This window comes from Triticum aestivum, chromosome 7D (genome assembly GCF_018294505.1).
Source record: "Triticum aestivum cultivar Chinese Spring chromosome 7D, IWGSC CS RefSeq v2.1, whole genome shotgun sequence".
NCBI lineage: Eukaryota > Viridiplantae > Streptophyta > Magnoliopsida > Poales > Poaceae > Triticum > Triticum aestivum.
The window spans coordinates 129,251,329-129,323,417 of NC_057814.1; the positions used below are offsets into that span (position 1 = coordinate 129,251,329).

The 72,089-nt window shown below is 46.5% G+C and overlaps 2 protein-coding genes across 2 annotated transcripts; one reads left to right on the top strand and one right to left on the bottom strand.

Annotated features, from left to right (window-relative positions):
* The first annotated feature begins 15,088 nt into the window (after positions 1-15,088).
* On the top strand, positions 15,089-16,211 carry LOC123168491 (elongation factor 1-alpha-like). The gene is made up of 2 exons (XM_044586377.1): positions 15,089-15,154; positions 16,005-16,211. Exons 1-2 carry the CDS (start codon positions 15,089-15,091, stop codon positions 16,209-16,211), a joined length of 273 nt encoding a protein of 90 aa, XP_044442312.1.
* Positions 16,212-40,020: 23,809 nt separating this feature from the next.
* LOC123166518 (uncharacterized) lies at positions 40,021-42,821 on the bottom strand. The gene has a single exon (XM_044584327.1). The coding sequence runs from the start codon at positions 42,586-42,588 to the stop codon at positions 40,129-40,131; it is 2,460 nt and encodes an 819-aa protein (XP_044440262.1). The 5' UTR covers positions 42,589-42,821; the 3' UTR covers positions 40,021-40,128.
* Between the last annotated feature and the right edge of the window lie 29,268 nt (positions 42,822-72,089).

Genomic DNA, 72,089 nt, shown 5'->3' on the forward strand with positions numbered 1-72,089 from the left:
AACTTTGTGATGTTTGACTTTTCAATAAATCTATATGCTATGGACCGAAGAGAGTGCCTAAGTCGAGAGAGATCAAGTGCGTGTGAAGGAGAATGAGTGAGTGTGCAAAGAGAGTATGTGTGTGAAAGAGAAAGGGACAACAAACGATAAATTAGAGAGAGTGTGTGTTTTTTCGTTTCTTATGCAAACATATCACGCATGCATCTCCGAGATAGAAAGCGAGGTGAGGAGATACACGAAGATAGCTATACTGCGTGATTGTTTGCAACAGAGAGAGACACCCCTATAGCACATGTCCAATAGAGGTCTGGCCAACAAGGAACAAAGGTCGAGAGGGACACATGGAGAACATGGACGCATGGGGAGGGAGAGAGGGTGTGTTTGTGATAGAGATCCCCTCGAGATCGTGAGGGGACTTATATGGGTGGGAGATCGAGGGAGGTGCGTGCGAGATAGAAAGATGCCCCGAGAGAAATCGAGATAGACCATGCACGTGTTTGTGATGGAGACTAAGATTAGCTAGTCATATACATATAGGGGGGACTGCGTGTACCTACATTTGAGTGAGAGACCATCATACTTGGCTAGGCATGAGATTGTGTGTGTGTGCATGTGAGATGGAGAGAGAACGAGGGAGAGAGATAAATTTTTAGATGGGTCTATCGAGTGCGAGTGAGATATGCATGTGTATGTGTGACCCAGGTACATGGAGAGTTTGAGAGAGAGAGGGAAGAGCTCCGAGACGACAGAGTGGTCTGTGAGAGAGTTACGGGCAACGAGCCAAGGAATTTGTGTGCGTACGAAGAGTGCACCCAAGATATTTAGCTTGGACTAGAGAATCATACATAGTGTGCGAGAGAGACCTATAGATGGAGTATATATGCATGCGAACTAGAAAGACCCCCCCCCCCACACACACACACAGAGAGAGAGACGGAGAGAGAGGGAGAGGGACCAACAAGGTTTGTGTGTTGGATGTGTGCGACAGAATTGAAGATTGTTGGCGAGAGAGAGAGAGAGAGCAGGAGGCCGAGAAAGGGGGAGGTCGCGTCTTATGCATCAAAGACTGATATAAACTTGCATTCAAATATTTAAATTGAAGAAGATGTTGTCTGCAATCCACACATGAACGAAGATATGCGTATATCAAACAAGTTCATTAATTTGACTCTCAACATGTTCATGGAGTACTATAATAGTGTACAACATGCTACTCGATTGAGGTGTTTAATTTTGGATTTAGTTCACTATTTTGATCTGGTGAAAGAGCTATTTCATTGAATCGAGATATTTCATTTTGGGTTTGATCCCCGTTTTTGAGTGGGTCAACTATTTTTCATATAGTAAATCGCTAGCAACGAGCATGTAAAAACACATTACTCCCGAGCATCATCTCTCCATCAAATATTTCAAAATTCGATTCAAATCGACTTGGTAAGGTAACAAACCGTTAAACACCCTCTGCTCGGTGGAATTCGCCCGAGCAAATAAATGGGAGACGCGAAATTACCGGCCTTTGTGGGACACGCATCAATTGGCCCATTGTACATCGAGGGTAGGTTCGTAACTTCATCCAAGCGTGCCTTCTCCTCGGCCGAAATGACATGTGCAGAATAATTCATAAACCATGGTCGGCAAAACACCCTCTCCTCGCCCGAAATAGCTCACGCCCACTATTTCAAAACATGCTCTCCTCACCCGAAATCGCTCGCGCCCACTATATTTCAAATCACGCCCTCCTCGCCCGAAATCGCTCGCGCCCACTATATTTAAAAACACGCCCTCCTCGCCCGAAATCGCTCGCGCCCACTATATTTCAAAACACGCCCTCCTCGCCCGAAATTGCTCGCGCCCAGTATATTTCAAAACACGCCCAAAATCGCTCGCGCCCACTATTTGGGAGAAGCAAAGTTACTCTACTATCCCCGACCCTCAGTACACAGACCCAAGCCGAGAATTCTAAAGGCAGGGGTAGAACTGTAACTCCCCCCACATTTCAGACAAATGCGTCCGTAAGACGTGGTTCCCCCTCCCAATTCCCCATTCATACCTCGTGGGTTCCAAATCACCTTCTCCCCGGAACCTCCCTTCTCCCGAGCTGTGAAACCTCAGCCCCTCCTCCATGGCACCCCCACCGCACCAAATTCACAGCCGCCCTCCTCTCTAATCCCGAAGATGCTGTCCATTTGCCGTCGTGCACTGGGCCATGTGTCTCTTACTCCGTGCTGCCGGAGCTGCCTCGACGACAGCCGCGTGAACCGTACCGGAGCCGATTCACCCCCGCCGTTGTTCACGGTGCCGGAGCGGCTCCAACTTTGGACCCGCCAGAGCCCCGGCGCTGCTTCCCCGTAGCCGTCGACCATCGCGACATCTCTACTTCCTTGCCGCCAGTAGCCACCGCAACCGCGCCGGCCTCACCGACTAGGCAGCTGGAGCTACCTACTTCACCGGGCCGCCAGATAGGTCGCACCCTCATCTCAAATCACTTTATTTAGGCGTCAGTTGTCTAAATTTTTTTTCTGGGCCAATCGATTCCAATGGGAAGCAGCACCCCTCGAGCCGGCGGAGCTCCTAGGCTGCCGGTTGGCTGGTGTCTAACGTAAGGGTGCGGGGGCGTAAGTTCGCCGCGGAAGCGGCGCTTAGATGGCTATCTTAGAGTTGCGTGGGTTGAAGGTACTGCCGCCGCCGGATCTAGATGACGGCGAGTCTTTGTGGATTGGCCCGGGGGGCGGCGCAACCACGGCAGTGCGGTGGGGCGGGGAGCGGGGTTTTGGTCGGGGCCACGGACAGCGGCAGGCTGCTCTACCGGTGGTCGCTGGCTCTTCGGGGAAGATTCCGAACAGTGTCAACCGGGAGGCACAAGACGACCATCAAGCCGTCCGGAGTAGATCGGACAGTACCAAAATAAAATAAAATTATGTGACCCCAATTTAGTCTTCAGTCAACAGACGTGTGACCACTCTCGTACCTTGTTGTTGATCTCTTAGGGTATTTCTTCAGATCAGAGAGATGTGTCGTTCTTAACATTATGTGTTTTTTGCATCTTCAGCCACACCGTCTTCCGACTCACCGCAGCTGCTCCAACAAGGGAAGCATGCACCAGAAGGGAGCTATAGTCCCCACTCAACAGTTCCCTACATCGAATGCGTGTGCCCGATATTGACAGCCACAACAACTGCAGGGCCATCGACAAGTCAGCACATGATGCTCACTCCTATGGATGGCGGCCAGATAGGTTGTACCCTCATCTTACTTGTGTACAACATTTATGGCTTCGTTATTCATCTAAGCATTGAAAATAGATTATCACATTTCACTGTATATCATGCTGATCTCTTACGGGTCTTGTTCAAGAGTTAACGTTGTTCCATAGTTCAGCTAAGAGACTTGTTGTTTAGGTAACGTTGTTCCATAGTTATCATCCATCAGCCAATGCTATCCCACAGGATGGTGATTATAGTATTATACCACTTCTAGTATAACCTATGTTGTTCCTTAATACTTTTGTGTGCCATCTAGTTAATCTCGAGTACAAACCATACATATTCTGTAGCTTTCATCTGTGTTCTCCCTTTAGTTTTTGAGACCTGTTGCTGCTAGTTAACCCCAGTCCTACTATTTATGTCATCTTCTACAGGCACTCATTACATAAATCTAACTACTAGTTGTCTTCCATGCATGTCATATATAATTGCACACTTATTTATCCACAAGAACTTCACGGAGCAATGTAACGGCCAACAAACTTGACGTCAATGATACCCAATATGATGGAACATGTAAAGGCAGTTCTTCACAAGACTTGCAGAAAGATGATGAATATAATGTCCTGGAGTGCATCTACTCTGTTGCAATGCCTTGTGCTTCGTCTGCTGATCATGCATGTAAATATGGCATGCCTTCCTGTTTTTCAGTACCTATTCCATTAATGATAACATGTTTTCAAATTCAAGTACTGCCATTCTACTCTATCGCAATGCCATCTGCTTAGTTTAGACATCATGCTTCTCAATATCTTATGCATTGTTATTCATCAGTATGTACTTCATCTATCTACCATACCATGTTCTTTTTTTTACATTGAAGTGATGTTCTAGTGGTCTCTTGCAATGCCATCTTAGTTTCCCAGTCATACACGCTTATGTTGCCTTAGTGTTTTTCTGTAATGTATTCCGCTAGCATACAGTTTTACATTCAAGTAGTGTTTTTTACACTGTTGTCCTATCATATCCCTAGCTCTTACATCATACTCCCTCCGAACGGATTACATGTCGTAGAAATGGATAAAACTGGATGTATCTAGAACTGAAATACGCCTAGACACATCCATTTATTTCTGGATGGAAGGAATACATGTCAATATGTCATGCCTTTCTATTCTTCAGTACCTATTCCATCTTTGCTGTAGCATGTTTTATAATTGAAGCACCATTCTTCTATATAAGGCATGCAAGGGGAAGACGGCTATGTTAGAATCTGAAGGGTTACAAACCAGGTCTTTGCAAAAGATCCAAACGCCAGGAGATAATAAACCAACTCTAGTTTTCATAGATACTGCTTCAGCACAGAGAAACCCAACTCCCACTGATAATAAGCAGATTCCAGTAGCCAAAGAACTAGTCCGCTCCAGTCCAACAAAAATATGTCAACTTCATTCTAAGAAGCGTGTGCGTATCCTCGCATCATGAAATTTTATAGCATTCTGATCATATTTTCTACATGTTTCTTACCCCATCTCTCTTTTAGAAAATAAGGTTAAACGATAGAAGATTCCCTCCATTGGGATCGTATTCGAGGAAAGTATCTTGCGGGAATTCTCTGTGCTCCAATGCTGATGTAAGTACCTGCTGTATATCACTATATTTTTACATCAGCATGTATTTTGTTAATCGGTGTGAATCCAACCTTTATCTGATCTAAATTCAGTTGTAGCAAAATGTTAAAGGCGACAATGTTGATTTTTGTAAGGAAAACTGTCTAGTAGTTTTGCATACTGAGCTGCATGAGTGTACTATATCATATCATGCACATTACTGAATTGTAGTGCTGCTCTGGTTGCCCATTCATTCATTGTGTCAATGTTGCTTTCGTATTACCTTACCTGGCTGATGATAGATGTGCCATATTGTGTTAATTTGGTGTAGGTTGGTGTGGTCTGGTTGCCCAAATGTTTGTTGTGTCAATGTTGCTTTCCTATTATCTAACCTGGCCAATGATAGCAATGCTAGTGTGTTAATTTGGTGCAGGCTGCTGAAGATAAGAAGACAAACTCTGAAAACAGCAAGGCAACCCTATTGTTTCTTTCCAATAAATCTAGGCCAGGTAATATGGCAATAACTCATGATTAATTTGTTCGGTTCCCCCCTAATTTATGTTACTAGTAAACTTGCACGTGCAATGCACGTCTTGACCAATACAAAAAATATATAATGAGTAAATGAAATGATGAGACAATCAATATTATTTTCTGAGAAGCATCTACTCCCTATCATGCACACATAAGTAAACTATGAAAAACATGCATTCAAGATCACTAATATGTAATACTAGTTGAAGATTAACACTGTCCCATCTCCGTTGAGATGCCTTCACCACGATTATGTTCTCTGCTTCGTCATCTTTATCCAGAGTCATTACTTAAAAGTTATTAAGTTGTTCAATGATCAACACACAATATCAAAGATAAATAGTACGTACTTTCATGGGGAAATAGTTAAAAGCAAAGATACTTTTCTAGCAGTCTCAGAGTACCTTATACATAGTCATACTGCTAGGGTAAGAAAATAACAACATAAAAAATTTAATATTACATGAGTACATAGATACCTCATCGGCACACATGAATGCATCCAGAAATGACCCTGGATTGCCATCACAAGCCATTAAAACAGCATCCCAGTGTTGCAAAAAGGGTTGCTTGACAACCATTCTATTATTGGAGATACAAACCATTTCGAAACACTGAGCAAATCATGTCCTTCTAGAGATAAAAATAGAAATATAAGAGCCTCGATATGTCTGTTACCTGATTATCTTACAGCAAAGAAAGCAATATATCTGACTGCGAGGGTAAGTGAAATCTGTATGATTGCATCATCAAAAATATAGCCCATCCATAGTAGAGATGCAATTCCAAATGCAAGGCCCAGAGCAACGCTGGTCAAAGAAGATAGAGATTAGCATTGGTAGCATGGTTTTGTATCATCTAGTTTGGACCTACAAAATATTCACATACGCTCCAAGTGAAACTTCTGACAAAAACTTTATTATGGGCCCTGCATCAAAAGTTTTTTTGAGCACCATTCAATAAAATGACTCAATAGCAGCCCAGTAGAATGCAAGGTTATTTTAGTAAGAATACAGTCCAAAATAATCTTATAATTGTACATGGCGCAATTTGGTAACTATGCAATAACCCAGTGGTGGGTGCGTTGGCTATGTTTCAAAGTTCAGTCGTGGGCAGAATTATCATTGTCGGTTACTTTTTCCCGGATGAAATTAAAATGAGTTGCCCATTGCTTCTTCTTAAGAATATGCAAAGTAGGTTCATCCACACACATCCCACCCTGCCCCATCCCCAAACCCCTCTGGCCTTTTTTTCCTACATGGTGTGATTTTTTTTAAAATGAAGTGAATACACTTGTGTTAAATTTCACATACAACTGTACCAATATAATGTATACTTTTACATTTTAGTATGAAGCATACATTCTAAAGCCCAAATAGACTTGTCATCTGTATACTGAGTCAATCATTCCATTTTGATTCTCATGAATGGAACTGCTCCCAATAAAACACAGGAATGGGCATGCATACAGGGGGAAAACACGCATTCTAAAAAATCAAAAGATGAAAAATTTGGGAGTCAAAGTAGCATACCCGTCGTTCATTAAGGATTCTCCTTTGATTATTGTACTGAAATTGTTGCTTGTGCCTAGGTCTTTCAGAAGAGCAATGATAGTAACATGACCGATTGCACTAAGCGTCCATTGAACAAGAATGATGTTTTCCAGTTCCAGGCATATGGAAAAGTAAGCTATGGCAAATTAAGCATCAGAACATTAAATTGAATGGCCTACGTCCGTTATCAATCCAGGCACATACATACCTTATAGCAGCGCCAAGCAAAAATGTTGAGATCACCACACCTAGAACAACAAGTAACACCATCTGCGCCATGCATTTCTTCTGCAAAGTAAACACTTTAGTATACACTGAATAATAATATATGCATCTGCGGTGCTACATATAACAGTTCAACACTAGAAGCTGACCATGTAAGTAAATCTGATGGCAACAAGCCAACAATTAATCACAACACCATCCCAACTTAGAGAACCATTTCTTTCCTACGGGCTGCTGAGTGCCATGCTGCGCCCAACCCACCGAATAATTAGTGTCATATGCCCCCGAATTGCAAAGCTTAGCAACCTGCTCGATAACCTAGCTTGGTGAGAGCCAGAGCAACTTACTTAGTGCTATCTCTCATTCTCTTTTCAACTTTCAAAAAAGTAATCTTGCAACAATGACATTGGTTTGCAGACCTTATTGCACCTCGCTTACTTCTTCATTCTTCTACCGTTTATTTGCTTGAGTTGCACCTCGCTTTTCTTTTTCCTATTCAATTACCCAGCAGTGAATCAAATCACTATTTAGGTGAGCCAGACATACAAAAATTAACTCTAAAACCAAGTATTCCTTTGACGCTGCGGGGTACGTGTGGTCATAAGCTACCATGTCAAACGGAGATCTGACCGATTAGCACCAAAAAATGGAAACGTGAGGATCCCTCCAACGTTACTGCTTCCCATGAAGCTGATTGAACACACCAAAAAAATCACCAGATTGATTTGATTTAAAGGTTCACCTTATTGATTTGTGATAGACGATCGGTGTCCGTACGGAGAACTGCGGGAGATCTTCGATGGCCCAGCCAGATGACGACATGGACGGCGACGACGGCACCTCCTACGCCGCGGCCGAGACCGGCGCCGCCTTCAGGACGACGCGCTGTCTGGGGAGGTGGTCCGGATGCGCAGTGCGGCTAGGCAAGGCGGAAACGAATGGCGGCAGGGCAGACCTGGGCGTCGCCGTCGTCGATCTGGTCTAGAGGAAGGCCAACAGTCGCGAGGGAAGGTCTAGCGGAGCTTGGTCCATGGCCATGGTTTCCTGCAGCACGGGAACGGAGAGAGGAAGAGAGATTTGTGAGGAGAGGGAGAGAGAAGGGAGGAGGAGGGCTCTGGCACGGCTAACCGGCGGAGGAGGGCTCTGGCACGGCTAACCGGAGGAGGAACATCTGTGGATCCAAGCCAGCTATCCCGACCCGGCATCGAAGGAGCGAGGCGGTGGTTCCTCTCACCCAGATCGGGCGTCCAGTGGCATTCCAACAACGCCTATCGCGGATGGCGTGGTGGTCTCCGGGACGCTCTCCTGTTCGCCCTCCTTGGCGCCGGCAAGAACCGCCGCCCTGCTTCGTCTACCCCCTCGAGCGGATCCACAACAGGTCGCGTGATGGTGCTGGTTTCCTGAGGCGGGCCAGGCGGCGGCCATGAAGAGCATGTGGGAGGTGCGGGCAGGGCAAAAGCACGCAAGCGGAAGAGAATGGTGGTGGCGGGGAAGGGGCTGGTGGGGGTGGGGGACGAAACGACCTGGTGGTTTGCGAGAGGAACGGGGGATCGTGGGCGGGCGTATGGTGGGAAGGGTATCGGGTGGTCTGCCTAGGCACGACCTTTTTTTTCTGAGGGTAGGCACGACCTTTTTAGGTATAAGCTAATCGTGGTTATAACCAATGGCAGTGGTGGGTAATTAGAGTGTCAAGTGCGTTTGATGCTATGAGATGATTTGGACCATCGGATCAACATGTTTCGATGGTTGAGATGATTTGGTTCTCCGCCCTTTCATGCTTTTATAGTGGTAGTAGATGAATCCCAGCATTAACACAAACTTGAACCTTCACCATGGCATTGGTAGAATCAGAATTCTTCTGAGTATTCAACTTCCATCCAGGGCTTGAAGATAATCCTAAGTTATCTCTATTCTGACTGGTTAGCCCTTCGTTTCAAGGAATCATCTTTTCATTTGGTAATAATGTCAGTAAAAGAACACAATGAAAGTCAACTTGGTTCTAGCCCAATGAAAATGCAAACCACTTAAAGTAATTGTTGGTCCTTTTTTGTGAGAATAATTGTTGGTCCCTTTAGTTGCCTATAGTTTTCTTTGGCATCCAGGATCTTGGGAAGAATTAATCCTCCAAGGTTTGGTGGAAGCGTCTAACTCTGAGAAGAATAACCAAGAGCTGAAACACCAGTAAGAACAAAGAAACTATTGAGGTCGAGCTTACCCTGCTAAGTTCATGTTGTCTCATGTTTGCAGCTGCTTCAATTGTCATATCCATGATGTGACGCTGCTTATGCAAGGTTATTAGAGTTTTCGTAGCATCTGCCTCAATGGTTTCAGCAAGCCAAATGCAGTTGTTCACCCTTCACACTGAGAAACATGACCGAATGAAATCTACGGAACAACAAAAATACAGGAAATTTAAATATATCAAAATATTTACATTTTTTAGGAAATTCGAAAGATTATTTCTAATCAGAGGGAAAAAAAATACTGGTTGTGGGTTGATGTGCTATATACCCAAAAGGTACCAACGCTATAACAACAAGATGATGTAACTACAAGAATAAATCATGTAAAAAAATGCAGAACTATTTTTGTCACTACCAACTACGACAACTTAAAAGTGCTTGCTTCCTGAGTTATCTGACGGTGACCATAAATAGTACCACTTATATTTGTTATGAGTGCTATGACCTAATCCGAACAAGATGGTGTTTCCTGAACTTCGTTTAGGTCACCCAGAACATAAGAAAAGTAGATTTGTCATGACCTGTTCGCTATCCATTAGTCTCCTATTGTTCAGATGGAAAGGGATGAAACTAAAAAGAAAATAAGAAAAGGTTTTTTAGTCACGGTAGTTCACATCTCGAGAAGACAAATAGTATATCTACTTTAAAAAAAATATAACCATCATCTAAGTTAGTATCTTTACACCCCATGTATTTCACAGTTAAACCTCATTCCTTTTGGACCCTACACTCATAACTTCAAGCAATTTATATGCTAATTCACAAGCATTAAGATGTTTGGAAGTAAATAGATTTTACCCTAACAAATGAACCGAAGTAGTGACAAGGACACCATATGATGGGCCATTCTGGTGTCACAGTTACCAAAAAGAGCAGATCTGATGACCACAGCATGCACTACCGGCAGATGTTCTGGAAGAATTCTTGAGCAAAGTGATAGAAGCACTACATCTTTCACTATGTGACTAACTAAATTTGGTACTTTGTGACCTGTAACAAATCTTATATGGAGCTAATAACTGCATGGTATTGTGAATATGATTTCTTACTATTTGACATGTTACCGTGTAGGATGTGCTTGCTCCTTTCTGTTGTGATCGAATTCTGATAAATGGTTTCATCTTCTATCAACTATTTTGTGCTTGCTCCTTTCTTAAATAGATTCCTAGAGAAAAGTTGTATGGTTTCCAATTCCAATGAATTTATATGTTCTATAATGTAATCATTAAACCATGCCAAGCTAGCAAAGCAAACGGAAAAATGCAAGATTGTCGTAACTCGGTTATACCAAAATCAATGTGGTGAACAAAAATTGAATACGAAGTGGTGAACAGAAATTGAGCTTGTATAATTGTCACAAACTAACCACAGCGGTGTTTATTGGGAAGTGTCCAGAACTCCAGACGCACTTAATGGAGAGGAAGGATGACCTGATAGGATGCAGCTCGCCAGTCCATCCTCGTCCAGTGAAGTCGCAGGGGCGGGGCTGCCTCAGCCCAGGAACGATTAAGGCCGAATAGGGGAGTCGTCGACATCATGGATGACTGCGAGGTTGAGGCGCTCGCAACCGACTGAGAGGAGTTGGGCTATCACAGCTTCCTCGAGCCGCAACAATGGAGTGTCGAAGTGGCGCAGGTTCGTTGGGGCATGGCAGTGGGCGTCAGGGCAGCGTACTGGGAGAAGAACGGGCCATCAGGGCGCAGTGCGGGGGTCGGGGCGGAGCACCGGCCAATCAATGACAGGGCAAAGCAGCGACGTCGAGACCTCGTTGGCAAACTACCAGTGGTAGTGGGAGTCGAGAAAGGGCGGAGGAAGGAAGCCGCAGGTGCATGTGCAGGTCGTACTCGTGCGGTGGGAGACGCGATTCGGTTCGATTAATTAACGGGGGGAAGCGGAGGAGAAGAAGGGGGGTTGGAAGGAGGAGGTTGGAGCGCGGCCGTACCTGAGGATGAGGACGAGCAGCGGCAGCAGCTGAAGGAAGCGCGGCGGCAACGGCGGAGGGAAATGCGTCCGACGGCGAAGGGGGACGATGATGAGGCTGCTGCGGCCAGGGGCGAGATAGGGAGGCAGAGGCGAAGGGCCGGGGCGGTGGTGGTGGTACTACTAAAAGCAAGGGTATGCGGCAGCATCGCGTCACCTGTGGGCTCACGGAAGGAGATGCGCGAGATGCCGCCCGTGGCGGCGTGGCGTGGGGAGTGCACTGGGGAGGTGGGGGTTGGTGGAACGGCTGGATCAGGGCGGGCGAGGGAGGGCAGGCGGTGGCAAAGGGTGTAATTTAGTAAACAAATTGTGTTTAGCGTTAAACATTGCAGCGTTCTGGAGCGTAAGATAATAGCATTGGACGGATCGGATGAATTGGTTCTCCGCCCTCTCGTGCTTTTATAGGGGTAGTAGATGATGCAGTGGTCGAGACACTCTCCACTATCAATAATACAAGCCTGCCAAAATCGTCATCTGAATCTGTTCAGTTTCCTCTATCTCGAATGCAACGGAAAAAATGTATGTTTGTGAACCAATTAATGGCTGAAGCAATGATGGAACTGGTGGAGGAATTAGAGCTGCACATTCGTGTGCAACAACAACTGATCAATGTTTTCAGAGACAATGTAGCAAAGCAGCAAGAACTTGCCCACATGCTTATGGGCGTCATCCGTGCTGAGGTTGCAGATTGTGACGTTGTAGATCGTTAGGTTCTGTTCATTTATTTGCACTGGCATCAATCTTTGATTGCCCAGTGGATGTAATTTCCTGTAATATATGCTAGATGTGCAACGTTTTTCCCTGTATGCCGTACCTTTGCTTGATCGGTTTTGGTCCTGTGCATAATTGCTTGTCGTAATGGACTCAAATTATCTAATTGGGCCTAAAGACATGTACGAACTTTAGTGGGCCCATTAAGTGAATGGGCCGTTACCAGGCCGAAAGTTAATGGTCGGCCCTCTTACCTTCCGGGTCGTTAACAGGCCGACATCGAAGCAGGAACAGGTGGGCCCATTTGATTTCACGGGCCGTTAACAGGCCGTTACTAAGGTCGGGCTACATATGGCCCAACTATATTGTGGGCCTTTAGCAGGCCGAAAGAGACAGCGGGCTCGTAGTGGGCCATGAAGAGCATGGGCCGCTAACATGCCGAAAGTCAGGTCGTATTGTAAATGGCCCAACTGTGTGGTGGGCCTTTAGCAGGCCGAAAGAGAAACCGGGCTGGTATTGGACCATGAAGAGCATGGGCCGTTAAAAGGCCAAAACTCAGGTCCGACTACAAATGGCCCAACTCATTTATGGGTCGTCAACAGGCTGAAAGACACACCAGGCCGGGAATTGGCCCAACACTTAAATGGGTCGCTAAAAGGCCAAAACTAAGGTCCGACTACAAATGGCCCAACTCATTTATGGGTCGTCAACAGGCTGAAAGACACACCGGGCTAGAAATTGGCCCAACACTTAAATGGGTCGCTAAAAGGCCGAAAGATGTACATCCTGAAATTGGCCCATCCCTTGAATGGGTCGTTAACAGGCCAAAATCACATCGGGCCGATATTGAGCCCAAATATATAGCGGGCTATTAACGGGCTCGAACTGACGATGGGCTGCAATGGTGTCAAATCTTTAACGGGCCATTGACGGGCCGAATTGGCACATCTCATATGGGCCATGGGCTTAAATGGACCTGACACAAGTAGGCCTTATATGGGCCGGCCTGCTAATTTTTACTGGGCCGGCCTTTTTCACCGAATGGGCCACTGTTGGACCGTGCCACGTGTCGACCTATCATAGGCGCCTCCTGTCTAATGAGTGGATGACATCTGTCCCAACGGTGAGCCAACACGTGTTTGTTGGAAATATGCCCTAGAGGCAATAATAAATGGTTATTATTATATTTCTTTGTTCATGATAATTGTCTATTGTTCATGCTATAATTGTATTATCCGGAAATCATAATGCATGTGTGAATACATAGACCATAACGTGTCCCTAGTAAGCCTCTAGTTGACTAGCTCGTTGATCAACAGATAGTCATGGTTTCTTGACTATGGACATTGGATGTCATTGATAACGGGATCACATCATTAGGAGAATGATGTGATGGACAAGACCCAATAATAAGCATAGCACAAAAGATCGTGTAGTTCGTTTGCTAGAGCTTTTTCAATGTCAAGTATCATTTCCTTAGACCATGAGATCGTGTAACTCCCGGATGCCGTAGGAGTGCTTTGGGTGTACCAAACGTCACAACGTAACTGGGTGACTATAAAGGTACACTACAGGTATCTCTGAAAGTGTCTGTTGGGTTGACACGGATCGAGACTGGGATTTGTCACTCCGTGTGACGGAGAGGTATCTCTGGGCCCACTCGGTAATGCATCATCATAATGAGCTCAATGTGACTAAGGAGTTAGCCACGGGATCATGCATTACGGTACGAGTAAAGAGACTTGCCGGTAACGAGATTGAACAAGGTATTGGGATACCGACGATCGAATCTCGGGCAAGTAACGTACCGATTGACAAAGGGAATTGTATAGGGGATTGATTGAATCCTCGACATCGTGGTTCATCCGATGAGATCATCGTGGAACATGTGGGAGCCAACATGGGTATCCAGATCCCGCTGTTGGTTATTGACCGGAGAGGCGTCTCGGTCATGTCTGCATGTCTCCCGAACCCGTAGGGTCTACACACTTAAGGTTCGGTGACGCTAGGGCTGTAGAGATATTAGTATGCGGAAACCCGAAAGTTGTTCGGAGTCCCGGATGAGATCCCGGACGTCACGAGGAGTTCCGGAATGGTCCGGAGGTGAAGAATTATATATAGGAAGTCCAGTTTCGGCCATCGGGAAAGTTTCGGGGGTTATCGGTATTGTACCGGGACCACCGAAAGGGTCCCGGGGGTCCACCGGGTGGGGCCACCTATCCCGGAGGGCCCCATGGGCTGAAGTGGGAGGGGAACCAGCCCCTAGTGGGCTGGTGCGCCCCCCATGGGCCTCCCCCTGCACCTAGGGTTGGAAACCCTGGGGGTGGGGGGCGCCCCACCTGACTTGGGGGGAAATTCCCCCCCCCCTTGGCCGCCCCCCCCCCCCATAGATGGGATCCCAGGGCCGGCCCCCCCCCCCAAGGGGCCTATATAAAGGGGGGGAGGGAGGGCTGCTGTACCTTAGCCCCTGGCGCCTCCCTCTCCCTCCCGTGACACCTCTCTCTCCCGCTTGCGCTTGGCGAAGCCCTGCCGGGATCCCCGCTACTTCCACCACCACGCCGTCGTGCTGCTGGATCTCCATCAACCTCTCCTTTCCCCTTGCTGGATCAAGAAGGAGGAGACGTCGCTGCTCCGTACGTGTGTTGAACGCGGAGGTGCCGTCCGTTCGGCACTCGGTCATCGGTGATTTGGATCACGACGAGTACGACTCCATCAACCCCGTTCACTTGAACGCTTCCGCTCGCGATCTACAAGGGTATGTAGATGCACTCCTTCCCTCTCGTTGCTAGTAGACTCCATAGATGGATCTTGGTGATGCGTAGAAAATTTTAAAATTCTGCTACGATCCCCGATAGTGTTTCCTCCGGCTAATGAGAATTTTACACGTGGAAAATCCTCATTGGTCCGGGCTGTTAACGGGTTATCGGATCCAAAACAGGACTCGATAGCTTAACGACGACCCATTACGGTGGATGCCATGTGTCGGTCACCCTTGACGAAAGCACTTTCATGACGCGTCATTTATCGTCATGGAAGTGGACACTTCCGGGATGATAATTTTGGTAATGTCATGGAACACTTCTACGACAGCACAGGTATGACTATCTTGATTCTGTCATAAAATCGTCATGGATGTACATGCATGACAGAAAACGTGACCTACTGTGACAAACACGTATCATCACGGAAGTGTGTTTTTTTGTAGTGTTAGTTTCCCTGCCTTGAGTACCAGTGACTTTGGTTTTTGCTCACATTTGTAGCATTGTTTTCTTCCGGGACCACACAGCTGTCTGGCACAAGTTTGGCCAGCAAAGCTCTACATGCTCGGGTGCTCACTCTAACGCCTAACGCCCTGCCATTCTGGTATCCGGTTCCTTGTTGGTTACGACATAGGTAAGCTGCTGGTTCCTCTCCTTTGCGAAGCTTTCTATTAAGAAAACCATTTTAGTAGTTTCTTTACTACATCGAGTTCCTGTCTTGAACTTCGGTTGCTGAGATACACAATAAATGGTTAGCCATGTTGGCAAGCTTTTTTAAGGTCATGCGGTGGTATTCATTTATATGTTGATAATATGGAAATCTGGTCACTTTGGAATCCTTTTTACAACTAAATTAATCTATCTGGATTTGTTAGTTACTTGATGTTAATTAATAGCCATAGATTTGCCGGGCGCTTGCCATTTTGGTGTTTTCCACATGATATTTCTTATGCATTGCTCCTATATGCATTTGCTGGCTGTCGTGGCTAGCAAATCAGTTGCCGCACATAATGTTTGTAAACTAGGATTTTGGTTCACGGTTCATTGGATATAACTAAGTGTGCCCTCTCTGATTAAACACATGGAGTTCCTATCCATAGGGTCATTTGATATATTAATCTTGACAAAGAGTTCATTATGTTATGTCGATCCTGTGTTCTAACACATTTTTAATCTGATCTTGCAGTTTGCTTCAGCCATTGGCAAGAAGACTCACATCAAGATTGTGGTCATTTGGCATCTCAACTCTGGCAAGTCGACCACCACTGGCCATCTGATGTACAAGCTTGGAGGTATTGACAAGAGGTTGGAGAAGGAAGCTGCTGAGATGAATAAGAAATCAATCAAATACGCGTGGGTGGTTGGCAAGATGAAGGCTGAGCTGGAAAGATGAAGCCCCACCGGATTTTAATGCTCCCGAAACTAAATGTGTATTGTGTGAAGTGGATTAGGATAAAGATTTTGGTTGGTAATTGTTTAAAGATCATTTGTTGCTCGTGTCCGATACTCTAGACTGTGTAGTGTTTAAAGAACACGTGACATTTGTACACATCTCTTCTCAGTTACATAACATAATTCTCGCTCGTTGAACAAGAAAATGGCTGGGACTTGCTTATGTTCAATTTGCAGTGCCTCATTGAGTTTACCGTGTATATCAGCTTATTTATTATCAACATTTTTTTGGAGGACATGTGTCAACTTGATATAGATTGAAATGGAATTGATGAAGAGTTATGTACCGGCTCGCCCAAGTTGGTTAGTCCCCTTGTATATACAATTGAGAAATGTATACTACTATGCTCTACAATGATGTGTGCTCTACAATGATGCATGGTGTGACGGAGGGTGGATCTGAGGGAGGGGTTTGCTCCTCTTGCAGGACGAAACCAATCTTTTCATCTAGTTTGCACAAAATGCTGATGGTTGGTAATATATATATTCAACCAGTGCAAATGTAGTAACTAGAGGGCGCCAAGCTGATGCTGTTGAGTAGCACAAAATATAGTGAGAAGTTGTTGGCAGAATCTATTGTAAAATCTGTCTAGCCAGATATGTATGTATCAAAGTTTGTTTGTTTTGACGTATGAAAGAACGAAGCTTGAGAAAATGTAATCCAATGAAACATATTCATCTAGCCATCCATCCATCGGGTTTCTCCCTCTTCTCGAGCATACAACGCAAGTGAAACCTGGTAGTGTGCGTCCATCATATGTAACGATGAGCTTATGAATATTGTCGTGGAATTGTCATGGCAGATGTCCTTAGTGTCAGGACTTAGTCGCGAGGCCAACGCATCTATGTGGTAGCTTGAGAGGGGTTGAGCGGAATCGAGAGACGCAACATAAGACAGGGATTTAGACAGCTTCGGGCCCCGGGAAACATCATCCGGTAATAGCCCTACATGTTGTTTGTGGCTAGGTCTCATTATGCTCATGAGAGAGTCGCCGGGAACCGGCTCTCGGTGTCTAGCCCTAGAGATTGTTTCTTGTTCCTTGTCCCTCTTTGGGGTGCCCTGCCCCTCCTTATATAAGTTAGAGGGGCGGGTTACATGCGGAGTCCTAGTAGGATTAGGACTAGTCTATCTTTCTTTATAAGTTGAATACAAGTCCGGGTCTTGCTTCCTTGTAAAAGAAATAATCCTCACACCTTTCATCTTAAGACGGCCCACCGGAGTATAAGCCAGCCTGCTGGGCCTTGGGCCGTGGCGTCCGTCTGATCCGCCCGCCGGGTCTCCAGTGAGTCGTCTGGTCCATGAGCTGTTTGACCAATGAGCCGCCAGACCAATGAGTCCGGCCGGGTCATCGGTGAAATGCCAAGTCCGGCCGGGTCATACTTCCGGCCGGGTCATACCGCGGGGTATATCCCCGACATTAGCCCCTAGTTTAATTTGGATTTATCCATATTAAACTGATCCTGTAAACAAACACAAGAACAACTTTGACAAGTTGTACTCCAGGTTAAAAATTCTTGTAAACCGGCACCTGATCATCCTTAAATCCTTGTCATTTCCTCCTTCTAGGAAATCCGGGTCAATAGACCAGCTTCATAATCAATTTGCTTGTAGAAGAAATGTTGTAAATAAAGAATCCAATTGACTCGGCTTTCAATGCTCTGACTTGACAAAAATACTGGTCTTTGAAATATTCAACTGATATCCAGCCGACTTGTAGAACTGCCGGTTTATCATTGCCAAAATATCTAATTTGTAAATATTGATAACACCGGGTCATAATTGTTGCCGACGCCGGGTCATAATTATTGGTGACGCCGAGTCATGATTGTTGGTGACGCCGGGTCATGATTGTTGGTGACACCGGTTCATGATTGTTGATGACACCGGGTTGCAGACACAGGATCATAATGATTGGTGACGCCGGGTCAATCTGGTTTGCTCAAAACAGAGAATTTGAAAATATTTCTTCGATAATAATATAATACCTGTAGCCCCCAAGTCTTGAGCAGAACAAAGTGATGGCTTAAGACTTGCTTCAATATAAATACTGCCACTTTTGAAGAAATCCATGTTGTTCATCCCAGTCACTAGTAAAAACTGAATACTCCATATTATGTAGCCCCCAAGTGTCGGGTTGTCATGCTTGCAGCAACCTGGGACTTGTAATTGCCTGATGCTCAAAAAATTTCAACCAGTGTAGCCCCCAAGGGCCGGGTCATTATGCAATAATGAGCAGGGACTTTATATATATGATCATGCTTCATTGAAAATAACATCATATGATGTAACTCCACTATGGGCTTTGGACCCACGTCCACAAGGTTAAGAGCTTTGTGCTTTACCAACTGAGTAGTGGACCTTTCAATATAATGGTTTTAAGACTTGTGTACCTTGAATTGTTGACAGGAGCAATTGATAGCCTCCAAGGGCCGGCTCATTATAATGTGATGAGTCGGGTCTTCAATAAGATGAGCAAAAAATGACTTTGCATTAGCCCCCAAGTGCCATGGTGCCTGCTGGCAGTGACATGGGACTTGCATATTTGATGTGATCTCAATTTAAATAATGTAGCCCCCAAGTGCCGGGTCGTAAGCCTGCAGCGACTCGGGACTATTCTTTCCATTGTAGAATAAATCATATCCATTGATAAAATAATAGTCATTGCGCCAAAGCGACTTTGAATACCTCATCTGTTGATAAGTCAATCCGGAGTTTAAATACCCGGCGGCTCTTGGCCGATGGAGATTTAATACGCCTCCATTGTAAGCCGGAATTTGTACAACCCGGCGGCTTATAGCCTTTGAGAAAATCAAGAATTGATAACCCATTTGAGACACCAATTTCAATCTTTGATGATGGGCTTGAATTTAATCATTTATGTAAGTCATAGCTCTGTAAATTCTGCACAGAATTTAAACAACATATGCCCTGGCGACTTAACGTCAAAAAGCCAGGGCGGGTAACCATCCAAATGTAGTCTTATCCTGCACACAAGTAGATCACAAGATCCCTTGGCGGTTTACCGCAGGGCGGGTCATAATATCTCACATATAACCATTGATGTGTAACAAGGAGTCACAGATAAGCCTGTTATGAATCATAACTTTGAAACATAACTATAATAATAATATTATACCTGTGATATTGAATTTTCACTGCCGGTTTATGTGACCTGTGCAGTAAGGGTGATAACCCAATCCTTAGAAGCCAATGCTTCCACATAGATGATGATTGTCATAAGCTGGCGATTTATCATCAAAAATCAAGCCGGGTTAAATAGCAACCACTCATATACACTTTAGGTATGAAAAAGAGTTTCAAATAAAATCCAAAAATTGTTTGCAAAAAGAGACTTCAAAAAATTTGAGGCTTCTGATTCGAATACGATCAGAAAACCGTCCCAAAGGGGTTAAGCTAAGATTCGAATACGATCATATAGCCCCCAGTGGCTTTGGCGTTGCCGATCAAGAGGGTACCGACAGCTATGTTCTCTTTGGTTCGAATACGACCTATGTTTGAACAGGAAGCCCCCAAATGACCTTGAGAGTTGTTTAACGACGCTGATTCGAATACGATCCACATCGGTTCCCAAAAGGGGTTGAGCTATGATTCGAATATGATCAAGAAGCCCCCTAGTGAGCTCGGCAGTGTGCCAATCAAAAGGGTACCGACAGCTATGTTCTCTTTGGTTCGAATACGACCTATGTTAGAACAGGAAGCCCCCTAGTGATCATGAGAATATTTAACGACTCTGATTCGAATACGATCAGGGTCACACCAAAAGGGTTAAACTAAATTCGAATACGATCAGCTCCCAATGGCCATTAAAGCAGGGTACCTATGTTTGAGTTGTGCTTTGTAACCGACTCTCTTTGGTCCCTTTAATTTTTCCTGAGAATTCGAACTTTGCGAGAGATAAATTCTTTTTGAACCGGAAATTCTTAAACCGGATATTGAGAGTTTCAAAGTTTTGTGATAAACAAATTTACCTTGAACCGGATTTTGAACCGGATTTGAGAGCTTCAAAACTTTGTGGCAGATAAATTTCCCTTGAACCGGATTTTAAACCTGATATTTAAGAGCTTCAGTGCTTTGTGGGAGATGTCAAGTCTCTTGAGCCAGATCTAAACTGGAATCCTTCTTTTTAAGCCGGAAATTTTCTGACGGCCTTTAAACTTTTTACCAATATGGCGGTAGCCTCCGGGACCGGGTTATTTTCCCCTCCAATGACCCGGAGTTCTTGAATGCATTGAAACCGACCAATGCTGCCGAGTCATATCATTGTAGCCCCCGAGTCTCAAGACGACTCGAGGAGTTGGCTTTGAGATTCTCCATATTGAACATAGCATAAGGTGTATATCATTGGTGTTGATAGCGCGATGTGAATCCATAGAAGGTTGAAGTGACTGCGACGGGTTATAAATGATCCCGTATGAGCCGTGTCAGCAACTCGACCAACGGTTCCTTCCAACTGGATGTTTTGAAGTTAACCAAACTGTAGTGGCGGCGACTTGTGCGCCTGCCCATTGAACCATCCAGTGCAGACGGCGGCTGATAATACATGATAATTCGCCTCCAATTTGTTGGAAGAAAACCGGGCTTCCCAAGCAGTGACTCGCTCACATTCAATAAACAGCTCATGCATGCAGGTGCGGCCCAGTGTGTTTATATAGACCAACCCGCGAGAGACAGATGGTAAAGACGACCGTTGCATCAGAGGCGGCACAGACAGATGAGCCGGCCATGGTGTTGTAAGCCGGTCCGGACGGGCGAATCGATCATCGGCGCGGTAAGCCGCGCGGATGGGCGAGTCAACCACGTTGTGTTGATGTAGTGAACAATTGTCCTGTTTCAAAAACCTCGCAAGCCAGAGTAATTGCTCTTTTTAAAGAAAACAATATATAATATATAAAAAAATACTGGATTGATTTCACCTGATATGTCAGGCTAGAAATTATCCACCGCGGAGTTGATGATCATCACGGTGAAGCTGAAACCAATCACGGCCGAGTCGGCCCCGGGAGCAGACAGATGAGTCGGCCGCGGCGTTGTAAGCCGGCACGGACGGGCGATTCAATCGCAGACGTAGACAGATGAGTCGGCCACGTATTGATGTAAACCCAGCAACGCGGGCGGCGACTTGCACGCGTATCCGTCAGGCGGTTTATGAGAGCGGGTGCGGCACTAGCGTGTTGATGTAGACCGGACCACGGGAGCGGTGGCGTGCGCACGTCCATTGGCGAGGGAGTCGACCGCGGTGTTGGAGACCAGTGCGCGCGGGCGCGGACTGACGAGTCAGCCACAGCAGTGGTAGCTAGTGCAGGCGCGAGAGTTGGCCACACCGTTTAAACCGGTGCAAGCCTCATGTCTATGGCATAACGATTCCTCTTGCAGTGCCCAATTGTCCTGCATATAGAAATATACAGACCAAAGTGATTGTCCTTTGACAAAAACAATATGTGCTATTAAAATAGACTAGATGGATATCACCTGGTGTATTTGGTCGACAGATGATTCGCAGGAAACGTCCGCTGAGATGTCTGACTGATGAGAGACGCCCTTGCAAACTTGTTCGAAGGAAAATTTGCATGCTTGACGTAATCAGCATGAGCAGAACCGCATGGAGTTCCTCACTGCTTCAACTATTCATCTTTTTTTTGAGTCGACCATGATAGTTTCCATGGCTTCTTCCTTGCTTTGCGGGATAACCAATCGTAGTATTGCTGCAGAGGAAAGGAATCACGGCCTGCTCCCCACGTCCCCTTTCTTCAGATAGCAACTAGCAGGAGAGCATGTAACAGCGCAGCGGCTCAGAGGTAAAAACCAAGCAGGGCGATGGGAGCAGCAGCTCTGATGCGAGATGGAGCAGAGCCGGCCGGCGACTCGAGGTGTGGCGGCTTAATAGAGTCCGACGGAGGCGACCGGTAGTTCGCCAGCGAGGCGGAGGCGCGATGGCGAGTCTGAGCAGTGCAAGGGCGAGGCCGCGAAGGCAGGGAGCGTCAGCGGCTTTAGAAACGACGGCTCACGAACAGCCACAGCAAGGGCGGCGGGTCATGGCAGGTTGAGGCAGGCCCATGGCGGCCCGGCGCGCCGGTGATACAGAGGTGGCCCAGAGCAGAAACAACACGAAGTTAGCTTGAGACTGCGGCGGAGACTCAAATTGAGGGCGCGGGCGACTCGGGATGAGTCGAGGCGGGATGGCCCCGATTGCGGCTCGGCGGAGGTCATGAAGTCGACTCGGAGCAGAAGACGGCGACGGCGGCTTAGAGGCAAGGGCTGCACCAGGCGGCTGTTCGGCAGCGCTGGACCGGCGGATGATGCGAGGGCGGCACGGAGGCACTGGCAAGCTATGGCCGAGCCTTCCTCCAAGTCGTGGGGGTTTAACCAATACATCTCCAGGTCGTAGTTGGTTTTGATGAGATGTAGCAATTGCAGCTCAATCTTGAAGTAACTTGTCCTTGGCTCGATTGGAAACAGGAAAAAAGATGCTTAATGGAACGCTTCGGGGCTCGATCCATCATGAGCAATAATCATCTGATGTTTAACGGCAGCGGAAACACTTCTGTTGATCTCGGCGGCTTATGGTGACGCACAGGCGTAACCCTAATTTTCCCTAAACCTTAAATCTCATAGATCTTTAACCTGGACCAATGAACTTGATGCTGATGCAGATCCTCTCAGACCGGTTCTTGTTCATCCGGATAATTACGAACTCCTCGATCCCTGAGAGAGATCCCTCCAAGAACTCAACACCACCGTGCGTCTAGCCCCACGGTGGGCGCCAACTGTCGTGGAATTGTCACGGCAGATGTCCTTAGTGGCAGGACTTAGTCGCGAGGCCAACGCATCTACGTGGTAGCTTGAGAGGGGTTGAGCGGAATCGAGAGACGCAACATAAGACAGGTATTTAGACAACTTCGGGCCCCGGGAAACATCATCCGGTAATAGCCCTACATGCTGTTTGTGGCTAGGTCTCATTATGCTCATGAGAGAGTCGCCGGGAACCGGCTCTCGGTGTCTAGCCCTAGAGATTGTTTCTTGTTCCTTGTCCCTCTTTGGGGTGCCCTGCCCCTCCTTATATAAGTTAGAGGGGCGGGTTACATGCGGAGTCCTAGTAGGATTAGGACTAGTCTATCTTTCTTTATAAGTTGAATACAAGTCCGGGTCTTACTTCCTTGTAAAAGAAATAATCCTCACACCTTTCATCTTAAGCCGGCCCACCGGAGTATAAGCCAGCCTGCTGGGCCTTGGACCGTGGCGTCCGTCTGATCCGCCCGCCGGGTCTCCAGTGAGTCGTCTGGTCCATGAGCTGTTTGACCAATGAGCCGCCAGACCCATAAGTCCGGCCGGGTCATCGGTGAAATGCCAAGTCCGGCCGGGTCATACTTCCGGCCGGGTCATACCGCGGGATATATCCCCGACAAATATGAAACTTTGAAACAAAGAAAGTCTACTCCACTGTACTGAAACAAAGAAAGAAAGAAAGTTTGTATACTCCTGTGACATCTCGTACCCAACCACCCAACTGTCACAATATTCCACCAAACTGGATGGATGGACGTTGGGTCTAGCTGACATATCTCCAACAGACTGATCTAGTCTCCTTCCAGCCTGAAGATACGCCTGTCCAATTGTCCAACAAACAAACTCTAGCCAAATCCTCCTTCCAAACAGATACAGGTACGCACGCTTCCTCCTCCTTAATTCTCTCGCCTGCTCGTCGAACCTCTCATCTGTTCCTCGAAAGCATGCACTCCAAAAACGAGTAAATTTCTCAAAGCCATCACATTTGTGGCGAGGATACTCCAAAACTACCTTTTTTTGCCGAAAATCACAAAAAACCATCAACTCTGCGGCAAGTGAGTAACAGATTGCACTGATTCGAAATTGAGCTGCGTCTAACAGCAAAGCCGACGGGTGGGACCGGTCTGGCTTGGCTGACGTGGCGAAGACTAAACCTAGTCATTGTTTGACCTGCTGAGGTGGACAGGGGCCCACCTGTCAGCCACAGCACCGAGGTCCAAGATGAGCGCACGAGCGCGTTGACTGGAGGCGGTCTTCGGGGGAAAGGGAGGAGCCGCCGTGCCGCGCGCAGATCCACCTTCCCTTGTTGCAGGAAAAATGGCTGCCGCTAGAGCTCCTATGCCAATGCTTGACCTCCTGTGCCGCTTCTCAAGGGTCAAGCCCGCCCCGCGCCCCAGCTTGCTGCGCTTCCCGCGCCTGCTGGCATGCCAGTGCTTGCCACGCCGCCGTCCAACGCTCGCGCCTACTGGCATGCCAGCGCTTGCCGCGCCGCCGTCCAGTGCTCACGCTGCGCGCCACCGCCCGCGTCCGCGCCTGCAGCGCCACTGCCTCCCGTCCGTGCCTGCGCGTCGCCGCCTGCGTCTGCAGCGCCGCCGTCGCGCCCGCGCCTGCTGGCATGCCAGCGCTTGCCGCGCCGCCGTCCAGTGCTCACGCCTGCGCGCCACCGCCCGCGTCCGCGCCTGCAGCGCCACTGCCTCCCGTCCGTGCCTGCGCGTCGCCGCCCCGCCTGCGTCTGCAGCGCCACCGTCGCGCCCGCGCCTACGCGTCGCCACCCCGCTTGCGGGTGCAACGCCGCCGCCCCGGCGCCCTACCTGCATCTGCCGCGCCGCCGGCGCGGCGCCACCGCCCCGCGTCCGCGCCTGCAGCGGCGCCGCCTCTCGTCCGCGCCTGCGCGACGCTGCCCTCGCGCTCATGCCTGCAACGCCGCCGTGAGCGGGAGAATAGGCGGAGGGGGCGCGGTGTAGTCGGGGTCGTCGCCGCCGGAGCAGGGCCGGAGTCAACGGGGGAGAGTGAGGGGAAAAGATTTGTAAGCAGGAAGAAAGAGGTGTGGGACTGACATGTGGGACCCTTGGCCACGTCAGCGTATTGTTCATGTAGATTTGCCACGTAGACCCGACAGGTGGGCCAGCGCTGCCAGTTTTCCGATTAGTCGCGACTCACAGCTCGTTTAGTGCAATCTGCTACTCACTTGCCACAGAGTTGGTGGTTTTTTGTGATTTTCGGCAAAAACGGTAGTTTTAGAGTACTCGTCACAAATGGGGTGGCTTTGAGCAATTTACTCTCAAAAAACCAACGCACTCCTTAATTCTCGCCCCATCAAATCTCCTCCCGCTTCATCTCATCTACCAGCGATCCAACCCGCTTCGATCGATTGGCTGCCCTCTCCTCTCACACGCCTCACGCTGATCCCTCTGCCTTCCAACGCCACCCCGCACTCCCCGCTCGTTCCCTGCCGCCTCTCTCTCTATTTATGTATGGCCGCGCCCCACGCATTGCTCTTGCTCCTCCTTTCTCCTCCTCAAGCCGCCAACACCTCGCATCATCTACAACAGCAAGCACACCTAGCAGCCATCAACCAAAGGCGGTTCTGATGATGGAGTGCCCGGCTAGCACGGCCCCTCGAGATGGTCCGCCGCCGGTCAGATCGGTCGGCCCGGTGCGCACCAGCACCGATTGGCCGTGTCCTGTCCATGCCCTTAACAAAATCGATCGACTATAGGTGAGTTCTTCAGTAATATGTATAATTTTTGTCTTACAACTTAAGCAGAACCAAAGGTGAAAGTGAAGTACAGTTTCAAGCAAAATATTGCTCGAGTTCTAAAGCAATTAGGTCATCAATTAAGTGGGTTAGTTTTGAATTAAGATATGTATCCTCTATCATACCATGATTTTTTTGACTACTTCCAGTTGCCTTCTAACACAAAGCTTGTTAATCTCTGTTTTCTCATTTGTCATCTATTTTCTTTCGGCGGTCAGATACGCACAAAAATAATAATAGGATACTATGTTAGCCAATCTTGACTGTACCAAACTGCACTATAGACCACCCGTGTTATTAGGTATTTGTTTAAACCAACTAAGGTGGAATGGATTCCCACATAAACCAACTAGCAGCAGAAAAAGAAATAATTAAGCAAGCAGGAAGCCCATAAAAATGTTTAATCCACTACATACAAGCTTAGAAAAAAGATAGGTTCTGGAAGCGCCTACATTTGGTGATACTTGGCTTGGTCGGTGTCCTTGGACTGTGCGGGTGTATAGAATTTAATTTAACAGCGACTAGACAAAACAGGAAGAACACCGGTATCTAATAATTACATTCGGAGTTCAAATTTTAGGTATATCCTTTGGAGAGAGGGGTCTATATGAATGTGTTTGAATTGTTGGGTGAACAACAGAGCACAGTAGTGCTAGTTGGCCTTGACAATGACTTGAGGATAGGTGGGAAAAGATAGGATTTATCACTCCACATAATCGGTTCAGCGAGTAGTCAATGTAGCGTGATCTATTTGACTACTTCCAGTTGCTTTCCACACAAACTGGTTAATCTTTCTTGTTTCATTTGTTTCTTTGTGCGGTCGGATACACACCAAAATATAGGATACTACCTTGGCCTATCTTGACGGTAACAAACTGCACTCTAGACAACCAACGTCATTGTGTATTTGTTTGGTGGGATTGTTACAACATTTTGTGTCACCCCTTTAACAAACACCAGTACATTCTCCTATCTTTTCTATTTTTAATCTTCTGTATTGCTTAATAAGCTTTCTTCTGTTGCTTTGACAGTGTGGTATAATGCCAAGATAGCTAGCTGCTTAATAAAAATGTTTGGCATGCCCTTTGACTCGTCTTAAATGCTCAATAAGTTACTATATTATTGTTTCACACATCTGACTTTTGAATTTTCTCACAATGATGATGTTCTTAACACAAGAAAAAGAAAGTCTGACCTGAAACGACAAGGGGATGAGGCATTTGATGAGCAGAACTACACAAATGTGTTATTCTGTTGGTCTACATTTTATAAAGTTAATTAGTTAAATGACCGGTATCATCATCATCATCTCCTTGGATGTAATTTAATGTGTGAAGTGTAAACTACAAAACCAACTACTAGTAGCATGCTCTATACATACATGTGTAAGTAGTACAAGTTGCCATGACAAAAATTTCCATCAAGTTTCTGCAATTGCATAGGCCTTTGTATAAGTGTAGGCATGGAAAACGTCCCTCTATAGAGTAAGATTGTCATGATTTCTTTTGATGATTTATTAGGATGTCGTGGGTTTGTGTTAATCTGGAATGTCATGTCCTCCATTTATTTGCCAGTTGTCTGAAATTGTCCCTCTGTAGAGTACAATCATCATGTCCCTATGTAGTGTTCTTTTTCTCTTGAAAGAATTTGGAAATATAACTTCAATCTCGATATGGTTCCCGATAATGATGTGGTTTTTTACCCCCACTGAGATGTTGTGTGGAATAACAAAAGAACAATATCTATAATTTGACTTTGTATCATTAACAATCCATAGTTATTTTGGCTACTTATGTGTAAATGAACCTCGAGAGGGAGAGCCTGCTATTCTAGTTTGGTTGTAAGGCAAGACAAGAGGGTGCTGCGCTATGTCAGCGTGGGGAGAGAAAGGTCTTCGGTTGCATCATAAGGAGGAGCAATAAAGTTGTCTGTCTAGGGCAACGGACATTGGATGCTGATGAGGCTTTCGAAGCTTGCTAAAGGCGTTATTGGATGTCAATCCAAAATTCATAACACGAGCGGATGCGATACTGCAATTTTTATCATGTCGCTATCACGGTGTAAAGGAGTGACAGTGGTGGGATAATTAAATGTAGGAGTGGTTGTCATGGCATGCGGTGTTTCCCTCGTGTGTGAATAAAAACCTCCCCACCTGTTATGCTGCTGAAATTTCCCGCGAAAATTACCCCAACTTGTCAAAAATTTGGCCTTATTTGTAAGAAAACAAAAGCTTTGGGGTGTTCGGTGCAAAATAATTGGCCTTGTTTGTAAGAAAACAAAAGCTTTAGGGTGTTTGATGCAAAATTCTTTTTCCATTTCCACAGCTCTATTCTTTTATGCACAAAGACCATTTCCATAAAAGGGGTTAAATTCTTTTTCCATAGGCTACAGAGATACTGTAAGAAAACTACTACTAAACTTGATGACCATTTTATTATCTTGTAAAATTTACTGGAATTACATGGGTCTAACGTAATATTACACAACAGTATCCCAATCGAAACGCACGCTGCCAGCTCAGTTTGTTACAAATCTAATTTTAGTTATGTCAGACATAATTAGTGTTGGGTCACTAGAATATGTAGCATACACCATTGCAACACGCATGCAAGTAAACTAGGAGACCGGAACCAACCACAGACGCCAGCCAACAAATCTTCACTATATCAGGGGAGGTTGAAAACACCGAGGATTTATAACAGATCAACTTACCTCGTGCGGCGGCTTACAAAGGATATATATAACACACATGATCTAGGTCAATACTGACCCGTACAACGGGGAGGGGGGGGGGGCGTGCCCCCCTCCCCTCGCCCGCACCCCCAGGCATCTGTGATGAGGGCGGCCCACATGGGCTAACTTCAGACTTCGCTACACTCCACTTCGGGCCAAGCCTATCAGCGACGGGACGATCTTTATATCGAAATCGATCGCTTCGACGAGACGAAAACAATCCATGTATAAGCTTTTCTCATATGAGGCCGTCTTGGAGGCTTAATTGGCCAAACAATACTCTGAACACAAAATTTTAGTACTTTGAGCATAGTTTCGGCCCTTGAGATGAGATCGGATGGCGATGGCCCAAACTTTAAAGATGTTCATATCGACAATATGGAACTATTTCATGTAGATCACTTCTCCACTTGAGTCCATCTTAAATATCTTCTTGACCGTGCGGGAGCGTAACATTCCACAACATCATAACGTGCTGATGAGCATAGTACATTGCAGCGTAAAAATCAGACACGAATGAAGTAAATGATCACAGAAACGTATATTCCATGCATAGGACTCAAACAACACGAATCAACACTTTGTAGAAGTTTGCAAATACATCAACTTGACGAGTGCATCAATGAGCTGATGATGTGTTCTAAGTTTGTAAGCCCTCCTGCAGTGGCGGAGCTACAAAAGAAAAGTTGGGCGGGCCAGAGAATGCAAATGTTTTCAAATTCTGAACCATGTATATATTAAAGCTACCAAAGTATACCAAACAGCGCTACCAAATTGGCAGTAAACTATAATTGAGTGCACTGTTAGACAGTAAACAACAACACTACTTTTGTTGTGAACTTGTAAACTGTAAAAGTGACATCTGTTGTGAACTTGTGAAGTGTAAAGAACTGATCTTCAGTGGATTAATTATGCTTATTGGGGTCGAATTTAGGGGATTTAGGGGATGATTTAACAAACAATGGCCTCTGTTGAATTTAGGGGAATAAAATTGAGAATCATTCAAATCGATTTACCTTGCAGGGATTCCATCAGTAGTGATTTTGATGAATTCAGAGAAGAAGCTGGCTTTTTTTTTAGAATCATTCTGATGGATTGAGAGAAAAAGCTAGCTAGTTGGGTGCCTGGGTCGCATGGGTCGGCTGAATAGATGTGTGCCGGTTGGCTGTCCGTCCGTGGGACACTGATGTGTGCGGTGCTCCGGTGGCCGGCGGCTGATGTGTGCTTCCTACTGCGCTATGAGGTGGCTGTCACGGTCGAACCCTGAGCCTGCATCGCTGTGAATCGTATGCGTACGAGTCTGCTGTGTGCCTTCTCTGTATGCTGTCCGTCAGCGCTGTGGGCTGCAGTAGTATATAATTTGTTTTTTGCTCCATACCTGGGCGGGCCACGGCCCAATCGGCCTTGCCGAAGCTCCGCCAGTGCCCTCCTGGGCATGCACGTACTTCCCTGTTCGAGGAGTTTCGCTCAAATTTCATATGGAGTTTCACTCGAAAAACGGAAACATTTCTGAAGCTCACGAACAAAATTAAAATATGCAAAACAAATTAAAACGGGAGCATTTCTTGAAAATGATAATGTTTTCTGAAACTCCCAAACAGAAAAAAAACATGACCAAAATTTTGAAAATGAACAAAATTTTAAAAAGGAACATTATTTTGAATTTCATGATTTTTTTGGAAAGCATGAATTTCTTGAAATTTCTGAAGAAATTTTGGAAAAGAAAAATAACATGAAAAAAATAGAAACTGAAACTGAAAAATGAAAAAGAAAAGGAAACCAAAGAAGAAAAATAAATTGGAAAAAGGAAAACCCGGTTCAGGAACCTTCTAGAAGGTTCCCAAAACCGGTAAATACCAACTGGTGACGATCTAGAAGGTTCCGAAAACGGTTTACTAGAATGCTGCGTGTACTGCTATACATGGGTCGGCCCTATTGCTCGATAGGTCGACTTGCCTGTGCGAATCGACGACGACAGTACGATGTAGAGAGCGATAAATAGGGAATTCCTCCGATATGTCTTTTTTTTGGAGAAACTCCGGTATGTCATATATGCAAACAAATTGAAGAAATCAATGGAATAAATGTAGAAGGGAAAACAAAGGAGTCGGGTGGATGGGCTTTCACTGATTTTGGGCCTTGACGAAACCTAACTACTACTTTTCTGATTCTCAAAAAAAAGACTACTACTTTTCTCCCTTCTCATTTATCTCAAAACATCTTCCTCAAAAAAAATTCAAAACATTGTCTCAAATTTTTTATCTCAAAACAAACCCTCAACAAAATGTATCTAAAAAAAATTATTAATGAAAATGTTGAGTGTGGGCCAATTCCTTGATCTTCTGAAGTGTTTTCATATTGTCCATTGTCAGTATCTTTATTATATACGTATATTAAGCTATATAGCTTGGGGTTTGTTTCCTGTAATGTGTTTTATCGGAACAATTCTGTTGATATGTACATAAAAAAGAAACAGGAAGACCAGTTGATGCCTCCTGTGTAAGGCGTCTCTTGATAATGGTATTGTACGTCTATGAGCTCTAAGCATAGCGGTTCTTTTCTTACTTTCATCCATAAAAAAGAAACAGGAAGACCAATTGATGCCTCCTATGTAAGGAGTCTCTTGATAATGGTATTGTACGTCTATGAGCTCTAAGCATAGCGGTTCTTTTCTTACTTCCCACTGCTGGTCGCTATGGACAATAAACTCCTAGCTAGAAGCTGTCAATATGGATATGGACTTTGTATGGTGCATGCGCAGAAGTCAGGAACTCAAGATGGTAACGGGGTGAAACGAGGCCGGGTATTGCCATGTGATCCTGATCCGTTGTCGAGCCGGGGTTTTGCCCGCGGGGATCCCAGGTCCCAGCCCTGTCCCCGTGAGCTGCTCCAGCACAACGCACAATAGAGCGGAGTAATTTTGCCCGCTGTGGTCACCGTCCCGTCGTCCAGCCAGCCAACCGCAATTAGCTCAGAACAACCATGTACTCTCCGGTGCTAGAAAATGAGCAACACGAGCACATCAAGTCTCAAACGTTCCACAACATCATAACTTGTGAGTCAATTGCAAGAAACCACCACATTTATGGCTAGGTTTGCAGAAAACCACCAACTCGTTAATCCGTTGCAAAAAACACCGCAAAATCACTTAAGTCGTTGCAAAAAGCACTGATCGGGTGATTTAGCCCGTTTGATCGCTTTCTGACAGATAGGACCGAGTTGTAAGGTGCTGACTTGGCAACCAAATATCATACACACCCCTGTATCTAAAAATGAAAAGCAATCAAACCCCTCCTCCCAATCCCCGTGCGTTGCTCCATTTGCTCCCACCGGCTCCGGCGCCGCCACCGGCTCCCGTCGCCGCGTCGCCCCCACTGGCTCCCGTCGCTGCCGGAGGCTGGTTGGCACAGGTGGGTTGCGAGGCGCCCCTCAGGCGGACGAGGCGGATGCAGGGCCGGCTCGAGGTCGATGACGCCCGCCAGATCTGACGGTTTTCTGCAGCGGCGGAGCTCGATCCGGCGGCGGACAGCTGAAGAGCGGCGAGGCAGTGAGGATTTGGGGGCGGATTGTGCAGCGTGCTCCGGCGGCACGACCTGTAGAAGTGAGAGAGAGAGAAGGTCTCGGGAGGAAAGGACGGGCGGCGTCCTGAGCAGGTCTGCCGGTGGCGGGACCAGTGGTTGCCGGCGGCGGGGCCCCTGAGCAGCGCATGCAGCAGCTCGCGTTCTTGCCGCCGGGGGCCTCTGTCAGTCAAGACCACCAGGGCCTCCACCGGCCAAGACCACCAGCTGCCGTGGGCCTCCGCCGGCCAAGACCACCAGCCGCCGCGGGCCGCCGCCAGCACCTCGCCCCGTCGCCCCGTCTCCTTCTCCAACTCCGCTTAGCAGCAGGTCCTTGCCGGAGTGCATCGTAGCTAGCCTCCCGACGGCGGCTCCCGGTGCCGGAGATGGGCAAGGCGACGTCCTGGACGCCGGGCGACAACCTCGAGCCCGAGCTCAGGGATGGCCTGCTGCGCGTGGGGTGAGGCGGCCAAGGGCCTGATTGCTTTTTCCGACGCCGACGAGGGCGCCGCCGTGCCTACCGGACAGCAGGGCCAGTGCGCTGAGGTCGTCCACACCGAGGGGGCTGATTGCACTTTTTAAAAGATCTAGGGGGTGTGTTTGTCAATGTTTTGCCAAGTCAGCTCTTGACAGCCAGGCCCCACTTGTCAGAAAGCGATCAAACGGGCTAAATCACCCGATCAGTGCTTTTTGCAACGACTTAAGTGATTTTGCGGTGTTTTTTGCAACGGATTAACGAGTTGGTGGTTTTCTGCAAACCTAGCCACAAATGTGGTGGTTTCTTGCAATTGACTCCATAACTTGTTGATGAGCATAGTACATTGCAGCTTACAAAACCAGACACGGGTGAAGTAAATGATCACAGGAAACGTATATTCCATGCATAGCACTCAAACAACGAATCAACACGTTGTAGAAGTTTGCAAATACATCAACTTGACGAGTGCATCAATGAGCTGATGATGTGTTGTAAGTTTGTAAACCTCCCTGCGCATGCACGTATTTCACTGTTCGAGGAGTTTCGCTCAAATTTCATATGGAGTTTCACTCGAAAAACACTTATCGGGAAGGTTGCGAGATTGTGGAGTGTGTCTCTCTTGTGTAGGGTGGGTGATAAAATGCTCGTGAGGCCATGGAGTCGTCAGCCGCATCCATTCGTTTCATGTTTTGACGTATTTGCCAATTTCTTTTTTTTTTGAGGGAAAGAGTACAATAAGCTATTCTTCAGCCAACACGAGGTCGGCAGCTAGCGCTGCGTTCAGATCATCCGAAACACCCGCCGCCAAATACATCTCCTCCTTTTTCCTAGCATGGCCCGCCAATAGATGAGCCACTTTGTTTTGATTCCTGCTGGCGTATAGGACCTGAGCGGCAGCAAACTTTCCGAGCTCCTCCTTGATATCAACGAGTACCGGGTAGCAGGCAGATAAATTACTAGTTCCCGGCCTCAGTTCATTCACAAGGTTCATGCAGTCCGTTTCCGCAACCATTGGACCCCTATAAAGAGCGGACAGGTGCCGCAGCCCCGTCAGAAGGGCCTGCGCTTCAGCTTCCATAGCGGACATGCATCGCACGCATCGTTTGGACAGCGAGAAGAGGACAAAACCCCTATGGTCCCGCGCGATTGCTCCCGAATGGGAGTCGCCGCTGTCAGCTATGAATGATGCGTCCGTGTTTAGTTTGACAGTTCCCGCCACTGGGGGCCTCCAATGATTGGCCATAGGTATCTCAGTGGCTCTCTCCCCCTGTCCGTCCATCACTGCGGGCAAAGGGAATAAAGGATTCCGGCCAGCCAGTGCATGCCCAGACTGCAATTCCGTTTGTTTGCCCTTTGTATCGGTCTCTTCTCCCGAGACTCCGCGGGTTAGCTCCTCCTCGTACTGTTTTAAGAAAATAACGGATCGGCTGATCAGCTCCTTCCCTGTGTTATGGATGCAATCATCCCGAAGAAACCAACATCGCCACAGCAGCAGTAAGATTTTTGTTCTAGTCTTTGGGTTGCATGAGCTGAGTAGATTCTGGAGCCAATCAGCGCCCGTGTTTCTGAACTGTTCCTCACTACGTAATTCCCAGGCCGCTCTCATTTCATGTCCCAGCGCCTTACTCTTTGTACACGAGATGACAGCGTGAAATTCATCTTCCTCTCCGTTCCCGCATATATTACATGTGCCATTCACTTCCAGGGTGCGCTTCCATTTGTTCTTTTTTGTGGCCAAGGTGCTAGTAGCCACTCTCCATCCAAAAACCTTAACCTTTGAGGAACCTTTGCCTTCCAAATGATGTCCCAGATGCTACGATCATCAACCTCATTTGTGGAGCTGGAGGCTGGGGAGCTAGCTTGGTTTTGGATGGATACCGCCAGCCTATAGGCACTCCTGACCGAGAACACTCTGGATTTTTCATAGTTCCAGATTAAGATCGTCATGGCTCCTGGCGGGTGCTTCCAGGCGCACGCACCAGTTGACCGAGAGCCCGGGCTCGGTAGCTTCCTAACCACCTTCCCTACCATTGTCACCCATACCTTCAGGTTCCTGCTTCCCTTTCTTTTTCTTGTTTTGTTCAGATTCAGTGTCCTTCCCTGCTGAGTTTGCTTCCACTGTCTCCTGCTGAGTTTGCTTCCACTGCCAAGGACCGACCCAGGGAGGATCGAGGTCCCGCCGCTGCCCTTGAGGCCCGCCTTCTTGCGTTTGTTCCCGCTCCCCTTCCCTGCGATGCTACCTTCCAGTTTGCCCATCTTGCTCGCCAGAGACGCGCCCCCTTTGTTCTTCAACTGTGTTGCATCGACGGACGGCTCCAAGGCCTGGTTTCCCTCCACTGTCCTCTTCGTATCCTCCTCCTTACTGACTGCTTCCTCAGGCACATGCAGTAGCTGGTGCGTCTCCAGTTCCTGGGGCGCGGCCTCGCCCCCCTTGCCGACCCCAACAAAAAGCGGGACAGGGCCAAACCCTGGAGGGGGAGTTGTTTGTTTGCGGTGCCGATTGTCTCACCAACAGCCACGTCCTCTACAGACCCCTTGTTCATCACATCTGCAGCCGGAGACTCACCAACAGGGAGGATTGGATCAGAGCCCAGGGGAAGTTCTGGTTCCTGAGGCTCTCTCCCATTCCCAGTCCACACCGGAGTGATCGCTGAAGATTGGCCTGGAGGGGATTTGTCGTTGTCGATCCCAGTCCCGGCCTGACCATTTGCCATGGATGGAACACACACAGTCGCCAGGGTTTTGGCAGCGGCCCCAACCTTCTCAGAATCCAGCCCTATAGCATTCACGGCCGCGATGGCCTGTTGGACCAGAGGGTCCGCCAGCACCGCTTCTGGCACTCTGCCATATCTTGCTTCCACTGGCTTTTGAGGGATCCTGGCGTGACCTCCTTTGGCTTCTGACTCGAAGAGGAGGAACCGTCGGGTGCTGCTCGCTTCCTGCGTCCGGTTCACCTTGCAGTTGTCGCCGGAGAGCTCCAAATCTCCTGCCCAGAAGAAGTGGCGTCTTGCCTCGCCAATTTCCTTGAGGAACTTGATCGCTGCTCGGAGGACAGTTAGGGCGAAGTTCGGCATCGCGGTGAGTAGACCAGCACTCGCCGCCCGGCCGCGGATAGCAGGCACCCCCGCCAGCCCGCGAGACGTGCTCGTATCCTATCTAAGACGAACTGTAGGTGGACAACCCGAAGCCTGGCTAGGGTGATTGGCAGTTCAAGGTATTTTATCGGGAAAGCAACCCGCTGACCCCCAACACTTTGGAGCACCTCATCTAGGTCGATGCCGTCGCACCGGATCGACGCCACAGACGATTTGGCTAGGTTGATCTAGAGGGCTGTGGCCGCCCCGAAGCGGTGCAGGATGTCCAGCAAGGTGTCAACTTCCTCCTTGACGGGATTTACAAACAGAATGGCATCGTCGGCGTAGAGGCTAGCCCTCACTTTTAGGCAGGACGTCGGTAGTGGCGCGAGGGCACCGTTCAGCACGTCAGCCTCCAGAATGCGGTGCGGCGGGTCGATGGCTAAGATGAACAAAAGCGGTGACAGAGGATCACCCTGTCGTAGACCTCGTCGATGGACAATTCTCCGGCCCGGCACCTCATTAAGAGAGCACTCTGAGGATGCCGACGACAGGAGCACGGCAATCCAGTTTCTCCAGCGAGCGCTAACCCCTAGGCGTTGGATGAGGAGAATATCACCAACATTCAAAGAAAACAATGTGCCATATAAGAAAAAACTAGTCACTTGGTGCGCTGCAAGGTGACTTGAGCAGTGGATGAGCAGGGGCCCTATATAGGGCGGGCTTGGGCGACCTCTTGCACCACTCTGTTCGGTACACACTTTCTTTCTCTCTTGTTTCCTCTCACTCCGATCGACCGGGTAGGCGGGTCACCCCTTCTCTCTCTCACTCTGTACGCAAATCATCGGTTTGAGGGGGGCAAATGTTAAAAAGAATTATAATCTAAGTCTCCAAAAAAGAATTCTTCAGAAATTGAGCCAAGGCTTGGGGGGGAGGGGGGGCAGCGCCCCCCTGCCCCCGGCCCCAACATAGCTCCGCCATTGTGTGTGTGTGTGTCTACCTCTCCCTCTCCCTCCCTCTCTCTCTCTCTCTCTCTCTCTCTCTCTCTCTCTCTCTCTCTCTCTCTCTCTCACGCACGCACGCACGCACGCAATCTAGACGTTTTCATGCAACAGGGGCATCATGTGTACTCGCCGAAGGAGCCAGCCCAGGCTGCCGGTCTTCGAGGCCATCTGCCCCTCGGAGTAGTAAATTAAATGGGTCTTCCTAAAAAAAGTAAATTAAATGGGTGATTCATTTTGTTTTTATCTTCTTCTTCTTCTTCTTTCTTTTTGAACTTCTCAAAATCATTCATTTGATCCAAGGACATTTTGTTGCATTTGAGAACGACAGGCAAATTTTCATTAAAATTTGGTGTATGTATCCATTTCATCAAGAATAATACTCTGAAACTATGTGCTAGTGCTACAGATGTCTCTCAGTCATATACGTGGTCATACCCATCGCCAATGCATGCATGCATAACCAACTAATAAAAAAAATCGCCTAACAAAAGCATGGCAGATAGAAGCGGCAGATTATAATTCAACAAAAATCGCAAGGCACACACAAATAACAGTAGGTTGGTTGCAAAAACCATTTAATTTATTCATATCAGTGGTGTAATGTATATTATCAAGTTGCATGCCAATTGGTGTATTTAGTAGCACTTACTTCCAACCTGAACCTGTGATATAAAATTGTCTTATTTATTGTTAATTTACCCCAATTGGGGTAGGATCTCAGTAACTGATGCTATTGGTCCTACGACACCTACAAATACAACGATCAATTGCATATCGGGTTTTCTTTTTTCCTTTTTTCTATATAGAACACCTGATGGTAGAAGTCGCTGCCAACATCTTTCACAGATGTGTCATTTCTGTCTAGAATTTCGCCCCCTATGTCTGCTTAGTGACCAAGAGAAATATGAGAGCTTTGTGCATACTCCCTCTGTAAACTAATATAAGAGCGTTTAGATCACTACTATAGTATTCTAAACGCTCTTATATTAGTTTACGGAGGGAGTACCTTTTTTAGAACGGGAATATGACACTCCAATTAAACCTGCTGCCCAGCAACCTCGCTGGACACCAGCTCTTACAAAGTCAGGAGCAAATCAGCCAAGATAGAGAGGGGCTCGGACGACCTTGAACCAAACCGCGCAAGAGCAAGTGCAATTTTATTACATTCCCGGCCACAGAAAAGGAAATTCACTGCATCAAAAGACATGATGCTTAAGCTTTGACTTGACACACTGCGTTGCTTCTGCATGAATGGCGCTCTGGACATGCTGGGGCTGTCATGTACGCAAAGCTCTTTTTAGCTACCGGTTTAGTATCCACCACACACAGGTTTTGAGATGTGTGCGTATTTTTTATGTATTCACGTTGCTTCCATTTTGTATCTCCCATTACGTCAATTTGGCTTGTCTTATTGCCAGTACTTTGTGTCAGAATGCAAAGATGGTACCAAGAGAATAGTACGCATGCATGTGATCTATCCCTACACAAAGTCCATATAGTTTAATTTCCTTTTTATATTTATGAACATTTATATCTCTCAAACCAAAATTTCGTTTTGACTTCTTTATGTATATTTGAACTCTCTAGTGCCAAGACCTTTAGCACAAGATCAATCTTGAATACAATCAAACACATTTAAATTTTATCGTTTCAAAGGAGTGAAATCATTTTTTTGAAATAAGTTGAATTTGTGTTTCATACATATGAAACATTTTTCGAATTAGTGAAACCAATTTTTTGAAATGAGTGAAATTTGTGTTTTATGCATATGAAACATTTTTTAGTGTGAAATATGTGAAACTTATTATTCCAAAAATGTGAAACGGGTTATTTACACAATGTGAAGCTGATTATTTCAAATTATTTTTAAAATTAGTGAATTTTTGTTTTGAAACGAGTGAAATCAGTTTTCAAAAATGAGTGAAATAATTCAAGCATGTCTTTCCAAATGAAGTGAGCGAAATTAGTATTTTCAAACGAGTGAAATCAATTTTATAAAATGAGTAAAATAATTTTTATTTGAATGATATTTTTTAAATGAGTGAAATTGTTTTTAAATTAAAATATTATTTTTGTTAAACTCCTTATTTCAGTGTGTGTATTGCGAGTGTTATGTGTTTTCTGAAACTAGTGAGATGAGTGAAATCTATCTTTTGTAACGAGTGAAATCAATTTTTTTTGGAACAAGTGAATATAATATTTCAATTGAGTGACTGTAATATGTTTTCTGAAATTAGTTTCTTGAAATGAGTGAAATATTGTTTTAAAATCTATATATTTTTATGAGTGAAATCAGTTCTCTATGGGTGAATCTAATGTGTTTTGTAAATGAGTGAAATATGTATTTTCAAATTAGTGAAATAATTTGTTTGGAGTGGGTAAAATCTGTTTATTGAAATGACTGAAATAGTTTTCAATTGAAATCCGTTTTGGAAAATAATTGAAACATGCTTCCCAATTGAAATGAATGAAATTAGTCGTTTCAGATGAGTGAAATAATCAAAATAAACTAGAACTGAAATATGATACATAAAATTCAAAGTAGTCAAAATGTATCCAAGATTGGTCTCGTTTGAAAGGTCTTATTGTCCCTTCAAAGTGACGCATCAATATTATCACCATGTATGGAAGATACTACTAGGCACCATGACCTTTTGATGAATATTATTATATCTTAGAAGTTTCTCACTTCTAAACTAAATTTAACTCACCGTATAGAATGCACTTAGTACAATCGAACATATTAGAACTAAAGTAGAACTTTTCCCCAAGCAATTTTGTTTACACTTATTCTCCTATTGTTTAGAGGTTGGTTTTGTTTTACCTTGTCAAGAAAAAATCATATATAATTCTCCAAACTGGTCTGGCTTATCATTCACACTGGTAGTTCCCTTTGTAAACATGTACTTTCAGCCGTGATGATATTTTTCATCATAGGTGTACCACATCATGCAAGTTAGATAAGGAATAGAAATAAGAAATCACTAGGCCATATCAAGGGTGGTTTCACTTATTTTGGTGCTGAAGTTGAGACACTTATTTTGGTACCGAGGAGTTATGAAGTTTGAAATTACTTTTTTAAAATCCGATGCATCTCAAGGACAGTTAGTGGTTGTGTCCCGAATCTAAGTAGGAGTACACAATTGTTGAAGGGTTGTGACAGAATCAGAATTTCCAGCATTCATTTTCTAAGGTAGTATGGATTCGGGAATTTATTCATCAGACAAATTAGAGAACTGAGACAATATATGTGCCCCTGTAACAACGCATATGCATTGTCCTAGTCAGAATCGTCAAGCAAGAAACAGAGCAAACCAAAGCGTGGATGCGCTAGCCGGTGATTCCATCACATACGTAGGTAAATCATTCTGATTACACAACTGACTGATACGTACAACGCTTAAACGTAGCACCTACATCATCTACAACGAATTCGCAGATAACCCCTCCTAAACATGTTCCATGCTGCCGACAGCCACCGGCGCGGCGCGACGCATGCCGGTGTGCGTGGCCAGCGCCCAGAGCACGGTGACGAACTCGCCGCCCTCCGGCAGCACCTTGGCGTGCCCCATGACGTGCTCCTCGCCCCCCGACGGCGCCACGTACACCATGAGCTGCACCCACAGATCAGCCAGCACCTTCCACATCCCCTCCACGCCGGCACCGCACTTGGCTTCCTTCTCCAGCGCGTGCTCCAGGATGGCCCCCCTCTGCAACGCCGACATCTCCTCCAGCTCGAGCGCCTGGGCAAGGTTCGGCTTCTCCTCCAGGCGCATGATCTGCTCGTACCCGGAGCCTAGCAGCGGCGCCACCGCCGCCGGGAGGTGGTAGCGCCAGAAGCCGACCGTACGCCTCAGATCTTCCTCCATGATCTCGAAGACGCGCTCCGTGCTCTCCTCGTTTTCCGGCAGTAGCTCCGGGTGGAAGGCCACCAGGTAGGCGCAGTACTTGGACAGCGTCGTCGCCACGACCATGTCACGCGAGGGCGAGGCGCACGGTGACGGAAATTTCTCCTCGAAGAGGCAGGTGGCGATGTGCCACGCGAGGATCACCTCGGCGATGCTCTCGGTCTTGCACGCACGGCGGAGCTCCCCGTACTCGGCGACCGCGAGCTGACCGTTGCTGAGAAGACCGCGACGACTGGTGGCGGGGTCGTAGTCGTCCTCCTCCTGCAGCGACGTCGCTGATAGGTACTCCGCGATGGAATGCTTCACGTCCCTTGGCACGGCGATGGTCGGCAGCGTGAGCGAGACGGCCGGCACCATCCTCAGCTGGCGGCCGAGACGGCAGGACCTGAGCGCGGAGAACTGCCTCATGGTGATGTCCGGGTGGCTCATCTTGCTCCGCACCCACAGCATGCGGCGGACGGCCCAGCTGAAGGCGGCGCTCCGGCGCCAGTGGGGCTTGGCGGCGTACCCGTGGAGCATGGAGACGAGGAACCAGTTGGAGAAGAGGAAGACCACAAACTCCCACACCTGCTCGTACACCAGCACGAGGAAGAGGAGCAAGGTGATGGAGAGGTCGATGGTGGAGAAGAAGACCGACGGCGAGCTGAGGACTCTCGTCAGGAGGCACCTAGCCATCCTGACCACCCCGAAGGAGACGCTGTAGTTGTCGCTCCTGAGGCTGTGGAAGGCGAAGGGCACGTCGCCGTTGCCGCAGAGGACGACGATGACGAGGCAGAGGAGCAGCACCATGGCCGGGAGGAGCAGGTAGTTGGCGAGCAGGAAGAAGGGGCTCGCCAGGGCCACGGGGACGACGGAGTGGTAGTACTCGCTCAGGAAGATGGTCTCGTCCTTCATCACCTGGAACAGTTCCTCTGCTGCGGCTGCTGCCTTCTCGTCTTCGCCTTGGCCATGGCTCCGGTTGCTCCTCTTGCTGCTGCTGTACAAGCCCCCTTGGAAGAAGATGAGGCTCCGGCAGTCGCGGGTCTCGGCCTCGCTCATCGGCGGCAGGTGCTCGAAACTCCGGCGAAGGAGTTTGAAGAGCGCGAAGGAGAGGCAGAGCCTCCTCAGCCGCCCATCTTGGTCGACGGAGGCAAGGAAGGGCTCATCCTCTGCAAGCCGCCAGATTTTCCCGACGGTCGTCGTCGTCTCGGCGGTGGTGATGTCACCTCTGACGCTGTAGCCAGCCGGGGTTGGCTTATTCACCAGCTTGTCTTCTCCCATCACCGCGTACCGACACCCCTTCAATAGCTCGTCGCCATGGTCGGCGTCGTCTCCATGCTGCTGCTGCACCAGCTGGTCATGGGGCGCACGCATGTAGGAGATGATGAGGCGTGCGTTCTTCCCGTAGGCCAGAGAGTTCTTCCCCACCAAGGTGAAGGTGACCCTCTGCACCAGCTTGGCCACGCAGTGGAGCCAGAGGATGCCGAGCACGGACTTGCGCCCGGCGCCGCGCAGGTTGAAGAAGACGAGGCTCCCGAGCCAGACGACGCGGCCGGCGCGCTCCACGGTGCCCCTGTGCCAGCCATCGTCGCCCCGCTGCATGCGGATCTCCTCCACCTTGTTGCGGAGGAGCTCGACGAGGAGCATCCACGTGAGGATCAGCCGGGCCCGCAGCGGGAGCTCGGGCGCGGCGGCGGCGCCGCCGCACGCGAGGCCGCCGGCGTTCTTGGCCTCGGAGAAGAGGTAGGACATGACGGGGAGGAAGAGGGAGAGCGCCTTGGAGAGCAGGACGCGGACCTTGGGGTCGAGGATGGCGCTGGTGTCGGAGAGGCCGCTGAAGAGGTTGAGGTTGAAGAAGAGCGCGGCGAGGAGGAACATGATGACGGTGGCGGACAGCATGGAGGCCTCGTTGCTCTGGTCCGCGTAGGAGGACGTCAGGTTCCACACCAGGCCGCTGGTCTTCCCGCAGCTCGTGTTGTAGCTCAGGCCGCCGCTATAGCCGTCTCCGGCCAGCAAGCCCATGGTCACCGACGCGACGCCGACGGAGTGCGTGTCGATTTGTGCTCGGCTGGCTATCTAGCGGAAAGGTTCACTCCTCTCTAGTAAAATGCATGAGTCCTAGACTTTCTTCTACTACGGCCGCTACCGCCGTGTCCATGCATGGGCGACAGGATCACGCTGGCTTTTCTTTTCTTTTCTTTTTCTCACAACAACTGAAAGGGCCCATCTGTGCACAGGCAATGTGAAACGAACATAATTTCGGTCACTGTTCCCGCGCGTCAGATTTTTCGATCCCACTGTTGGTCCTTCATATATGCATGGGGCCTAGACCATTTAGTGAGAGAGTAGTCTTTGTTTGTTTTGCCAGTGTTAGTGTGGGACTGTGGGTGTATCATTTGAGTCTCGCACAGTACTTAAACTTCTTGTAAATTTTCTGCCGCCTTCTATAAAATATGGTATTATCATTGATGTACTCTCGAAAAAAAGAAAATGTTAGCTACAGAGCAAATTGAGGGTAGTTCAAATGGTTCAGTTTCTTGTGACCGAACCAATCCCCTAGGGTTTGTCATAGACTTGGCACGGTGGTCACGTTTTTTTGAATTTATTTCAGGCCTTTTGACGATGTGTGTTCAATGAGAACAGACATTCTTGTCGACTACGAAGGTGTCTGTGCTGACTTTGTGAAACTCAAATCGTTGTGCTGACTTTGTCAACTTCAAGATGGTGTGCTCACTTTGTCAATCTCAAGACGTTGTGTTGTCACAGTATCTTAGAGGTGCCCATAGGGGTAGGATGTGCATGCACACGTTCATGGGATTAAATGTATGTGTATGTATATGTGAGCATCTAAGTTTGTATTATGTTCAAAAAAAATTAGCTACAGATTCTAGAGGTATTGAACAATTTAAAAAGCCCTCATCAGCGACGCCACGTCTCGGGCTCGAGCTCCGCCGCTCTATACTTTTAGCGACAAGCAAAAAGAAAATGGGGATGTTAATTATCCAGCTGACCATCGCTGGGAGGGGATGGTAAGTCAAACATCTTATATGGCAATTTAAATTGTCATGAAGATGGCAAATTTAATTTGCAACCACAGTAAATTAATGGCTCCCCCTCCCACCCACCCACCCTCACACCGGCGACCATGGCTCTGGGCATGAATCGATCGGATCTAGCCATCAAAATCACTTTCCCATCCAATGGATCCCTTCCTAGACCCAAACTCCATTGCCCATCAACTGGATTTCTCTTTTGGCCATCGTTTCAGAGGTGAGGTTCGTAAGTATTTCCAATCCTCGGTAAGCCCGGTCTCCTCAACCCATGGCTTCACTATGGTGATCTCCTTCGCAAGATTTGCTTTTCGTTTGGACAATCTCAACGTCAGCCTGGTTCTATCAGCATGCACTGGTGGTGATTACCAATCTTTTGAAGTCTCATATCATTGGCAATGTCTATCAGTTCAAAGTTTGTTCAAAAGCTGTGGGTTGCTTCTTGGTTCGCAAGGTCTTCTTTATCTGTGATCTATTTAAATGCTACTTCCATCTTTGGAGTGGCGGTGGACCAAACTGGTTATTTGAGGAGAACAAATGGTATTATGAACAAGATGCGGAATGGACTATAGTTCCTACACGTCACAAAGGTACGTCACGCCGTAATGTTCCTGTTCATCAAGCTTATCGCAGAATTTTAGACCGGATCACCCCTCAGTCGATGATTACTCCTACTACGCCGCCCATACAACATGTTCTATCTGGTGCAAATACCATCCCAATCAGATCTAGGGACAACGGTCACCATGTTCATCATGATCGTGAGAATCGTGATGCTGGTACGTCCTCAACCTCCTCCATGCATAACAGATCGGCTGTTAACAGGCCCACCATCCCCTCGGGCGTGAAATGAGGCCAGCTAATGTCTCTGGGACGTCCGCGACCAACCAGCCCAATCTGCAACTGCAGCCCAACTCTGTGGAAGGCAGATCGTCTCTGCCCTACACGGTACCTACCCAGTCTAATAACAATAATAATAATTTTTGCCGCAAATGCTTGGGATAGGGACACCTACATCATCAATGCTCTAACAAAATTAGGTGTCGTTCATGCTTTGGATATAACCATATCGCCTGATTTTGTTATAACAAGAAAATCCCTAGAGCTTATCGGATCAAACAGACCCAGCTGCCTCTACCCGATATAACCACAACCCGCGTGGTCTCCTCAACTTCTCCCCCTCTTCCACCATCCTCTGCTCCGCCTGCTAGCACACCACCACCTGAGATGGCCTGCTACCCATGCAATCCCCTCCCTCACCTCCCGCCCGGCACCACCATCATCCCACCTGGCCCGCTCCATGCACATCGCGGCTATGTGGTTCTCGGTGGAGAACTTCCAATGGTTTGCGATGAGTGGGCTGTTGCCACCCTCATCCCCGAGGTTTCTGCAGAAGAGTTTCATGGAGCCATTGCTCTCATCACCAACTATCTTGAAGGTCTGGGCTGGCGCATCAGCTACACATCTCGTTGCGGTATGGGTACGGCCTTGATCCAGTTTACTACTGCATGCTCTAGAGACACAGCTGTTGGTAGTAGCCCGTTTCAGATTGGTGATTCAGTATTGAGGATCAGTAGACAAGACAGAGGTTTGAACTATCGCAGTATCACATTTACGCACGATGTTTGGATCATGCTGATGAACTATCCTTTGGAGTGCTGGGATGTAGATGTCATTAGCCGCACGGTTTCCCCTTACGTCAGATTTTTAATTTGGAACAAGGATCCTAGGGACAAAACCAGAGTAGTTATCAAAATCCGTACTATGAATGTTGATGCTATTCCGATCAGTATTGTCGTGCTTAGGAACATTGACGATGTGGGTTATGGTGATTCATGGACTTGCCTGACATATATCTTGTCGGGGGAGCTCATTGGTCAGCAGGCAGGAGATGAGGACCCACTCCCTCCTGATGGTGGTAATCCACACCCTTTGCCTCATATTCATGGTGGATTTTGGCATGATGAAGTACTTGGTAACATCCCCATGGACCAGGTGGTCATAAACCCACACAATGAGGATCTTGGGGCCCCTTATGAGGATGTACATGCGGCTAACAATGCCCATGTCAATCAAGTTGCTGGAGACAAGGACCACAATGATGCTCTGAATATAAACCCTGATACTGCTGCCAATATTGAGATTTCTGAACCTGTTCTGAATGACCCAGTGCAGATCATCTCCAATATCTCTGTGGGACAGAATTTCAATGTTGTGCATGATACTATGGGGCCTTATTATATCCCCTTGGAGACAGAGAGCTCACATCACACAACTGTTGCAGCAACAAGTTCCAGTTTCAAGCCCTAGAATGTCAGCATGAATTACAATGATATACCATCTTCTAGCACTGCTCCTCCTGTCTAGACCTGCAACATTGCTGTGGATGGTTTAACAGAGCACATTGCTGTTCTACAAGACCTGGTGGGCAACTTGGTCACTAATGCAAATGATATCATTCCTAAACTTGGGGGCTGTAAGATCATCAATGCTTCATGCAAGGTTGTGGATGTGATAGAGTCCAATAGCACCAACAAAAGATGTTACCTGCAGGTCCAAACTGTTGACACCAAACAGAACATGACTCAGCACTCCAACTCTGTTAGCATTGAGGAAATCTCAGGTCAGGAATTTGCTCAATTCCAGAAGCTAACCAACAACAAGAAGAAGAAGCCAATCATTGATGAAACACTGTGCAGGGGGAGCAATAGAATTTCCCTCAACACCAAAGGTTTCAAAGACAGAGCTGCTGCAGATGCTGCTAGTAAGATGGAGGAAAGACAGGTACAGGCAAATAACTTTCAACAGAACTTCAAGAAGCAGAAAAAGGCAGTATCAATGAATTTAGGACCTCAATTTGATGCAATGGTCATTAACAAGCAAGCTCCCCCCACCTGAGATACCCATGGAAACCTTGCAGGCTATTGGAACAGGACCATGCATGATGGCACCTCATGAAGTGTCATCCCAGGCCCTGAACTATGACAGCTCTGATGATTAGTTGCTGCAATTTCTGCTGGGGTTTGGGTGGCTCCCCTATCTGCCTCCTTGTTATTGCTTTTCTGTTGTTTTGCTTTCTGTGCTCATTCAGATGCCTGCGTGCATCACAAAACTATCTCGTATGTAATAATTATCCGCACTTGAGCCATAAGGGCCCTTTTGGATATTCAGTTATCTTATTTTGCTGTTATTTATCTGCCACATGCTTCCAATACAGCTCTTATCGATGCACCTGCCAGCTCAAGTATGTAGCTAGATCTTATCTGATTATGATGAATTACAGGAGCATCTGTTGTTACTATAACTCCTATTCATGCTATGCTAATCACAACATGAAATATATCAATTATTTTGCTGTATTTAGATGAACAAGAGCTGGATTTTGAACTGGAATGTTAGAGGAATTAATTCATCTACCAGATGGAATGATATTAGGCAAAAAATTGAAGAAAGTGCCTGCTGCATTACGACATTTCAAGAAACCAAGAGGGATGATTTTGATACTGCATATATTAAAAACATCTACCCCAAGAGGTTCAATCAGTTATGCTATTCACCCTTAACTGGTAACTCTGGTGGATTAATCACCATATGGAATGGTAACATGTTCAAAGGAAAATGTCATATCCCAAAATTATTATCAGATCACTATTGAGTTCACTTCCAATTTGGACAATAGTAGTTGGTACCTGACCAATGTATATGGGCCTAATTCTGGTGAGGGCAAAGTGGAGTTCAAAAATTGGTTGCAAACACTGAATATCAACTTGAGTAAGAGATGGATGATTGTGGGTGATTTTAATTATATTAGAGGACCTGAGAATAGAAATAGGTGTTGGAAATATGCCCTAGAGGCAATAATAAAATGGTTATTATTGTATTTCCTTGTTCATGATAATTGTCTATTGTTCATGCTATAATTGTATTAACTGGAAACCGTAATACATGTGTGAATACATAGACCACAACATGTCCCTAGTAAGCCTCTAGTTGACTAGCTCGTTGATCAATAGATGGTTATGGTTTCCTGACCATGGACATTGGATGTCATTGATAACGGGATCACATCATTAGGAGAATGATGTGATGGACAAGACCCAATCCTAAGCATAGCACAAGATCGTGTAGTTCGTTTGCTAGAGCTTTTCTAATGTCAAGTATCATTTCCTTAGACCATGAGATTGTGCAACTCCGGATACCGTAGGAGTGCTTTGGGTGTATCAAACGTCACAACGTAACTGGGTGACTATAAAGGTGCACTACAGGTATCTCCGAAAGTGTCTGTTGGGTTGGCATGAATCGAGACTGGGATTTGTCACTCCGTATGACGGAGAGGTATCTCTGGGCCCACTCGGTAATGCATCATCATAATGAGCTCAATGTGACTAAGGAGTTAGTCACGGGATCATGCGTTACGGAACGAGTAAAGAGACTTGCTGGTAACGAGATTGAACGAGGTATTGGGATACCGACGATCGAATCTCGGGCAAGTAACATACCGATAGACAAAGGGAATTGTATACGGGATTGATTGAATCCCCGACATCGTGGTTCATCCGATGAGATCATCGTGGAACATGTGGGAGCCAACATGGGTATCCAGATCCCGCTGTTGGTTATTGGCCGGAGAACGTCTCGGTCATGTCTGCATGGTTCCCGAACCCGTAGGGTCTACACACTTAAGGTTCGGTGACGCTAGAGTTGTTATGGGAAATAGTATGTGGTTACCGAAGGTTGTTCGGAGTCCCGGATGAGATCCCGGACGTGACGAGGAACTCCGGAATGGTCCGGAGGTGAAGATCGATATATTGGACGAAGGGTATTGGAGTCCGGAATTGTTCTGGGAGTACCGGGTGACGACCAGTGTGACTGAAAGGTGTTTCGGAGGCCCCGACAAGCGTTGGGGGGCCTTATGGGCCAAGGGGAGGGGGCACATCAGCCCACTAAGGGGCTGTGCGCCCCTCCCACCCCATCTCATGTAACGTGGAGAGGTGGGGGCGCCTCCCCTAGGGCAGCCACCCCTCCTGGCTTGGGGGGCAAGTTTCCTAGGGGTGGGGGCGCCCAAACCCATCTAGGGTTTCCCCTGTGGCCGCCACCCCTCCCCTAGGGAACCCTAGGGCGCCTCCTCCACCCCTTCCCCCTATATATAGTGAGGGAGAGAGAGGGCAGCCGCACCCCTTGCCTGGCGCAACCCTCTCCTCCTCCAACTCCTCCGTAGTGCTTAGCGAAGCTCTGCCGGAGAACCACGAGCTCCATCGCCACCACGCCGCCGTGCTGCTGGAGTTCTCCCTCAACTTCTCCTCTCTCCTTGCTGGATCAAGAAGGAGGATACGTCCCCGGGTTGTACGTGTGTTGAACGCGGAGGCGCCGTCCGTTCGGCGCTAGATCGGATCTTCCACGATTTGAATCGCTGCGAGTACGACTCCATCAACCGTGTTCTTGTAACGCTTCCGCTTAGCAATCTTCAAGGGTATGAAGATGCACTCCCTCTCTCTCGTTGCTAGCATCTCCTAGATTGATCTTGGTGACATGTAGGAAAATTTTGAATTATTGCTACGTTCCCCAACAGTGGCATCATGAGCTAGGTCTATGCGTAGATTCTATGCACGAGTAGAACACAAAGTAGTTGTGGGCGATGATTTGTTCAATTTGCTTGCCATTACTAGTCTTATCTTGATTCGGCGGCATTGTGGGATGAAGCGGCCCGGACCGACCTTACACGTACACTTACGTGAGACAGGTTCCACCGACTGACGTGCACTTGATGCATAAGGTGGCTAGCGGGTGTCTGTCTCTCCCACTTTAGTCGGATCGGATTCGATGAAGAGGGTCCTTATGAAGGGTAAATAGCAATTGGCATATCACCGTTGTGGCTTTTGCGTAGGTAAGAAACGTTCTTGCTAGAAACCCATAGCAGCCACGTAAAACATGCAACAACAATTAGAGGACGTCTAACTTGTTTTTGCAGGGTATGCTATGTGATGTGATATGGCCAAAAGGATGTGATGAATTATATATATGTGATGTATGAGATTGATCATGTTCTTGTAATAGGAATCACGACTTGCATGTCGATGAGTATGACAACCGGCAGGAGCCATAGGAGTTGTCTTAATTTATTGTATGACCTGCGTGTCAATGAAAAACGCCATGTAATTACTTTACTTTATTGCTAACCGTTAGCCATAGTAGTAGAAGTAATAGTTGGCGAGACAACTTCATGAAGACACGATGATGGAGATCATGGTGTCATGCCGGTGACGAAGGTGATCATGCCGCGCCTCGAAGATGGAGATCAAAAGGCGCAAGATGATATTGGCCATATCATGTCACTTTATGATTTGCATGTGATGTTTGTCATGTTTACATCTTATTTGCTTAGAACGACGGTAGCATAAATAAGATGATCCCTCGCTAAAATTTCAAGAAAGTGTTCCCCCTAACTGTGCACCGTTGCGAAGGTTCGTTGTTTCGAAGCACCACGTGATGATCGGGTGTGATAGATTCTAACGTTCGCATACAACGGGTGTAAGCCAGATTTACACATGCGAAACACTTAGGTTGACTTGACGAGCCTAGCATGTACAGACATGGCCTCGGAACACAAGAGACCGAAAGGTCGAACATGAGTCGTATAGTAGATACGATCAACATGAAGATGTTCACCGATGATGACTAGTCCGTCTCACGTGATGATCGGACACGGCCTAGTTGACTCGGATCATGTATCACTTAGATGACTAGAGGGATGTCTATCTAAGTGGGAGTTCATTAAATAATCAGATGAACTTAATTATCATGAACATAGTCAAAAGGTCTTTGCAAATTATGTCGTAGCTTACGCTTTAGTTCTACTGTTTAAGATATGTTCCTAGAGAAAATTTAGTTGAAAGTTGATAGTAGAAATTGTGCGGACTGGGTCCGTAAACTGAGGATTATCCTCATTGCTGCGCAGAAGGCTTATGTCCTTAATGCACCGCTCGGTGTGCTGAACCTCGAGCGTCGTCTGTAGATGTTGCGAAACATCTGACATACACGTTTTGATGACTACGTGATAGTTCAGTGCGTAATGCTAACGGTTTAGAATTGTGGCACCAAAGACGGTTTTGAAACGTCGCAGAACATATGAGATGTTCCAAAGACTGAAATTGGGATTTCAGACTAGTGCCCACGTCAAGAGGTATGAGACCTCTGACAAGTTTCTTAAGCCTGCAAACTACGGGAGAAAAGCTCAATCGTTGAGCATGTGCTCAGATTGTCTGAGTACTACAATCGCTTGAATCGAGTGGGAGTTAATCTTCCAGATGAGATAGTGATGGTTCTCCATAGTCACTGCCACCAAGCTATTAGAGCTTCGTGATGAACTATAACATATCAGGGATAGACATGATGATCCTTGAGCAACTCGCGATGTTTGACACCGCGAAAGTAGAAATCAAGTAGGAGCATCAATTGTTGATGGTTAGTAAAACCACTAGTTTCAAGAAGGGCAAGGGAAAGAAGGGATACTTCATGAAACGGCAAATCAGTTGCTGCTCTAGTGGAGAAACCCAAGGTTGAACCCAAAGCCGAGACTAAGTGCTTCTGTAATGAGGGGAACGGTCACTGTAGCAGAACTACCCTAGATACTTGGTAGATGAGAAGGCTGGCAAGGTCAACAAAAGTATATTTGACATATGTGTTATTGATGTGTACCTTACTAGTACTCCTAGTAGCACATGGGTATTAGATACCGGTTCAGTTGCTGACATTGGTAACTCGAAACAAAAGCTACGGAATAAACGGAGACTAGCTAAGGGCGAGGTGACGATGTGTGTTGGAAATGTTTCCAAGGATGATATGATCACCATCACACGCTCCCTCTACCTTCGAGATTAGTATTGAACCCAGATAAATGTTGTTTGCTTTGGTGTTTGCGTTGAGCATAGATATGATTGGATTATGTTTATCGCAATACGGTTATTCATTTAAGGAGAATAATGGTTACTCTGTTTATTTGAATAATACCTTCAATGGTCTTGCACCTAAAATGAATGGTTTATTGAATCTCGATCGTAGTGATACACATGTTCATGCCAAAAGATATAAGATAGTAATGATAGTACCACATACTTGTGGCACTGCCATTTGAGTCATATTGGTATAAAACGCATGAAGAAGCTCCATGTTGATGGATCTTTGGACTCACTCATTTTTGAAAAGATTGAGACATGCGAACCATGTCTATTGGTATATATGCATGAAGAAACTCCATACAGATGGATCGTTTGGACTCACTTGATTTTGAATCACTTGAGACATGCAAATCATACCACATGGGCAAGATGACTGAAAGGCCTCGTTTTCAGTAAGATGGAACAAGAAAGCAACTTGTTGGAAGTAATACATTTTGATGTGTGCAGTCCAATGAGTGCTGAGGCACGCAGTGGATATCGTTATGTTCTTACTTCACAGATGATTTGAGTAGATGCTAAGTATATTTACTTGATGAAACACAAGTCTGAATTATTGAAAGGTTTAAGTAATTTCAGAGTGAAGTTGAAGATCGTCGTGACAAGAGGATAAAATGTCTATGATATGATCATAGAGATGAATATCTGAGTTACGAGTTTGGCACACAATTAAGACATTGTGGAAATTGTTTCACAACTAATACCGCCTGGAACACCATAGTGTGATGGTGTGTCCGAACATCATAACTGCACCCTATTGGATATGGTGCATACCATGATGTCTCTTATCGAATTACCACTATCGTTTATGGGTTAGGCATTAGAGACAACCGCATTCACTTTAAATAGGGCACCACGCAATTCCGTTGAGACGACACCGTATGAACTATGGTTTAGAGAAACCTAAGCTGTCGTTTCTTAAAAGTTTGGGGCTGCGACGCTTATGTGAAAAAGTTTCAGGCTGATAAGCTCGAACCCAAAGCGGATAAATGCATTTTCATAGAATACCCAAAATAGTTGGGTATACCTCCTATTTCAGATCCGGAAGCAAAAGTGATTGTTTCTAGAAACGGGTCCTTTCTCGAGGAAAAGTTTCTCTCGAAAGAATTGAGTGGGAGGATGGTGGAGACTTGATGAGGTTATTGAACCGTCACTTCAACTAGTGTGTAGTAGGGCACAAGAAGTTGTTCCTGTGGCACCTACACCAATTGAAATGGAAGCTTATGATAGTGATCATGAAACTTCAGATCAAGTCACTACCAAACCTCGTAGGTCGACAAGGATGCGTACTACTTCAGAGTGGTACGTAATCCTGTCTTGGAAGTCATGTTGCTAGACAACAATGAACCTACGAGCTATGGAAGAAGCGATGGTGGGCCCGGATTCCGACGAATGGCTCGAGGCCATAAAATCCGAGAGAGGATCCATGTATAAAACCAAAGTATAGACTTTGGAAGAACTACTTGATGGTCGTAAGGCTGTTGGGTGCAGATGGATTTTAAAAGGAAGACGGACAATGATGGTAAGTGTCACCATTAAGAAAGCTCGACTTGTCGTTAAGATGTTTTCCGACAAGTTGAAGGAGTTGACTACGATGAGACTTTCTCACTCGTAGCGATGCTAAGAGTCTGTTGGAATTATATTAGCAGTTACTGCATTATTTATGAAATCTTGCGGATAGGATGTCAAAACATTGTTTCCTCGGCGATTTTCTTGAGGAAAGGTTGTATGTGATACAACCAGAAGGTTTTGTCAATCCTGAAAGATGCTAACAAGTATGCAAAGCTCCAACAATCCTTCTAAGGACTGGAGTAAGCATCTCGGAGTTGGAATGTACGCTTTGATGAGATGATCAAAGATTTTGGGTTTATACAAAGTTTATGAGAAACTTGTATTTCCAAAGAAGTGAGTGGGAGCACTATAGAATTTTTGATGAGTATATGTTGTTAACATATTGTTGATCAGAAATGATGTAGAATTTCTGGAAAGCATACAGGGTTATTTGAAAAGTGTTTTTCAATGGAAAACCTGGATTAAACTACTTGAACATTGAGCATCAAGATCTATAAGGATAGATCAAAAATGCTTAATAGTACTTTCAAATGAATACATACCGTGACAAGATTTTGAAGGAGTTCAAAATAGATCAGCAAAGAAGGAGTTCTTGGCTGTGTTACAAGGTGTGAGTATTGAGTAAGACTCAAGACCTGACCACGGCAGAAGAGAGAGAAAGGACGAAGGTCGTCCCCTATGCTTTAGACGTAGGCTCTACAGTATGCTATGTGTGTACCGCACCTGAAGTGTGCCTTGCCATGAGTCAGTCAAGGGGTACAAGAGTGATCCAGGAATGGATCACATGACAGCGGTCGAACTTATCCTTAGTAACTAGTGGACTAAGGAATTTTCTCGATTATGGAGGTGGTAAAAGAGTTCGTCGTAAAGGGTTACGTCGATGCAAACTTTGACACTAATCCGGATGACTCTGAGTAGTAAACCGGATTCGTATAGTAGAGCAGTTATTTGGAATAGCTCCAAGTAGCGCGTGGTAGCTGCATCTACAAGATGACATAGAGATTTGTAAAGCACACACGGATCTGAAAGGTTCAGACCCGTTGACTAATAACCTCTCTCACAAGCGAGATATGAACAAACCCCATGGGTGTTGGATTCATTACAATCACATAGTGATGTGAACTAGATTATTGACTCTAGTGCAAGTGGGAGACTGTTGGAAATATGCCCTAGAGGCAATAATAAAATGGTTATTGTTCTATTTCCTTGTTCATGATAATTGTCTATTGTTCATGCTATAATTGTATTAACTGGAAACCGTAATACATGTGTGAATACATAGACCACAACATGTCCCTAGTAAGCCTCTAGTTGACTAGCTCGTTGATCAATAGATGGTTATGGTTTCCTGACCATGGACATTGGATGTCATTGATAACGGGATCACATCATTAGGAGAATGATGTGATGGACAAGACCCAATCCTAAGCATAGCACAAGATCGTGTAGTTCGTTTGCTAGAGCTTTTCTAATGTCAAGTATCATTTCCTTAGACCATGAGATTGTGCAACTCCCGGATACCGTAGGAGTGCTTTGGGTGTATCAAACGTCACAACGTAACTGGGTGACTATAAAGGTGCACTACAGGTATCTCTTAAAGTGTCTGTTGGGTTGGCACGAATCGAGACTGGGATTTGTCACTCCGTATGACGGAGAGGTATCTCTGGGCCCACTCGGTAATGGATCATCATAATGAGCTCAATGTGACTAAGGAGTTAGTCACGGGATCATGCGTTACGGAACGAGTAAAGAGACTTGCTGGTAACGAGATTGAACGAGGTATTGGGATACCCACGATCGAATCTCGAGCAAGTAACATACCGATAGACAAAGGGAATTGTATACGGGATTGATTGAATCCCCGACATCGTGGTTCATCCGATGACATCATCGTGGAACATGTGGGAGCCAACATGGGTATCCAGATCCCGCTGTTGGTTATTGGCCGGAGAACGTCTCGGTCATGTCTGCATGGTTCCCGAACCCGTAGGGTCTACACACTTAAGGTTCGGTGACGCTAGAGTTGTTATGGGAAATAGTATGTGGTTACCGAAGGTTGTTCGGAGTCCCGGATGAGATCCCGGATGTGACGAGGAACTCCGGAATGGTCCGGAGGTGAAGATCGATATATTGGACGAAGGGTATTGAAGTCCGGAATTGTTCTGGGAGTACCGGGTGACGACCAGCGTGACTGAAAGGTGTTTCGGAGGCCCCGGAAAGCGTTGGGGGGCCTTATGGGCCAAGGGGAGGGGGCACAACAGCCCACTAAGGGGCTGTGCGCCCCTCCCACCCCATCTCACGTAACGTGGAGAGGTGGGGGCGCCTCCCCTAGGGCAGCCACCCCTCCCGGCTTGGGGGGCAAGTTTCCTAGGGGTGGGGGCGCCCAAACCCATCTAGGGTTTCCCCTGTGGCCGCCACCCCTCCCCTAGGGAACCCTAGGGCGCCTCCTCCACCCCCTTCCCCTATATATAGTGAGGGAGAGAGAGGGCAGCCGCACCCCTTGCCTGGCGCAGCCCTCTCCTCCTCCAACTCCTCCGTAGTGCTTAGCGAAGCTCTGCCGGAGAACCACGAGCTCCATCGCCACCACGCCGTCGTGCTGCTGGAGTTCTCCCTCAACTTCTCCTCTCCCCTTGCTGGATCAAGATGGAGGAGACGTCCCCGGGTTGTACGTGTGTTGAACGCGGATGCGCCGTCCGTTCGGCGCTAGATCGGATCTTCCGCGATTTGAATCGCCGCGAGTACGACTCCATCAACCGCATTCTTGTAACGCTTCCGCTTAGCGATCTTCAAGGGTATGAAGATGCACTCCCTCTCTCTCGTTGCTAGCATCTCCTAGATTGATCTTGGTGACACGTAGGAAAATTTTGAATTATTGCTACGTTCCCCAACAATAGGCCAGGTGGAGGCCCAAACAACATGATGTTATTCAATAACATTACCATTAATCTTGATCTAGTTGAGATCCCATTGAAAGGAAGATCATTTACTTGGAGCAATAAACAGGATATGCCATTACTTGAGAAACTAGATTGGGTATTTACCAGCTCCCATTGGACAACTGCTCACCCAGCAACTATGGCTATTCCCCTTGCCAAAATCACCTCTGATCATGTACCCATCAATATACAGATTGATAGCAATATTCCTAAAAGTAAAATATCCAGGTTTGAGGAATTCTGGACCGAATTTGATGGATTTTTGGAGACTGTGGAAAACCACTGGAGGAGCTCTATATATTTTGCTGATTCTGCAAAAAAACATAAATGTTAAGTTTAAAACACTTAGAAAGGGCCTGAAAACATGGAGTAAGAAACTCTCTCAGCTCAGCAAGACTATTAAGAACTGATGTTTTTATGTTAAGTTGTTCGATGGACTGGAAGATCAAAGAGAATTATCTAAGATAGAAAAGAAATTTAGGAATATTCTCATCAAGCATACCAACAAACTACTGGAAGCTAAAAGGCTATATTTGAGGATCAGGGCAAATATTAGATGGGCTAATCTTGGTGATGAAAATACCAAGTTCTTTCATGCTATTGCCACCCAGGTATTCAGACACAATTTCATCACTTATTTGCTTACTGATGATGGACAATATGCATGTGATCATGATCATAAAGCTGCTATTCTATGGGCCTCATTTAAAGAGAGAATTGGTACATCATCTAATAGCCTTATGGACTTTGACATTGCTCAGTTGTCCTTGGATAGCTTATCACAGGAACTTGATAGGCCTTTCTCCAGAGATGAAATCATTAAATAGATGCCTAAGGATAAGTCCCCTGGTCCAGATGGTTTCAATGGACACTTTATGAAAAAAGTTGGCATATCATTAAAACTTGCTTCTACAGATTCATCAATGACTTTTATGAAGAAACCGTGTCCCTACAACCAGTTAATACTGCATACATCACTTTGATCCCAAAAAATCAAAACCTTGAAACTCCCAATGATTTTAGGCCAATCTCCCTGGTAAGCATGCCCATCAAAATCCTTAGCAAACTACTTGCTAATAGGGTGCAAAGCATTATCATTTCTAGACTCAGCAAGAATCAGTATGGTTTTATCAAAACCAGGAACATCCAGGACTGTCTAGCATGGAGTTTTGAGTACATCCACATGTGTCATAAATCAAAGAAGGAGATCGTCATCTTCAAGATAGATTTTGTGAAGGCATTTGACAAGGTTAATTATAAGGCCATCATCTTTATGATGAAACATTTGGGATTCAGTGACAAATGGATTAGATGGGTCAACATGATACTCTCAACTGCCTCCACTTCTGTTATCCTCAATGGAGTCCCTGGGAAAAATATCCATTGCAAATGTGGAGTAAGGCAAGGGGACCCATTTTCCCCTCTGCTGTATGTTATGGTGGGTGAACTTCTATAGATCATGGTGAATGAAGCATGGAGAGAAGGCAAGCTCAATCTGCCCATTAATACAAACTTCACTGAATGCTATCCAATCATCCAATATGCTGATGCCACACTAGTTTTTCTGCTAGCTGAGGTGGAACAAATCATATGTTTTACTCAGATTTTGGACAAATTCTCTAAGTTTCCTGGGCTGATTGTTAATTACAGTAAATCCTCTTTAGTTCCAATCAACATATCTGATGAAAGAGCACAAGAATTAGCAAACTGTTGGGGAACGTAGTAATTTCAAAATTTTCCTATGCACACACAGGATCATGGTGATGCATAGCAACGAGAGGGGAGAGTGTTGTCCATGTACCCTCGTAGACCGAAAGCGGAAGCGTTAGCACAATGCGGTTGATGTAGTCATACGTCTTCATGATCCGACTGATCCAAGTACCGAACGTACGGCACCTCCGAGTTCAGCACACGTTCAGCTCGATGACGTCCCGCGAACTCCGATCCAGCAGAGCTTCACGGGAGAGTACCGTCAGCACGACGGCGTGGTGACAGTGATGATGATGCTACCGACGCAGGGCTTCACCTAAGCACCGCTACGATATGATCGAGGTGGAATATGGTGGAGGGGGGCACCGCACACGGCTAAGAGATCAAGAGATCAATTATTGTGTCTAGAGGTGCCCCCTGCCCCCGTATATAAAGGACCAGGGGGAGGAGGTGGTCGGCCAGGGGAGGGCGATCCAGGGAGGAGTCCTACTCCCACTGGGAGTAGGACTCCCTCTTTTCCAAGGTTGAGTAGGAGGGGGGAAGGAAGGGAAGGAGAGAGGGGGAAGGAAAGGGGGCGCCGCCCCCTCCTTGACCAATTCGGACTAGAGGGGGAGGGGGCGCGCGGCCAGCCCTAGCCGCCCCTCCTCTTCTCCACTAAGGCCCATCTTGGCCCATTAAACTCCCCGGGGGGTTCCGGTAACCCCCCGGTACTCCGGTATATGTCTGAAACTCCCCGAAACCATTCCGGTGTTCGAACATAGTCGTCCAATATATCAATCTTTACGTCTCGACCATTTCGAGACTCATCGTCATGTCCGTGATCACATCCGGGACTCCGAACAACCTTCGGTACATCAAAACACAAAAACTCATAATACAATCGTCACCGAAACTTTAAGCGTGCGGGCCCTACGGGTTCGAGAACAATGTAGACATGACCGAGACACGTCTCCGGTCAATAACCAATAGCGGAACCTGGATGCTCATATTGGCTCCTACATATTCTACGAAGATCTTTGTCGGTCAAACCGCATAACAACATACGTTGTTCCCTTTGTCATCGGTATGTTACTTGCCCGAGATTCGATCATCGGTATCTCAATACCTAGTTCAATCTCGTTACCGGCAAGTCTCTTTACTCGTTCCGTAATACATCATCTCGCAACTAACTCATTAGTTACAATGCTTGCAAGGCTTATAGTGATGTGCATTACCGAGTGGGCCCAAAGATACCTCTCCGACAATCGGAGTGACAAATCCTAATCTCGAAATACGCCAACCCAACAAGTACCTTCGGAGACACCTGTAGATCACCTTTATAATCACCCAGTTAATTGTGACGTTTGGTAGCACACAAAGTGTTCCTCAGGTAAACGGGAGTTGCATAATCTCATAGTCATAGGAACATGTATAAGTCATCGGGCAAGTCAACCAAAGTCCACACTTTGTTCTCATACATGGATCCCATCTCAGATTTCATGGCCTCAAGCCATTTTGCGGAATCTGGGCTCACCATTGCTTCTTCATAGTTCGTAGGTTTGTCATGGTCTAGTAACATGACCTCCAGAACAGGATTACCGTACCACTCTGGTGCGGATCTCACTCTGGTTGACCTACGAGGTTCGGTAGTAACTTGATCTGAAGCTTCATGATCATCATCATTAGCTTCCTCACTAATTGGTGTAGGTGTCACAGGAACCGGTTTCTGTGATGAACTTCTTTCCAATAAGGGAGCAGGTACAGTTACCTCATCAAGTTCTACTTTCCTCCCACTCACTTCTTTCGAGAGAAACTCCTCCTCTAGAAAGGATCCATTTTTAGTAACGAATGTTTTGCCTTCGGATCTGTGATAGAAGGTGTACCCAACAGTTTCCTTTGGGAATCCTATGAAGATACATTTCTCCGATTTGGGTTCGAGCTTATCAGGTTGAAGCTTTTTCACATAAGCATCGCAGCCCCAAACTTTAAGAAACGACAACTTTGGTTTCTTGCCAAACCACAGTTCACAAGGTGTCGTCTCAACGGATTTTCATGGTGCCCTATTTAACGTGAATGCAGCTGTCTCTAGAGCATAACCCCAGAACGATAGCGGTAAATCAGTAAGAGACATCATAGATCGCACCATATCTAGTAAAGTACGATTACGACGTTCGGACACACCATTACGCTGTGGTGTTCCGGGTGGCGTGAGTTGCGAAACTATTCCGCATTGTTTCAAATGTAGACCAAACTCGTAACTCAAATATTCTCCTCCACGATCAGATCGTAGAAACTTTATTTTCTTGTTACGATGATTTTCAACTTCACTCTGAAATTCTTTGAACTTTTCAAATGTTTCAGACTTATGTTTCATTAAGTAGATATACCCATATCTGCTTAAATCATCTGTGAAGGGGAGAAAATAACGATACCCGCCGCGAGCCTCAACATTCATTGGGCCACATACATCAGTATGTATGATCTCCAACAAATTAGTTGCTCGCTCCATAGTTCCGGAGAACGGCGTTTTAGTCATCTTGCCCATGAGGCACGGTTCGCATGTACCAAGTGATTCATAATCAAGTGATTCCAAAAGTCCATCAGTATGGAGTTTCTTCATGCGCTTTACACCAATATGACCCAAACGACAGTGCCACAAATAAGTTGCACTATCATTATCAACTCTGCATCTTTTGGCTTCAACATTATGAATATGTGTATCACTACTTTCGAGATTCAACAAAAATAGACCACTCTTCAAGGGTGCATGACCATAAAAGATATTACTCATATAAATAGAACAACCATTATTCTCAGATTTAAATGAATAACCGTCTCGCATCAAACAAGATCCAGATACAATGTTCATGCTCAACGCTGGCACCAAATAACAATTATTCAGGTCTAAAACTAATCCCGAAGGTAGATGTAGAGGTAGCGTGCCGACGGCGATCACATCGACTTTGGAACCATTTCCCACGCGCATCGTCACCTCGTCCTTAACCAGTCTTCGCTTAATCCGTAGTCCCTGTTTCGAGTTGCAAATATTAGCAACAAAACCAATATCAAATACCCAGGTGCTACTGCGAGCTCTGGTAAGGTACACATCAATAACATGTATATCACATATACCTTTGTTCACCTTGCCATCCTTCTTATCCACCAAATACTTGGGGCAGTTCCGCTTCCAGTGACCAGTCTGCTTGCAGTAGAAGCACTCAGTCTTAGGCTTAGGTCCAGACTTGGGTTTCTTCTCTTGAGCAGCAACTTGTTTGCTGTTCTTCTTGAAGTTCCCCTTATTCTTCCATTTACCCTTTTTCTTGAAACTCATGGTCTTATTGACCATCAACACTTGATGCTCCTTCTTGATTTCTACCTCCGCAGCCTTTAGCATTGCGAAGAGCTCGAGAATTGTCTTATCCATCCCTTGCATATTATAGTTCATCACGAAGCTCTTGTAGCTTGGTGGCAGTGATTGAAGAATTCCGTCAATGACACTATCATCCGGAAGATTAACTCCCAGTTGAATCAAGTGATTGTTATACCCAGACATTTTGAGGATATGTTCACTGACAGAACTATTCTCCTCTATCTTGCAACTGTAGAACTTATTGGAGACTTCATATCTCTCAATCCGGGCATTTGCTTAAAATATTAACTTCAAATCCTGGAACATCTCATATGCTCCATGACGTTCAAAACATCGTTGAAGCCCTGGTTCTAAGCCGTAAAGCATGGCACACTAAACTATCGAGTAGTCATCAGCTTTGCTCTGCCAGACGTTCTTAACGTCGTCAGTTGCATCTGCAGCAGGCCTGGCACCCAGCGGTGCTTCCGGGACGTAATTCTTCTGTGCAGCAATGAGGATAATCCTCAAGTTACGGACCCAGTCCGTGTAATTGCTACCATCATCTTTCAACTTTGCTTTCTCAAGGAACGCATTAAAATTTAACGGAACAACAGCACAGGCCATCTATCTACAAACAACATAGACAAGCAAAATACTATCAGGTACTAAGTTCATGATAAATTTAAGTTCAATTAATCATATTATATAAGAACTCCCACTTAGATAGATATCTCTCTGATCATCTAAGTGATCACGTAATCCAAATCAACTAAACCATGTCCGATCATCACGTGAGATGGAGTAGTTTTCAATGGTGAACATCACTATGTTGATCATATCTACTATATGATTCACGCTCGACCTTTCGGTCTCAGTGTTCCGAGGCCATATCTGCATATGCTAGGCTCATCAAGTTTAACCCGAGTATTCTGCGTGTGCAAAACTGGCTTGCACCCGCTATAGATGAACGTAGAGCTTATCACACCCGATCATCACGTGGTGTCTCGGCACGACGAACTTTGGCAATGGTGCATACTCAGGGAGAACACTTTTTATCTTGAAATTTAGTGAGAGATCATCTTATAATGCAACCGTCAATCAAAGCAGAATAAGACACATAAAGGATAAACATCACATGCAATCAATATAAGTGATATGATATGGCCATCATCATCTTGTGCTTGTGATCTCCATCTCCGAAGCACCGTTATGATCACCATCGTCACCGGCGCAACACCTTGATCTCCATTGTAGCATCGTTGTCGTCTCGCCAACTATTGCTTCTACGACTATCACTACCGCTTAGTGATAAAGTAAAGCATTACAGGGCGATTGCATTGCATACAATAAAGTGACAACCATATGGCTCCTCCCAGTTGTCGATAACTCGGTTACAAAACATGATCATCTCATATAATAAAATATAGCATCATGTCTTGACCATATCACATCACAACCTGCCCTGGAAAAACAAGTTAGACGTCCTCTACTTTGTTGTTGCAAGTTTTACGTGGCTGCTACGGGCTGAGCAAGAACCGTTCTTACCTATGCATCAAAACCACAACGATAGTTCGTCAAGTTGGTGCTGTTTTAACCTTCTCAAGGACCGGGCGTAGGCACACTCGGTTCAACTAAAGTTGGAGAAGCTGACACCCGCCAGCAACCTGTGTGCAAAGCACGTCGGTAGAACTAGTCTCGCGTAAGCGTACGGGTAATGTCGGTCCGGGCCACTTCATCCAACAATACCGCCGAACCAAAGTATGACATGTTGGTAAGCAGTATGACTTGTATCGCCCACAACTCAATTGTGTTCTACTCGTGCATATAACATCTACGCATAAAACCAGGCTCGGATACCACTGTTGGAGAACATAGTAATTTCAAAATTTTCCTATGCACACACAGGATCATGGTGATGCATAGCAACGAGAGGGGAGAGTGTTGTCCACGTACCCTCGTAGACCGAAAGCGGAAGCGTTAGCACAGCGCGGTTGATGTAGTCGTACCTCTTCACGATCCGACCGATCCAAGTACCGAACGTACGCCACCTCCGAGTTCAGCACACGTTCAGCTCGATGACGTCCCGCGAACTCCGATCCAGCAGAGCTTCACGGGAGAGTTCCGTCAGCACGACAGCGTGGTGACGGTGATGATGATGCTACCGACGCAGGGCTTCGCCTAAGCACCGCTACGATATGATCGAGGTGGAATATGGTGGAGGGGGCACCGCACACGGCTAAGAGATCAAGAGATCAATTGTTGTGTCTAGAGGTGCCCCCTGCCCCCGTATATAAAGGACCAGGGGGAGGAGGCGGCCGGCCAGGGGAGGGCGCGCCAGGGAGGAGTCCTACTCCCACCGGGAGTAGGACTCCCTCTTTTCCTAGTTGGAGTAGGAGGGGGAAAGGAAGGGAAGGAGACAGGGAGAAGGAAAGGGGGCGCCGTCCCCCTCCTTGTCCAATTTGGACTAGAGGGGGAGGGGGCGCACGGACAGCCCTAGCCGCCCCTCCTCTTCTCCACGATGGCCTATCTTGGCCCATTAAACTCCCCGGGGGGTTCCGGTAACCCCCGGTACTCCGGTATATGTCCGAAACTCCCTGAAACCATTCCGGTGTCCGAACATAGTCGTCCAATATATCGATCTTTACGTCTCGACCATTTCGAGACTCCTCGTCATGTCCGTGATCACATCCGGGACTCCGAACGACCTTCGGTACATCAAAACACAAAAAACTCATAATACAATCGTCACCGAAACTTTAAGCGTGCGGACCCTACGGGTTCGAGAATAATGTAGACATGACCGAGACACGTCTCCGGTCAATAACCAACAGCAGAACCTGGATGCTCATATTGGCTCCTACATATTCTACGAAGATCTTTATCAGTCAAACCGCATAACAACATACGTTGTTCCCTTGTTCATCGGTATGTTACTTGCCCGAGATTCGATCATCGGTATCTCAATACCTAGTTCAATCTCGTTACCAGCAAGTCTCTTTACTCGTTCCATAATACATCATCTCGCAACTAACTCATTAGTTACAATGCTTGCAAGGCTTATAGTGATGTGCATTACCGAGTGGGCCCAGAGATACCTCTCCGACAATCGGAGCGACAAATCCTAATCTCGAAATACGCCAACCCAACACGTACCTTCGGAGACACCTGTAGAGCACCTTTATAATCACCCAGTTACGTTGTGACGTTTGGTAGCACACAAAGTGTTCCTCCGGTAAACGGGAGTTGCATAATCTCATAGTCATAGGAACATGTATAAGTCATGAAGAAAGCAATAGCAACATACTAAACGATCAAGTGCTAAGCTAACGGAATGGGTCAAGTCAATCACAACATTCTTCTAATGATGTGACCCCATGAATCAAATGACAACTCATGTCTATGGCCAGGAAACATAACCATCTTTGATTAACGAGCTAGTCAAGTAGAGGCATACTAGTGACACTCTGTTTGTCTATGTATTCACACATGTATCATGTCTCCGGTTAATACAATTCTAGCATGAATAATAAACATTTATCATGATATAAGGAAATAAATAATAAATTTATTATTGCCTCTAGGGCATATTTCCTTCACAAACATCTTCAACTGTAAGAAGGAATCTACGCCCTTTACATATCTGGGACTGACCATGGGTTCTACCAGGCCTAAAGTCATGGATTTAATGTCTATGGTCTCCAGACTTGATAACAGATTATCTGGCATTGCATCCATGATGACCTACTCTAGCAGGCTTATACACCTAAAACCAATTGTTTCTGCCCTGCCTATATTTGCCATGTGTTGTATCAGAGTCCCTTTCACCAGACTGGACCATTTTGAGAAATATGGTAGAAGTTTCCTGTGGTATGGAAAAGGTATTAATAAACATGGCAATTGTTTAGTCAAATGGGAAAATGTATGTCTGCCAAAGAAAGCTGGAGGTCTAGGGGTTCTAGATCTCAGAATGCAGAACAAAGCACTTCTCACCAAATTCTTATATAAATTTTACAATCAGCATGACATCCCCTCGGTCAGATTGATATGGAATAACTACTACCCTGATGAAGACCTTCCTAGTTTCCCTACTAGGGTTGGATATTTTTGGTGGAGAGACTGCTGCTTTATTCTGGAAAGCTTTAAAAATATGATAGTCTGCTCTGCTGGTGTTGGCAATACTATCAGTCTTTGGTATGATAAATGGAATACCCAGCCATTGGCTAACAAGATGGCTCAACTATTTTCTTATTCCAAAAATGCCAACATCTCCCTTTTGGATGCCAACAACCTTAGCTATGACAACTTCTATGACATGTTTAATCTGCCTATGTCTAGCATTGATGTGCAGCAAAGTCACCAGTTGAGAGCTCTAATAAACGATAGAGATAACCAGGATCAGCCAGACGCATGGCAATTCTATTGGGGTGGCACAAAATTCTATAACAAAAGAGTATACCTGGAATACATTGGTAATCCTATTGATGCTCCAAAACCCTTCCAATGGATTTGGAAATCTAGCACTCTTCCTAAGCAAAAATTCTTTTTCTGGCTGCTTTTGCAAGATAGACTCAATACCAGAGACCTACTTACCAGGAGGAGTTTCCACATCCAACCACCAGATGCATTCTTTGTGAAGATGAGCCCAATGAACATTTGATGCACCTCTTCTTTAGCTGTGATTTTAGTCAAAACTTCTGGATGAATATAGGTTTTCAATGGAACACAGACTATGATCTTATGGAGATGCTATTGGAGGGTAGAAGGATGAATAATACCTCTTGCTACAAAGAATGCCTCATTGCTGGATGTTGGAGTTTATGGAAGCACAGGAACAACATCATCTTTGATCACAAGGAAAAGAACATGTCATACTGCATCAGCACCTTCAAGGAACATTTCTACATGATTATCAAAAAAGCTAAGCCAAGTTTGAAAGAAGGCATGCAGAGCTGGCTAGATTATTTGTAGATTTTCTTCTACTTCTTTTGCACTCTTTGTACAGTTGATGTAACTTTTTACCCATATAATGAAAATCAGAGTTACAGTGGGGGCCTTCCCCACTGTCACTACTAGAGAAAACCTTATACACAGAACTTTAGCAGTAGCGCTTGTTAAAAAAGCGCGCTACTGCTACACAGCAGTAGCGCGTGCAGAATAACCGTGCTGCGGATACATATATAGCAGTAGCGCGTCCCATGGTAAAAGCGCTACTACTAAAATTCCCATCACTAAGCCGATAGGCTACAAATAGTAGTAGCGGTCTTTTAGAAACAGCGCTACCGCTAATATTGTTGTAGCAACGCGTTTAGGTGTAAGGCGCTACTGCTAACGAAAATAAAATAAAATAAAATGAAAAACAAGTAGAAAAGTAAATGAAAATGAAAGAAATAGAAAAAGGAGAAAGGGAAAAATAAAATGTAAAGAAAAATAAATGAAAAAAGGGGAAAAGGAGAAAGGCATAGCAGTAGCGCTGTAGCTAACTTAGCTATAGCGCGTTTTCAGAAACGCGCTACCGTTATGTTTCACTTAACCAGCGGTTTCCCTACCCCCAGCCACCACTTCTCCCCCAAATCCCTCGCCCCACTTTGCCGCCGTCTCCCCAATTCGCCATCGCCCCACTTCGCCGCCGTCTCCTGCCAGCGTGGACGCCCGCAACCTCACCGTCTCCCCCCGAGGCCGACCTCATCCTCACTGCCACCGCCCGAGGCCGCCCTCAGCCTCACCGCCGCCACCTGAGCCACCCTCGACCTCACCGTCATCGCCCTCGACCGCACCGTGGCGGCCCTCGACCTCACCGCCGCCCAAGCCCTCCCAGGACCGCCGCTGCCCGAGCCCGAGCCCGCCGTCCCCGCCACTGCCTCCGTCGCCGAGCACCTCCCCGCCACTGTCTCTCCCCTCTCTGTAAGCCCCCACCCCTCCCCCACCACTCCTCTCTCTCTTCATTTTAGAGCAACAATTAGTAGATCAAAAGTTAGTTTATAGCAAAAAATGTAGTTTAGAGCAAAATATGTTAAGTAGTAGATGTTAGAGCAAAAATAGTTTAGAGCAAAAAATTTGGTTTACAACAAAAGTTCGTTAGGGCAGTAGGGTTTAATTAGGGTTTTTGTTTTCATAGATGTTTTTTAAGAAAAAAATGAAGAAAATGTTGTAGTAGTGCTGCTTGTAGTATATAGTGATACTAGTAGATGTTAATTAAGTTAGGGCAGTAGTGGTACTAGTAGATGTTAATTAGATGTTTTTTAGTTAGGGCAGTAGGGTTTTGCTAGGTTAATTAAGTTAGTAGTGCTGCTAGTAGTAGTGGTACTGTAGGTTAATTAGGTGAAGTTAAATGAATAACCTAAATGAATGAAATTAGTAGTTAACTGAATTTTTTTCCTTTCATCATTATAGAGCACTAAAGTTAACTGAATTTTGTTCTATTAGTAGTTAAATGAATTTTCTTCTACACTTAGTTTTTGAATTAGCTTGTGAAATTTGGACATGTATATTCGGACATGTGGTTGCTCGTGTATATTTGGACATGTGTTGCGGTGTCGAAGATGGATATTTGAACACTGTTTCCAGGGAATGAAGCCGAGTGGCCTATGTTTTGCCGGAATGTTGATTCATTTCCGTTCCGGCAAATTTCAGGTGCTCGATTTGTCCACTTTTTAGCAAAGGTCATGCCGAAATTTTTCGTGAATTTCGGCATGACTAGTGTTTGAAACTAGGACATATCGAGTGCCTGGGATTTGCCGCACCGGGAAGGAGTCAACGTTCCTGCAAAACATAGGCCTTTTTTATGTCATTATTCATTTTATTAGGTCTAGAATTAATTGACTAGATTTAATCGTAGGAAACATGGCTAGCAACGATGAAGGACATGGTTCTGTTGATTGCGACGACGTCTACCTAGCGGCACACGAATTTTTGAGGGAAGCCGACGATCGACGGATGTTGTTGCTGGGCCCACCTGTCGCATCGGGGACTGATACCGACATGCAGACCGGCGATGAGACTGCGACCGACACCGAGACCGGCGCCGACACCGGCGCCGAGACTAGCGGAGTCGGTATAGAACCAAAAGCAAAGAGGCCACGACGCCCAAACCAGCTCATGACTACTAGACTAGTGGTCACGGAGATGGACGACGACATTTTTGAGCCAATAGCGCCCGTGGAAGCGCGATCGTGCTAGGGCAATCAAATAGGTTGCATCGTACGGACAACCGCCACCATCAATGATGAGAAACCACAGAAGATAGATAATATGAGGCCCTCCCTCCTAAAGAAGCTGCACCAGATATTCTTGTTCCCGGGACGGAATGAAAAGGATTATAAAGATCCAGATAAGCACCCGACATGAAGAAGATAAACAAACACGCCATGACCAAGTTTAGCGACGCGTTGGCCGCTTGGAAAGCAAGGGTGAAACATCGGATCGTCAACAAAAAGGAACCCTACTCCGAGATTGTAAAGGATAATCTGACAATCACGGAAGAACACTTTGAAATATTCAAGGCGGCTTGCGAGGCCGAAGCTGCCAAAAAAAAGTCGAAGTACATGAAGGGGCTTCAGCAGAGGAACATGGGGTGCCACCACCTCGGAAGTCATGGTTACGGTAGGAGGAGGTCCATATGGGCCATGGAGGATGCGGAACGCGAGAGTCTGGGCATCCCAGACCCCTTGGTGGACTTCACCGTCCCGCAGGAGCGTGACGTCCTCAGGGCACGGCACCATTGGGACTCAGTCAACAAGGTTTTCGAGACGGACCCGGTCATGACGGAGTTCATGAGACTGCTGGTAATTTTCGTTTCTGATCAATTCGACTGCACGTTAGTCATATTTGTAAGCGATCCTTGTTCCTTTTGCAGAGAGAGCATCACAGGATTGCGGCCGAAAGCGCCTCGCCGTCTGAGGCGTTGGTGTTGGGGATCGCAGCAGAAATTAAAATTTTCTACGCATCACCAAGATCAATCTATGGAGTCATCTAGCAATGAGAGAGAGAGGAGTGCATCTACATACCCTTGTAGATCGCGAGCGGAAGCGTTCAAGAACGCGGATGAGGGATTCGTACACGTAGCGATTCAGATCGCGGCAGAATCCGATCCAAGCACCGAACAATGGTGCCTCCGCGTTCAACACACGTGCAGCCCGGTGACGTCTCCCGCGCCTTGATCCAGCAAGGAGGAGGGAGAGGTTGAGGAAGAAGGCTCCAACAGCAGCACGACGGCGTGGTGGTGGTGGAGTGACAGTTCTCCGGCAGGGCTTCGCCAAGCACACGCGGAGGAGGAGAGGTGTTGGGGAGGGGAGGGGCTGCGCCTTGGATGTGTTGCTGCAGCCCTCCCCTCATCCCTCTATTTATAGGGGCAAGGGAGAGGGGGCCGGCCCCCTCCAGATGGATCTAGAGGGGGGGGCAAGGGGGAGGCTTGCCCCCCAAGCCAAGGGGCGCCCCTCCAGGGTTTGCCCCAACCCTAGGCGCATGGGCCCTAGGGGGGTTTGGCGCCCAGCCCACCTAGGGGCTGGTTCCCCTCTATATTCAGCCCATAGGTCCCTTCGAGGAAGGTGGATCCTCCCGGTGGACCCCCGGAACACTTTCGGTGGTCCCGGTACAATACCGATATACCCCCGAACACTTCCGGCGACCGAATAAGGACTTCCCATATATAAATCTTCGTCTCCGGACCATCCAGGAACTCCTCATGACGTCCGGGATCTCATCCGGGATTCCGAACAACATTCAGTAATCACATACAAACCTTCCTTATAACCCTAGCGTCATCGAACCTTGAGTGTGTAGACCCTACGGGTTCGGGAATCATGCAGACATGACCGAGACAGCTCTCTAGCCAATAACCAACAACGGGATCTGGATACCCATGTTGGCTCCCACATGTTCCACGATGATCTCATTGGATGAACCACGATGTCGAGGATTCAAGCAATCCCGTATACAATTCCCTTTGTCAATCGGTACGTTACTTGCCCGAGATTCGATCGTCGGTATCCCAATACCTCGTTCAATCTCGTTACCGGCAAGTCACTTTACTCGTTCCGTAATGCATGATCCCGTGACTAACTACTTAGTCACATTGAGCTCATTATGATGATGCATTACCGAGTGGGCCCAGAGATACCTCTCCATCATACGGAGTGACAAATCCCAGTCTCAATCCGTGCCAACCCAACAGACACTTTCGGAGATACCTGTAGTGCACCTTTATAGCCACCCAGTTACGTTGTGACGTTTGGTACACCCAAAGCATTCCTACGGTATCCCGGAGTTGCACGATCTCATGGTTTAAGGAAATGATACTTGACATTAGAAAAGCTTTAGCAAACGAACTACACGATCTAGTGCTATGCTTAGGATTGGGTCTTGTCCATCACATCATTCTCCTAATGATGTGATCCCGTTATCAATGACATCCAATGTCCAGGGTCAGGAAACCGTAACCATCTATTGATCAACGAGCTAGTTAACTAGAGGCTCACTAGGGACATGTTATGGTCTATGTATTCAACATGTATTACGATTTCCGGATAACGCAATTATAGCATGAACAATAGACAATTGTCATGAACAAGGAAATATAATAATAACCATTTTATTATTACCTCTAGGGCATATTTCCAACAGTCTCCCACTTGCACTAGAGTCAATAATCTAGTTACATTGTGATGAATCGTGCACCCATAGAGTTTTGGTGTTGATCATGTTTCGCCCGTGGAAGAGGTTTAGTCAACGGATCTGCTACATTCAAATCCGTATGCACTTTACAAATATCTATGTCTCCATTTTGAACATTTTCACGAATGGAGTTGAAGCGACGCTTGATGTGCTTGGTCTTCTTGTGAAACCTGGGCTCCTTGGCAAGGGCAGTAGCTGCAGTGTTGTCACAAAAGAGAGTCATCGGCCCCGATGCATTGGGAATAACTCCTAGGTCAGCAATGAACTCCTTCATCCAGATTGCTTCATGCGCTGCCTCCGAGGCTGCCATGTACTTCGCTTCACATGTAGATCCCGCCATGACGCTTTGCTTGCAACTGCACCAGCTGACTGCCCCACCATTCAAAATATACACGTATCCGGTTTGTGACTTAGAGTCATCCAGATCTGTGTCGAAGCTAGCATCGACGTAACCCTTTACGACGAGCTCTTCGTCACCTCCATAAACAAGAAACATATCCTTAGTCCTTTTCAGGTAGTTCAGGATGTTCTTGACCGCTGTCTAGTGTTCCATGCCGGGATTACTTTGGTACCTTCCTACCAAACTTACGGCAAGGTTTACATCAGGTCTGGTACACAGCATAGCATACATAATAGACCCTATGGCCGAGGCATAGGGGACGACACTCATCTTTTCTCTATCTTCTGCCGTGGTCGGGCATTGAGCCGTGCTCAATTTCACACCTTGCAATACAGGCAAGAACCCCTTCTTGGACTGATCCATATTGAACTTCGTCAATATCTTGTCAAAGTATGTGCTTTGTGATAGACCTATGAGGTGTCTCGATCTATCTCTATAGATCTTGATGCCTAATATGTAAGCAGCTTCTCCAAGGTCCTACATTGAAAAACACTTATTCAAGTAGGCCTTTATGCTTTCCAAGAATTCTATATCATTTCCCATCAATAGTATGTCATCCACATATAATATGAAAAATGCTACAGAGCTCCCACTCACTTTCTTGTAAACACAGGCTTCTCCATAAGTCTGTGTAAACCCAAACGCTTTGATCATCTCATCAAAGCGAATGTTCCAACTCCGAGATGCCTGCACCAGCCCATAGATTGAGCGCTGGAGCTTGCATACCTTGTCAGCATTCTTAGGATCGACAAAACCTTCCGGCTGCATCATATACAATTCTTCCTTAAGGAAGCCATTAAGGAATGCCGTTTTGACGTCCATTTTCCATATTTCATAATCGTAGAATGCGGAAATTGCTAACATGATTCGGACGGACTTCAGCTTCGCTATGGGTGAGAAGATCTC

Excerpts from the sequence above, each read along its gene's own strand:
- LOC123168491 (XM_044586377.1), top strand. The coding sequence starts at position 15,089 with ATGGAAGTGGACACTTCCGGGATGATAATTTTGGTAATGTCATGGAAC. Across the intron at positions 15,155-16,004 it reads ACACTTCTACGACAGCACAG|TTTGCTTCAGCCATTGGCAA; the intron begins GTATGACTATCT and ends CTGATCTTGCAG.
- LOC123166518 (XM_044584327.1), bottom strand. The coding sequence starts at position 42,588 with ATGGGCTTGCTGGCCGGAGACGGCTATAGCGGCGGCCTGAGCTACAAC.